Genomic DNA, 72,089 nt, shown 5'->3' with positions numbered 1-72,089 from the left:
GGAAGACCGGCTCTGAGCTAACATCTATTGCCAATCCTCCTCCTTTTTTTTATCCCCAAAGCCCCAGTAGATAGTTGTATGTCATAGTTGCACATCCTTCTGGTTGCTGTATGTGGGACGTGGCCTCAGCATGGCCAGAGAAGCGGTGCGTCGGTGCACGCCTGGAATCTGAACCCAGGTCGCCAGTAGCGGAGCGCACGCACTTAACTGCTAAGCCACGGGGCCAGCCCTTTAATTATCTTTTGTGTAACAAATTACCCCCAAACTTAATATGTCTCATATGCTACATATTGAATGTTGAAAACAACAATCATTTTATTTGTTCGTGAGTGCACTGATTGGCTTGACAGGGCTCAGCTGGGAGGGCTTAATTCCTCTCCTTGTTGTGTCAGCTGAGCTCACTCATGTGGCCACAATTTGGGCTGAAGGATTCAAGATGGCCTCATTCACAGATCTAGCCCCGTAACTAGGCTGACTCAATTGTGAGACCTTCTTTCCTTATGTTCTTTCATCCTCCAGGGCCGCTTCTTTAGGAGATGTTTCAATCTCCAGACCTCTCTCTCCACGTGGACTCTCCAGTAGTCTCCAATAGTGTGAAAACAGAGGTTTCCATGAGTTTTAAGGCCTAAGCCCAGAATTGGCATAACCTCAGTTCAAATACATGTATTATTCAAAGCAAGTCACAAATCCAGCACAAATTCAAGGAAAGAGAGGATAGACTCAACCTCTTGATTGAAGAAATGTTATGTGTCACTCTGATGGTCATCTTTGCACATAATCTATCATAAGAGAATTGTTGGAGCTCCACCAGCAGGAAAATGGATGCATGGATTGCATTATATTAACAAACATAGATGAATAAATACGTCTAAATGAGCACTGTTCCTTTTAAGTAGTCAACTTGGACGCAGTACTTTAAATTTTAGGATCATATCAATTTCACAAAATTTTCATAGTTACAAGGTTGTGCATAAAGTGTTGTTCCTTTATTATGATCCTCCATTGTATGATTAGACCAAAGCAAGCAATTACAGCATAAGACCCTCCAAAATCATCAATGTGAAGAGGAATACGCTTCTGAGGAAAAGACTCAGGAGAAATGTGATAGTATTTATTCCTTTTCTCAATTTTTTTTTTTTTTTGCTAGTGGGAGTAAAAGTCACATTGGAGGATTTTTGTTGAAAGCCTCTAGCAACAGGTATAGTCTTCTCGGACTTAATCTTGTCTACTGAGGAGTAAAAAACGGATGACAACACTGAGGATAAATAACCATACATTTCCCCTTTACGATCTTGCTCATCCAAGTATGTATTTTCTGCCTTTGTTCTGTGATTTAAAGACAAATTGAAGAGCTAAGCACCCAAGTGAAGGCAACCAGAAGAATAGAGCCAAAAGAGCTGTGAGTAAAGAACATGACCAGACACGGCTAGAGATGATTAGAGAAACTGGAACATGGTATCGGAGCACATGTAACAGAGATATGTCGGGAAGCCATCACAGAAAGAATATGTATATATATATATATATCTTTGCCATTTTTTATTAAGGTGAAGGAGGACCTTTTACATATTTGGAACTGATAGTGTAAAATACGTTCAGTTTCTCTGGTTTTTCTCCTTAAATAACCCTTGCTGCTTATTTTTTTTTTAAATTAAACTTCTTTCTGGAGACCTTGCGTTAAAGGCACTAGCAAGGGGATAATACCAATCCCTACTCATCCCTTAGGGCAACCATTCTCTGCAGTCCTATGTAATGGAAATGTGCCAGCGAAGGCAAATTCTTAAGAAGAGCTAGGACCCATGGAACTGAGAAAATGTATTCAAAGTAAATATGGGAAACGCAGACCTGAGGAAATATATCTTAAACTAAATTTAATTAAAGACATTTAGAATTTTGAACTATTTGGGTAAACTTTTCTTATTGAATATTTACTATATATTTTGTTGTTGTTGTTGGTTTTTTACTTTCAAGCAGAATTCTATGACCCTGAAACAAGTAAAACCTCTCAAGCTCAGGATGGTCTTCTTAAGCATCCTCCTCCAAGAATGTAGAGAGCCCTGAACTGACACCCCTACTTGTTTAGGTGGAAATGTTGCATGCAAAGGAGATTTACATACTTCCTTTATTCTTAGGCTGAGCTTTTGAACCAAAATCAAATGTAAAACCCTTGGAGATATGCCCACCCATACAAAAGGCAGAAATATTGGCATATAGAAGAGAAAAATTTAAAAAATGGCACAATGCCTAGAGAAAAACAGAAAATCTGGGCTCATCCCCAACTCCTTTGCTGACTTTTTGAATAACCTTGAAGCTTATCATTTAACTCTTTCAAAGTCTTGTTTTCCCCGGCTCTACAATATGAGACTGAAGAAACTAATTTATTTTATTTTTATATGACTGAATATATATAGAATGTCTTGTAAAGATACACAAGAACCTGGCAGTATTGGCTGCTTCTGGGGAGGGCTCACTGGTTGCTGAGTAACAGAGACGTAAAGGAGACATATTTCTCACTGTATATTCTCTTACTCCTTTTGCATTTTGTACCCTGTGCATGAGAGAGAGAGACAGAGATAGAGAGACAGAGAGAAGAGAGGAGATAAGAGGAGAGGGCAGGAGAAGAGACGAAAAGAGAGAAGAGGGGGGAAGGAGGGATGCGGGAAGGAACAAAGGAACGAAGGAAGGAAATTTTGGACCCATTTACATTCATAGATAATCCCAAGGCTTTGGCCAACTGATATTTATTTTATTCATAAAATATTCATCTTATTTTGAAAAAAATAAGATGTTTATAATATATCTTATCCTTAATATCATTTGATATGACTTTTTCATCTTACATTTTAAATACTGCCTTGTTCATTTTATCAGTGTATTTTTTTCTGCTTCTTATCATCTACCTTTAACTCAAGCAACTGGGTCAGCAGATGCACAGTAGTCCATGAAGTGATCACCATGAAATGAACAGGAATGATGTCAGGCTGTCTACTGTCTATTAATATTGAAGCATCTGTTATCTGTTAATATAATGTGTAGACATTCCTGGGAATGCTACACAAGCTTGATTAGCCATGCATCACTTCTTAGCTCTCAACTTCTTGATCATGTCATTCCACTTCTGAGTACAAGGTGACTCAGCTCAACTCATTTAAGGGGAGAAAGAAAGGATAGATGAACACAAGGCACATTTAAAAAGAGAACTTTACTGAACATAGGACTGAAAAGAGAGGCAAATCAACATATGCTGATGTGTTTTATGTTTGGATGCCAAGTGAAAAAACTAGTGGTGCCTCTAGCAATAAGGAAAAGTAGGAAACATTTTATCAAAGATACTGACCCAGCCTATGGCTTTAAATTCAACTGAGTATGGGAGATGTATGGTTACTTGGAAAAAGATTGCAAGAAAAGAAGTCTTTTGGGGGCCAGAATTTTAATATGTACAAGCCACGATACTTCAAAGACAAGCGCCAAATGTGAAATGTGGCTGCATAGAGGTTCACTTGCATCTGTGAGATACAAGCTCAGTCATCCTCAGGCTTTTGAAGAGGAAGCAACAGGGGGCAAATCAAGAAGCACATCAAAGTGCCTGCCCCGAATTGCTGGGAAAGGTGAAACTCCAAGTGGCTCTGCTAATAGTGCTCTGCGCTCTGAGGCCACAGCCAGTGGATTGCCTGGAACACAAAGGGCTCTTCTCATTAACTTTCTGCTTCTCCTTTGAAACCTCCCAGTGTGCAGCAGAGTTCTGTCAAGGAGCTTGCATCCCTATCCCTTAACTGAGAATCACTGGCTGTGCAGTGGTTATAATTTCATATGTTGACACCTTACAAGGAGGAAACATATTGTTGACATTTTTTCATGAACTTCCTGAAGAAATTTTCAATATGCTTTAGACTATCTTTGCAATCCCGTGTCCTGAGAAAAACTCCAAACCCTTTCTCGAACTGTCGCACAGGACTCTTGCAGTGGTTCATGTACTATTGTTATTTCCAGGCTCTTAGTCTGTGCTGTGCACGCTGAAGAGTGCATTCAAATGTGGCAACCGGCGATGTGACCATTTTAGAAGACTTAGAATACTTAGCACTCAACAAAGCTTCATGTGGGATGACCGGTGGTTGTTAAGGGCCATAATCAACATGGCGTTTTCAATTTGCAACTTTTTCATTTATTACTATTGTCATGATTCATTCTCTAAAAACCCACTCTGTGCCTCACACTGTCCTAATCTTTGTTGATACAGTAGTGGAAGAATATGAATGTAGTTTCTGCCCTCAAAGAACTTAAAGAAGTTCTGATAAGGTAGTGACTGCATCCCAGTCATTCCATACTGACAAGAAGGTTGCATGTTTTCTAAATGTTCCAAAGGCTTCAGTATCATCTCCTTGATCTCTATATCTCTAGTTTATTCCTCTCTTAGTTCATCTGCCTCGCCACCGCCTCACATCAGATTTCTTACACATTTGTGATAATTTATGCCCCTACTTGCAAAAAATCAGTAAGTTCCCATTGGTTATAAGAAAAAAATGCAAATGCTTTAGTTTTGCCTACAAACTAATGAGATCACGGCTTTTAACTCCAGGCTTTCTCTCTACATACTCTAGAGGCGATGGAATATTTTGTTTCCTCTTTGCTCATCTTCTTAGTGCTGTACCTCCTTCTAGAATGCCTTCCCTTACATGTGTCCTTATGTGTCTATGTGACACAACTTCTACTCATCTGTCCAGTTCCGATTTAATTATCCTCTCCTCTCTACAGCTTTCCAAATACTTTTCCCCTTCCCTACACGTGCTCCTGCACTTATATTCCCATTTTGCTTTAAAAGATAAAGTCACATGGATGTTCTATAGATATTCATTTTCTGGCCAGTTTTCACCATTGCCTACCGAGCATCTTGTAGTCACAGTTGCAATGGCTTACTCCTGTTTATAAAATTAATATATATTAGATTAAATAAATATATTTGTGTTTTATTGATTGTAACTCTGTTTTCAAAAATCAGTCTAGGATCATTATCATCTCCCAAACCTGTACATTTTACTTATATCAGCAAAGGCTATGTATAGTGAAATAGAAAAAATCAATATATTTAAGAAGCTATTGTACAAAAAGTGAGCACTGTTGATTTCTGAAAGAAAGTCTGTTTCTGAAATGTTTTAACCATTCCTCCTCAACTTCAAAAAAAAATAGGTGAAAGTTTCAACAAATGATTCCTAAGTTAAAGGGCAAAGCAGGATGGATGGAAAGATGGACATCAAAGGGTTTCTACACTCATTGCTCAGGACCAGTTACCACTTAACGGTGTTTGGATTTATCTGTTTATCTGTTTTGCTTTACTCTGTATTCTATCTTGATGTAGCAGAAATCTTTCGTTTCTCTTTGATTATCATTTCTTTTAGAAATAAATAAAATAATCTTCCTTTCTCAAACTCATCAATTAAAAATCAACATAAAACTGTTTCTATTGTTCCTTAATTCAGATCAGGAACATGTGTTGACTACTTCCAAGCTCATTTTCACCCTTGTTCTGCTGACTGTAGATTTCCCCAAGGTGTTTCCTGAGTTCTACTTCATTCAAAGGCCAATCCTACAGACCATACTGTGGTTTCAATTAAGCATCCATTAGAATGGGAATAGAGAAGCTTCAGTGTTCTTAGGCGTGAAATCTCTCTATTCCAAACCATTTTCCACAGTTCTAGGGGATATACCGTAATACACACATTGGTCCTTTGCATAAGAGAATCTGATAAAAATGTGATAATCCACATTTGCTCAATTGTCAATTATTTATACTGATAGAGGGGAGTCAACGTTTAAAATACAATTGGCTTTGACACTCAACTTATAAATTACATAGTATGGTAATTCTATATACAACATAGTTTATACTTGCAAAGGCTGGCTTACTTTCCCCAGCAGATAGTTTATAATTATTGGTTAAACTGATACAAAATGCATATTATTCTGACTTTGAAAAGATTATTTTCTTTAATGTTATCTACATTAAATTCAGTAATATTATTTTAATTGTTCTATAGTTGAATATACAACATTCTTCACTGTCAATAACCTGTTGTTGATTATTTAGATTTAACATTCAGTAATTTAAAATTTTTAATAGGAAAAAGAGTAACTTCTCTAGAATTTTTAATATTACCTAGGCACATTGGAACTAGTTCACATTTAGTGAACCTATATAACACAAAGCTTATAATACACTGCAATGACTAAAAACACTAGGAAGTGTTTGAGTATGTGTCTGTGTGAGAGACAGAGAAACCATCTGTATCACAGTTAGTTCCAGCCTTTCCTTTTCATAGCATCTTATTAAGATTTCCTGCATTCAGTTTCCATCCATGCCATATCAATCGTGATGAATGTCGATGAAATGATAAGATGTTTTCCAGTCAATCATGTGAATTTTTGAGGAAGGTGTTAACAAAAATGCTAATCCACACTTTTAAAAATATAGATATTCTCTGTAGATTGAGTCACTCATATGCCATAGTATTTTGGTGGTAACCATGACTACACGAAGTGATTTCGACTGTCCAATCTCTGCTCATCTTATCTCATTCTCTTCCTTTTTACCTTAAGGAGATGCAAAAAGCCATTTTGATTTAACAGTGAAAATAACAAAATACTATAGTCAGAGGGATTACAAAAATAAAGGGCCCTCTTCAATTCTCTGTATCCCAAGGAATATTTGAAGAGTAATAAAAACTCCTGGCTTTCAAAAATGGTATAAAATATTACCATAAGAAAAAGGAAGCAATAAGACAGTACCTAAACTAAATAATGAATAAGTTGACATATTCAAGGTATGTACCTAAAATAAAAGCAACTGATCAGAAAACAAAGCAAAACAAAACTAGTGTCATTTTCAACAGAGGAGAGCCCTTCTAGAGCCTACCAACACATGGCAAAGGAATCAGCTGATTTTTTTAAAGCATAAAAACACCAAAAAATAACAAAAAAGCAAATTTCAAATAAAATAGTACACAATAGACCTCATTTCACAGAAAGAGCTCTTCAAGGAATGATACAATTTTAAAGCAGAGTTCCTTGCTCATCTCATAGTTCAATTTAAACACTGAAAATAAAGTCAAAGTAGTATCAGGTTTAATAACTGTTCATATAACAGGTTGAACTACTGTACATCCTGAACCAGCTCATACCTGCTTTTACAGCCCTATAAATATCAAAAGCACCAAACAATTTAGTGTCTTGTTTACTAGCGTATTATTTACTAGTCCACTGGGTTCAAATTATGTATCTTTTACTGGTCCTGTGACTGTGGGTGTGTGATTTTTGGCTATTTTTGCTTCAGTTTCCAGACAGTTATATCACCTCATATGTTCTACATATCTCTGATTATAAAAGTAAACTATGAATCTGTTCATCATGGCACATTGTTTTACATATATGCATATTACCTTCTTTCAACATTTAGAAAAGATAAAGCTTGGTTCAAAAAAAAAGAAAAGAAACATATACTTAGACCTACAGTTGCCAGGTCTAGCAAGTAAAATAACAAGATGCAAAGTTACATTTGAATTTAATATGAACAACAAATAATTTTTCTAGGCATAAGTATGTCCCAAATATTACATGGGACAACTGTATCTAGCAACCGTACTTAGAGCAAAAATGAAGCAATATGCAGAGACGAAGCCGTGGGTCTGCTGGCCACTGCTGTCTGGGAACAGGTGGTATCAAGGATTTCAGTGCCCATGGGATAAAGGTGAAAACAGTTGCAGGTAAAGGCGAGGTCAAATTCATTTGGCATGAAGAGGGGAACAGAGTTCAAAAATAATAAGTCAAAAAAGTCTCTATCAAAATCAGCCTCCAATTGCAAAGTAAGTGAAGAAATATAATGTTGAGATAAAAAGACCACAGTAGAAAAGTTGATATACGAATTCTATCAGAATACAATTAATTCAGTTTAACAGTCCGAAATATTCTAAACCATTTCAGAATAACTGTGTTTCTTAAATACATACATATATACATACATACAGAAATTCTATTAAAAAGGAGTAGGAAAGTATTAAGAACACAGAGAAGTAAAACAAAAATAGATGTTAAAAAGAGCCCATTATGAATATACTAAAAGCAGTTGAATTGTATACTTCAAATGAGTGAGCTATATTGCATATGAATTAATGCCTCAATAAAGCTGTTAATAAAAGCAACAATTAAGAATCTTTCTAAATATCTTGAAAATTATATGTACATACACATATAGCGTGTGTATATATATACATATGTGGACACATTACATATATAAAATATATATATATACACACACTCAAACACATAGAGAAACAGAGAAAAAGAGAGGACACATTAGTGAACTTAAAGAATTATCCCAGTATGCATGACAGATAGACAAAGAGATTAAAAATTTCAAAGATCACTTACAAGCCACTTAGAAGGCCATTTAAGTTGTCAGCTGATATCTCAAAAGCAATAATGGGAGACGAAGGCAATGAAATAGCATTTTCAACATTCTGAGAGAAATCACTGTGAACCTTGGATTCTATACACATACCCATCTATCTAAAGAAAGATATGGCAGAGAATGAGCAGATTTCACCAAAACCTTCTTCCTTCTCCTGAGCCTACAGTTAGACTGTTTTCCTCCTGCTTGCTTGAAACTAGGTGGAATCATGTCTGAGTCCTGGTCAACGAAATGTGGGTGGGGCTTATGTATACCTGTTCCAGGTAACATGTGGTTGGATAATCCTTCACTCTTCTTTTTACCCATATGGTCATGAAGTGAAGAACTTAGACATTTTAGCAGATGTTAGAGACACAGAATAAGAAGGGATATCCAAATCACCAAATGGAAGGCTGTCTGCCAAATACTTGATTTTGCTTAATATGAATGAGACATAAACGTCTATGGTATTAAGCTATTGAAATTTGGTGTTTTGTTTGTTATAGCAGCAGACATAATAAAAATTTCTTAGGAGAAACAAAAGCTGTGTTTATATCCAAAAGGCCCACACTAGGAAAATCTAAAGGATGTATTTCATTGGGATGTAAAAGAAGAGTGAGCAAAGAGCAAAAAGATCCATAAATATGTGGATAAATCTCTATAAACACTGATTGTACATAACAATAATACCTGAAATAGAAGTATAAAAGCTACATTTAAATAGTGGATGAAATATCAAATATATGGGAGAGTGGAGATCAGAATAAAAGCATTTGAAAATCTTTGTTTTACGGAAAAAGAGGGTAAAGATATTGTGATTACACATTGTTAAACATGCATATTAAAATGTCTTGATTACTAAGAAAAATGATAGACATAATGTCTAAAAATTCTATACAAATAAAAGGAAATATGCAAGAAAAAAAGAAAGTGACAAAGAAGGAAAGAATAAAGCATTCAAATAAAAAAGGAAGAGAAAAACAAAATTGACTTAGAGAAGAAATAAAAATCACATAATAAAGTAGGAAAATATATCCATATGCAATTATAAACAGAGCAAGTTTAAACCTAAAGATTATAAGAATGAATTTTTAAAAATCCATCCTTATTTAAGGAATGCACAGAAAACAAAAGTAACAGAAAAAATAAAAGCCAAAGTGCGTGGACATATGTATGTTGAGAAAATGCTAAGCAACTTTTTATGAGAGATAAACTGATGGTATGGGAAAAAGCCAAACTAAAGATGAAACAGGTCACTTAATAACAAAAGAAAGTCTCGTTTCACAAGACTGATTTAGTTCAACATGATGACCTAAATAAAGCAATTATTTACCTTAGTTTTTATGGAATGTGGCACCTTAAAATTAGAGAACGTACATAATTTTCCAACACATATGCAATATTAAAAAATATGATTACATGCAGGGCCACGAAGCTGATCTTACCAAATTTCAAAGAATTGGCATTTTTGAAATGACACTATTAAACAACAATGCAGTTAATTTAAAATAATATATTTAGAAATTTAAAAACATAGTTCTAACATCTCATACTTCAAATAAGAAGTTCTATTCGATATCATAAAACACATAGAAGTGAAAAACTTGTAGGATACTACTAAAGCACAAATAGACAGAAATAAGAAATTTTATAGAAAATAAGAAAGGTTCAAATTAATCAGCTGAATATTGAATTTAACAAGTTATAAAAGAATAACAAATCAAAAGAAAGTAGAAGAAAATAAGATTACATAAGAAAATAATTTTTAATTATATACTACATAATTCAATTACACAAATCAGACACAACCAACAGTGAGAAATAGAATCTGAAGAGACTGGAAAAAATGACAATTTCTTGCAAAATTAATCAAGAAAACACAAGAGAAGACAGTAATAAATAATATCAGGAAAGAATATTATATCGCCACAAATGCTATAAAGATCAAAATAAGTGGATATTAGGAATAGATGTTATTGCATACAATAAGCAAACAGGTTTAAAGTATAAAAAATAAAGTAATTGAATCAGAGAGTAAAAATTTCACTTCAGTGAAAACACTGGGATCTAATAAGTTTGTAAGAGAGTTTCAACAAATATTTAAGGATAATGCAGTTTCAAAATTACATATGCTCTTCTAGAGAATATAAAAAGAGGAGCTATTCCCAACATTTTCATTTATATTAGTTGCAAAAACATTTATTGCCAAACTAGAGAAGCACAGAATAGGGTAGGAAAATGATAGGGCATTCTCATTTGTGACTGTAGGTATAAGAGATACATCCTAAAGAAAATATTACAACACTTAGTATAACAGTATTTATTTTAGCCATGAAAATTTGATTTAATATTAGGTAATTGATTATTGTAATTCACTATTAACAGATTAAAGGAGAAAAACCATACTCTGCTTATGAAAACATTCAATAAAACTCAAAATCAACCATAATTAATAATAATGACAAAAAAAATCCTTTTAGCTATATATGTATAGAAGTAAAAAAATTTTAAACTGATATAATGTGTCTACAAAAAAAATCCTATACTATTGACACCAAGTGATGAAACACGAAAGTCATTTCCTTTAAATAACAGGACAAAGATGCCTATACTTCTTTCTATTCAACCTTCTACTAAAGGTGCTATTAGTTCAAAAAAATAAATTAAAAATATAAGAATTGGAAAGATAGAAAAAATTTTACTTGCAGATAATTTATTTTTCTATGTAGCACATTCAACATAAATTATAGATAAGCCTAAGAGAATATGAACAAGGTTTCTGGATATAAAATGAATATAAAAGGTCAATTGGTGTTTTACCACAAACCAAAGATTAATTAGGAATTTATTTAAATAATAAAAAAAACTATATTTTTCAATAGCATCTAAAACTGTAAACTATACAGTAATATATTAACAAAAGATGTTCAAGTTCTTTATTGAGACAGCTATAATGAAAAGATGTTAGGAAAAACCTAAATTAATAAATAGAAAACATATTGTTAGACAAAAAGCCTGAATATTATAAAGCTGCCATTTCTTCCCAAATTATTCATTAGGTTCAGCGTGCTTCAAAGAAAAATTCCAACGTTTTTGTTTACGGTACTTAATAAGTTGATTCTGAAATTTTTATGAAAAATAAATAAGCTAACAATAAAAACATTCTGAAGTAGGACAACTCCTACTGAAATTCATACTAAAAAACTTAGTATATTATTTGCCCGATTCCAAAGAATCCAGAGGTGAAATAGAATAGAGACTCTATAGCCAAAACCATTAATTTATGAAAAATTTGATTTTGACAGAGCAGCCTTTGCAGAACAGTGGGGGAAATAATGTAACATTCACTGAGTGGCAACGGGAAATTGTGTATACATATATAAATAAATAAATATCCTTACCTCACAACATACACAAATTTTTTTCTATACAGATTAAATATTTAAATGTGAATGTCAAAAATCCACAATTTAGAAGGTTTTGTTTGTGTCTGTGTGTACATATGTGTACACACACATACACATATATTCATAATCTCATGAATTTCATGATAAGGAAGGATTTCCCAAACAGGAAAAAAGAAAAGAAAACATGATGTAAATAGTTAACACCTTTCCATTAATTTAGGTATTCTTGAATGTCTTAGAATTATAACTTCCTTGACAAAGAACTCGAACAACCTTTACTACTTTTATTCTATGGTGTTGATTGCTACAGGAAAACATAGGTTATATTTCCTTTTCTATAAGTATATTTTCTATGTTTTACTGTTGTAATGGAAACTGGAAAAAGGAGAGTGAATTACATACAAAGTAATCAAAAGAAAGGAAATTATAAAAAACAGAGCAGAAATTAAATAACCAAAAAAAAGCATAATGATACAGATAATAAAAAAAAAAATCGAAGCTACTTCTTTAAGAGGAACAATCAAATTGATAGACCTCTAGCCAGACTGATCAGGATAAAAAGATAGAAAATACAAATTACAAATATCAGGAATGATAAAAAGCTCAATATTATTAAGATGTCTTTCTCCCCAATTGACATGTACCTTCAACTCAGTCCAAACAAATCCAGCAGATTTATAACAATTCTACATCTATATGTAGGCAATAATATAATTTTAAAATACGTAAGTAAAAAATCAACAGATCAAATAGGACAACTAAAGAAATTTACAGATTGGAGTGTGAGTTTTTAACATACATTCCTGGGTAGTTGATAGAACAAATAGAAAAGAAACCAGTGAGAATATCGAAGACATAAAAAACACCATTGATGAAAATAACCAACATGCAAAAATCAATTGGATGAAGCACAAAGACATTGAAAATAAAATTTTAAAGATTTACAATAGCATAAAATCTATCAAGTACCTTAGACCAAATCTATCAGACTGAAAATTATAAATTTTATGGAAGACATTTAACAGGACTCAAATAAATGGAGAGAGAAATCATCTTCGTGGATTGGAAGATCCAATATTGTAAAGATTTCAATTATTCCCAAAATGGTTTATAAATTCCATGCAGCACCACTTTGACTGCTATTTCAGAGATAACATTTATAGTATTTAGGGGCCAAATGGTTGTAAAGTAAGAGGGAGAGGGATGTGATGAGATGATGGAGGTTTTAAATCTGAGGGGCTAAGAGGATAGAATGTCATTACCTGATATTACATGTCCCTCACCAGACTTTAGGTAACAAAATGCTGGTAAACAGAACTATTCACATACTTCCTCTTGAGGTTTCCATACAAATGTCAAAATTATTTTGAGAAATTTTGGAGTGGGAGAAGGATCTTGAGGTAAAATCTCCAAAGATTGTTGCCCCATTGACAAGTTAGTAGAATTTTGCTGCAAATCCAACCCATATTTATGGCAGGTTTTGCTTTATAAAACACACCATCAATCTAAGTTCGTTACTCCACACATTTTCCTAACACCTCAAGTAAGGCATCAAATGCTTCATTAGTACTTTGCTAACAAAAACATGCAATTTAGTTGTATTGAGGAATTTTGCATTTTCAGGTATGATTATATCTGTGAACAGGCAAGACATTTAAAAAAATTAATCAAGAAAACAATAGTTGATAGAATCCAAGCAATACTGGCCCTATTACCAAGTTCTGAGAGAACATTGAGGAAGCTGTTAAAAATTGGAGTTAAGCTGATAGATTTTTGGAATTTATTTATGCATATATGGCATTCATCTAGCACTGCTGTTTTTCACCTACAAGTAGCAAGGATTCCTGAGCAACGTGGCTTTATTGCTCACAAATCCTTTCCATCCATCATGCACAGATATATAGATACAGATATAGATATAGATATATAGATATAGGGTATATATTTTTTATTACATAAAGTTTCATTTAAAAGATCATTCACAAAATACCATATCCATAGATTTACTTTCTATCATACAGCTGAATGTAAGTATTTGGAATTTCATTCTTACATTTAAAAGTCAACTGGATTGCCCAGAAGTTTAGATGAATATTTTTTGTTCTTAATCTTTACACACTGAAGATGGAAGTAGGTCATCTGAAAGCATCAGGTTTGATCGCAACCACGTAATGCATGTTTTTCTTAAGTGTTGGTGTTACACAAATGGTTCTTATTTCAGAAGCAGAGAAAATGACAGGTGGAATAAAAGAAAAGAGGAAAAATTCTGTAAATTGCTGAGACCTTGTAACGAAAGCAAAATAAGAGAAGCCAAGGATGCCAGCTAGTGAGGAACTAATATCTAAGCACACTGCACTGCTTAGGCCAGCCTATCCCTCAGCCCTTCAATCATGCTGGTGAGGGTGTCTCTTCTCTGGCTGACCCTGAACTTCTCCCAGTGGGACAGACTGGGACTCAGGTGCCAAAGAATTTCTAATTTGTTCACAACAGGTGTTCAGGCTCAAAAACTATATGTAGTTTTTGAGTTATATAAAGTTGTTATATAAGTAGTTATATAAACTAAATATATAGTTATGTAAACTATACTATATGCATACATATATAAATAAAATGTTTTACTGTTTACCCAGTATAGATGCATGCTATTTTGATTAAAATGCTTTGTAATCTAATATTACTAAATTCATGATACTTTCTGTCATATTTTTTCTGTATCAATGATATTACAAGGGTTAATCCACAATAATTTTTGATTATTACAATAGATTTTTTTGTGATAGAAAATGCTGGGAAACACAATCTAGAATATGGTAATAATTGATCACATTAATGAGAAATTGTTTTACAACAAATAACAATTATGAATTTTATATTAATATGTAATCCTTTAATGCTTAATATACATCTCTCACATTTTAGAGTTTACAAAATGCTTTCCCATGTGCTCTCTCATTGGATTTCCAGCTAACCTGGTAAGCTTTATTATAATTTTATAAATTTTATTATATACAAATGCAGAAAACAAAGTTCGGAGAGATTAAATGGCTTGCTAAAATATCACAGCTTCTAAGTCTTTGATTTAAAGCCAGGTTTCAAAACTAGGTATTCATCCTATAAGTACTTTGTTTTCTTTATACTGTGTTTCTAAGACATAATGAAGATATTGAACAGGCCTTTAAATTTTATCTGTTGGAAGATTAACAGTCTGTCATATGAAGATATTTGCACCTTTTAACTTCTATTTTAATCCAAAAATGGGGTGGCTGAGGGTAAATTAGATTGTTTGGTAATGGTGACATATTCCGATCATTTTGTAATTTAACAATCCCCACTAGCTTTGGTTCTCTCTTGGTCTTTTTTCTACACTAAAATATCTTGGGCTCTTGAGATGCAGTAAAATTTCAACGTAGAGAGAAAATAGATTTGTGTGTGTGTGTGTGTTATTCACAATGCTCTGTACAAAAATATCCTTAATGAAAGAGGATCAGAGTTTTTCACATCAATACAACAAAACAGAGCATTTATGCAAATATCTCCATTGAGTGTTTCCATTATCAGACTATTCTTCATTGCTTCATGCAACAATATCAACTTCATACCATAATGACTCAAAAAGAGCAGCTTTAAAGTACCCTTCCTTGAGCAAAGAGAACACAGTTACTTGCTTTTTTATTACAACGAGATACTCTTAGATCCTCAGGATATCCTAGAGCTGCTTCCATTCATAAAAACAAAAAAAGGTAAACAAGACCAGAGGTAGGGAAGATAACAGAGTATATTCTTTTGCCTCACTCACTATGACATGTCAGCAGAATAAATGAATGCAATATCAGTTCTACAGTTGGCAGAAACACCAGCTCAGTTATTTTATGGTGAAATTCTCCTGTAATTCATAGATTCATTTTAAACCGTTTATTGAGGTGCAAGACACTGAGCTATAAAGACTTCATAAGATATAGAAGACAGTAAGCAAATGACTGGATTATGGTCTAGTAAATCTTATAATAGAAAATGATACAGTGCACAAAGTGGAGTGAGCCAAGTTATTTAAGGGGTGGGGATCAGTGTTTCTCAAAGGAGGATGTATATACAAGCCGTGTCGTGAAAGGCCAGAAAGAGGAAGTAGCACGAGCTTGGAGGCAGTGAGGTTAAAAACATAATCTAAATTGGTTGTGTTCTGGGAACTGTACATAATTCACTAAGCCCGGGGGGGATGTGTAACTATGATGAGAGGCGAAGTCAAGGAGATCAGCCAGGGTCAGATCACTGAGTTGCATGGTGGGCTTAGGAATTTAGAGAGGGCAGAGCAGATGTTTGAGAGCAGTCATTTTGAATTTAATGTGGAGAACCAAATGGAGATAGGAGAGAATGGAAACAGTGAGAATCAATTTGACTATTTCAACAGCACAAGTAAAACACATTGTAGGCCTGAACCAAGGCGGTAGCCATGGGTATGGGCAGAGTGCAAGGAGATAGAAATATCAGGACTTAGAATCATGAACTCATTTAAGTGTTCACATAAGTGGCATTTATAGATTCGAGTTTAAATAAATCTTGAGTTTTGTTTTGTTGTTGTTGTTATTTGTTTGTTTTACAGTACATTGTGGACAAAATTATAAACAGAGTAAAGTTTGCTTTCATACTTCTCTCATTTTCCAGTTATCTAATTTTCTTTTGACTTGCTGCCTACTTAGTTTCCCTCACGCTACCCCTGTATACTCAAGACTACCTCCAAGGACCTGAACAGTAACCTAAGCTCGTAACCTCCTCCCCCCAATCAATTTAATTACTTTTTTTCCAAATGGCTCCTCTATGATAAATGGAAATGATTAACAGCTAAATCAGAGAGTTCCAAGATTGACTTCACATTAGAATCACCTGCGCTACTATTGCAAAAGACTAAAAGTCAGAGCTGGAGAAATGGGACATAAAGCCAGAAGTGGGAAAATCTTTAAATATTAATTCCCTATCAGGTCCTTGTGTTTTTAATATAATTATCACCACAAAAGGAAATGCAGACTTACAAGCTAGTTTAACACCTTGGTTGCCACTATATCCCCCGTTAAAACAGTCTATTTCATTTTTAGTTCATTATTATTTGTTAAGGAATATGTAGGCTATAAGAAATGTTTGGTAAACTGAGGGGAAGCATCTTACTAAGTTTAAAGTACCAGACATGGAAGCACTTTATCATTCAGCATTTTCTCTGTGGAAGTAGAAAGGGTGTATTGGATTCTGCCACATTCTCGCTTTGTCCCTCATTCTTGGTTCCATCTGTTTCTAGTATTAAGATCAGCTGCTCTGGGCCGGCCCTGTGGCTTGGTGGTTAAGTGTGTGTGCTGCGATGCTGGTGGCCTGGGTTCAGATCGCGGGCGCGCACCGAGGCACCACTTCTCCGTCCATCCTGAGGCCGAGTCCCACATACAGCAACTAGAAGGATGTGCATCTATGACATACAACTATCTACTGGGGCTTTGGGGGGGGAAAAAAAAAAGATCAGCTGCTCTGTCTTTATTGCTAAGGCTTGTTTTCTACAGATTACCTTGAGTGTTCCCCATTCTTAACCTCAATTGGCTCCCATCTAGAGCCTTTTGTGTAAGAAGCTGGATATAAACAACTGTGATATGGAACCCAGAATCACAGTTTCCTTTGTTTCCAGAACAGGCAATGCATGTGCTGAGAAGAATTCCTCAGCGAAAAGCCTAACCTGTTGCTATATTTAGTTGAGGTGTTACAACAATAAAACCCTGGTATTCTAAAACACTATCAATATGCTTTGAGGTGAATAGGCGTGTTATTATTATCGGCGTTTGTACCAACCCCGCAGCCTACAAAAGGATCTACTTACTGTTCGATCCCCTACTAAGTATATTTTCTCAGTGCATCTCCGTCATTGGTAATTGTGGAAAACTAAATTTAGTCTGTACAGTCAACTCAGTTTTCAGAATAAATACTAATAAACTTAAAGCCATGGCTTGTACCTTACAAGGGGGAGAAGAGAAACAGAATATTTAGCAAGGGTCAACTATGTTCCTACTATATTCACAAAAACCCTGGGTAATACTGTTACCATCAATTCATCAAAGAGGAAATTAAGGCCTATAAAAATGAATATTTTTTTCTGAAGTTGCACAAATAATAAAGCAGTGAGATTAGAAGTTTCTCCAACTGCAAACCCATGTGCTTCTCATCAAACATCTGTGTGGAAGCCCAGTGTGTTAGCCCAGTGGCAGTGCCCTCTTACTTGCTTTTTTCCAGGTCTCCTCTCCAAGCCATTCTTGGGATCATCTGGCTCATGACATCTCCATTCTGATCTTCTAAATCTGCTTTTTCAATTTTTCCCCACTCCACAGCCAGATGACCTTGTCTAGAAATTGCAATGTTTGCTTCTCACAATTCCTGAGTGCAGGGGGTGGCGGAAAAGGGGAGGGAGAAAATGATCTCATAGCATGCCAGCCGTGCCATCATTACCTATCTTCCTGCAAGATTCCCTCTCACTCCCCATCCTCTTACTCAGTGCCTCTTCTGCTGATTTCAGCTACCATGACAATGCCTAAGACAAAATAAGTATGAAGCCTTGAAGACAAAAGCATTTATACATAGTCACTAAAATAAATGGTGTCGTTAATTAACCAGCTAACCACATTTGGGAAAAAAACATTTACTTCAGTAAACTATATTATTAATTTTTTCCTGTTCAAGAAATGTAACATATTTAGTCTGCTTATCCAAATGAACATGGGAATATAGATATCTGCATAAATTTATTGTCAATTTATTTATTTTCATGTCTAAGTAACCTTTTGTTGAAAGCGATGAACTGAATTTTAGAAATGATAGGATCAGGCCCACTCAAAACTAATTAAACTGTTGATCACTTTACCCCCAGTGAAAATATGCATGATCTTCAGGGATTTGTAAGTTCTCTAGGGACTCAGGAAAGTCATGATGTATGTACTTAATAAAGGATAATTAAAGTGTAAGAGGCAGAAAAGGATGACCTATCTGATTCTAAAACAAAATTTATCAATTACTTGAAGTAGTTTACAGTTATTTTATTGAAATATCAGATACTTGTCTAGTCAACCTTATCTTTTATATTGTCTCTTCATTCCTTGATTCATTTGTTCATTTAATTATTTAACAAAAATAAATAAATAACAAAAATAAATATCTGACATGTAGCGAACATGTTTCCTGTATGTCAGGAAATGTGGTAGGGGTTGTCAACAGCACGATGAATAATACAAACCCGGTGTTCACCCTCACAAAATCTAGAGTCTGGCTGAAGAGAGACATTAAAGAAATGATGATGGGGCCGGCCCCGTGGCTTAGCGGTTAAGTGCGTGTGCTCCGATGCTGGCAGCCCGGGTTCGGATCCCGGGCGTGCACCGACGCACCGCTTCTCCGGCCATGCTGAGGCTGCGTCCCACATACAGCAACTAGAAGGATGTGCAGCTATGACATACAACTATCTACTGGGGCTTCGGGGGAAAAATAAATAAATAAAAATTAAAAAAAAAAAAAAAAGAAAACACACAGTCAAGGGAGGTCTGAAATTTCTAAAAAAAAAAAAAAAAAAAGAAATGTTGATGTAAAAAACATATCATAGGGGCCAGCCCGGTTGCGTAATGGTTAAGTTCACGTGCTCCACTTCGGTGGCCCAGGGTTCACAGGTTGGGATCCCGGAGCGGACATATGCACTGCCTATCAAGTCACGCTGTGGCAGGCATCCCACATATAAAGTAGAGGAATATGGGCATGGATGTTAGCCTAGGGTCAATCTCCCTCAGCAAAAAGAGGAAGATTGGCAACAGATGTTAGATCAGAGCTAATCTTCCTCACTAAAAAAAAAATCTTAATTGTTAGAAATGTCATGATGAAAACAATCACTGGATGCCATAATAGGGAAAACTAAATCTCTATTAAGGTTGTTGCATTGGGAAGTTTTATGTGTCAAGACTGTGATGAATGTTGAAACATCTCAGAGATGAAAGATCTTAGTCAAGCTATTATTATAACAGAGAATGAATAGAATGGTGAATAATCAGCATTAGGATAGAGTTATGTAAATGATCAGGCAGACACTCATAAGAGGAATACCTAATTGAGAATGAGAGGAATGGGATCCCTTATGGGCATCCTGAATGAAGAGTAGTATTTAGTCACGTAGAGATAACAAGAGGCACAAAGGTAAAGTAAGGCATAGTAGATAGCGAGAGTGCTGATCATGGAACTGGCAAGTCCCATGACTGGAGTGGTAGCTGGAGCTAAAAAGAGGAAGAGTCTTGATGTCCTTCCTGACTGTGGAAGCCGGATGTTATTGGTCTTGTCACATGATCAGAGTTGTACCATGTGTGTTCTGGTACATGGGTCCCAGAGGGCAACTTCAAGATGGGCTTTTCACAATGACTGAATTCCCTAGCGTATTTAATCTTATCCGACACTCATTTTGGTATAGCAGAGATTTCAGTGCACAGAAATACAAAGCATTTGCCAGTTTTTTCCCTTGAATGTAACAGCTACTTACTGCCACCATGTGGAAGTCTTCAAGTTTATTTAACATGAATATCTAATATGTTCTAAAATGTAGGTTCTTTTAGACCTACAACTGGAATGTTACCTTCTATAGAGATAAGGGAAAATTCAGTGGGTTTTTCAAAGAGGATCATCTGTGTCCTCTGGGAGCCTTAGATTTAAATCTATAGTATTAGATCATATATTAGGCTATTGCTAACTCTGCATTATAGTGTGCTCTAAGTGAATTTGTGCTTAAGGTTGAATTTGTTATGCTATTTATTAATTGTCTTGTTTTCTTATCATTTTTTATTACTTAAGTTCTTCTATATACTTTAACATTGCATACTTAGCAATCTCCATTCCAATATTCTGCTTCTCTTGTTTTTCAAGTAAGAACTGATTTTTTGAAAATCTCCTCTAATATAATTTTACCCTGTTTTCTTTCCTCCAAATACTAAACTGTTTAATCATAAATTCCCTTTGTCACATCCTCTGTCATGTATAATCCCTATTGTGGTAAAAACATAACTAGTTGAACCTAAATGCTGTATGACCCTGAGTTGAATGTCTTGAAGGTTACCAGCCCTAACTGTAACTTAAAAAGCACATAGACGAAAAATAAGACCATTTAAGGCTTAATATTATAAATTTATGTGATCTGTTTATTCTAGGAGCTGAATCTTACAACTGCAATTAAATTAAGTCTACCTGGTCTGGGAATCCCTCTAGATCAGTGCAGCCGTGGCTCCGCATTAGAATCACTGGGGGCATTCTGGTACTGGGATTGGTAATTTCTAAACACTCTCCAGGAAATTCTAATATACAGGTAGGGTTGAGAACCACTGTTCTGTATCACAAAGGTTCTGTAATTTAGGACATTATAAAAACACCAAAATATTTGATTGAAAATAATTGGGCTCAAAATATTGAATGATACTACATATGGCTCAATATTCAGTTAACAGAAATCTACAAATGTAAGATGCAATAAAATATGAATTTCCTACTTTTCCTCCCAAGAAATTGGAGAAATCCCTTAGGTAGATGTAGCTAGGAGAATTGATTCAGTTTCAATATATTCCACATTTATCTTATGATTATATTATCCAGATTCTGCCATCTCTCTTCATGAAGTCTCAGGATGCTCCAGTATCACAGCAATTTACAGTTAGAGAATTAGTTCAGTATATCAAGGCACTCATTTCTATTTAAAATTTTATCTTCATGCAAGAATTCCAAGTTTGTATTTTAGCTAAGAAAGGACTCATCTACCAGCGAGGTCCACTTTCTCCAAAATGAACTTCAAAAATGTCAGTTCCTCTTTTTATATAACTGAAGTAACTTTGAGGATACTCTGGACATACATTTCACATCAGTGCCCTAGGCCATACACAGTGGGGGATCTTACAATAATTCTCCCTTGTGCAAGAATCATAACTTCTAAATTTCATGCTAAAAATGAATTTCCTTCTCTATCCCATAGGATGAAACATGGTGGCCGTGATATTGTCTGTGTAACATAATTTTGAGTCACCCATGGCTGCAGATATGCCAACTCTTACTGGCTAAGTATTTTATGGTCAGTCTGACATGTACGGGACAACCACTAGATTTTTCGTTTCTAATTGCATATGAATTCCAAATAGTATGTCGTTTGTCTTTAGCATACGTACTTCTCTTCTTGCAGTCCTTTAATTCCTCCTCCCAACTATTTATGTCATTCCAGCTTGATCTGGATATTTTCAAAAAATTCTGGTAAACTAATTTACATAAAATATTAGCAGATAATTAAAGCATTCCTCCTTCCACTGGCATAACGGACTCTTATGGGCCAATGAAACTTTGGTTATGAAAAGAATGAATCAGGGAGCCAGCCGCGTGGCGTAGCGGTTATGTTTGGCAAGCTCGGCTTTGGAGGTGTGGGAGATCAAGATTTGGCCGTCCTAAAATACATCTCTTTACCTTGATTGTTTCCTCTGAGGGACATTTGACCTCCCCCACTAACTGCCTAAAGAATTTGACATGGTGGCTCCTTCCTGGAACAGATCTTCTATCATGATGGCTGTAAAGATAACGTAGGATAAATGTTACAATAGGAAAGGCACCAAGCCTCTTTTATTAAAAACTCTGTCTCTCCCTGACCACATTATCAATAGATGACCCTGAAAAGAATTGTCCTCCTGCCCTCTGAAGTCCCAGGCCACTACCCGCCCCCAACACGCTCCTCGCCTTTAGCTGCACTACTTAAGCAAGCAGCTTAGACAGAGAGAAGAGTTGCTCATTTCTGAGTTTCTCCCATGTATACATGTTATTAAACTTGATATTGTTTTCTCCTGCTAACCTGTCTTATTAATTATTTGGCCAGCCATAAGAACCTTAAAGAAAAGGGCAGAGGGAGATTCTCCCTCTTCCCCCGACAGTGGCCTGGGTTCATGGGTTCAGATTCCAGGCACGGACCTACACCACTTGTTGGCCATGCTGTGGCAGTGACCTGCATACAAAATAGAGGAAGATTAGCAGAGATGTTAGCTCATGGCTAATCTTCCTCAAGGATTGGCAACAGATGTTAGCTTAGGGTAAATCTCTCTCAGCAAAAAAAAAAAAAAAAAAAAAAGGAATGAATCTCTGAGAATAGAATGTACTTTAGTATTGCAGGTTGGTTGGAGCAGGGAGAGTAAATATTTTATGATGAGATTGCATTCTCCAAACTTCTCAGATCACTTTATTTACTTGTAAGGCTTGCCCTGCTCTAACTCAAAGTTGGATTCACAAACATTTATAGATCATCTAAAATAGATGTGCTGAGAATCTGTAGCATACAGCCCTGCTTTTAAGGACATATATGTAAAAAGATAACTCAAAAACGGTGTGACAGAACTATGGCTCAGGTGCATAGGGGTGCATGTAAGCACACAAGTATGCCATCTAGAGTTAGGGAAAGATTCTTAGGAGACTACACCTAAAGTGGGTTCTAAAAGACAAATGGAAACTACCACAAAGAGGAGAAAGATTATCCAAGTGGATGAATCCATACAGCAAAAGCAGAGATAGGGCAGTCGGAAAGACGTACTACCTTTCAGGAGCCACTTGTTTGGCATTATTGAAATAGAAAATGCAAGATAGAAAATTGCTGGAGATGAGGCTACTGAGGAGCTTCAAAAAGTCATTGGCCATATTAAATACTTTGAAATATAATCTCTTGCCAAATTATTTTCAAATTGCGTCTTGTGGTAACCTCTCCAAAGATATCAGCGAAACAGTGAGTTGCGTTCTGGCCCCACCTCTTCTTCAACAAGAGCAGCTGAGTTTCTATTTGTTGATATTTATTTACATTGACACCTAATATTTTACTTAAAGCCTTTCAAAGCTAAAACCAAAAATTCAAACCTATGCTGTATACAATAAGAAGCCAGATTTTTTTTTTTTCTTTTAAACCAGAGGATTATCATGATCACATTTAGGTTTCAAGTAGATCTCTCTGGTACTCCTTGTGGATTACGAATGCAAAGCCAACACCAGCGGCTGGGAGATCAGTGAGCAGGTGAAGCCTAGAATATTAAGTGACTTGCCTAAGTGGCCAAAATTACAATAAAAATATGAAGACTAATTTGCTGATTAATTACTTGATTACATCCCTACAATATCTCCTTCCCTTTGTTTGATAAAGGATATGCCCCTAGTGAAATCATAATTGAAGCAAGATAATTAATACACATTTTATCAGTATGTTTCTGCTTTCACAGTTCTCGAATTATTGAACTCTCCTAGCCAGTGACCATACTAATTGCTGGTCTTTGGTTCCTCTTTTCTTTTACAGGGTCATCTGGGTGCTGTTTGGTCCTTTTCTGAAGGGCTTGAGTTGCAGTTCCCTGGGGCAATGGGAGAAACCAGGCACGTGTCACCAGCACTTTCAGGCCCAGCCCTGGTTCTTCACCTGGCTCTGGAGGTCCAAACAGCAACTGAGAATAAGCCCCAATGTGCAAGTGATTTTTTTTTTTTTTTTTGGTGAGGAAGATTAGCCCTGAGCTAACATCTGTTGCCAATCCTCCTCTTTTTGCTGAGGAAGATTGGCCCTGGGCTAACATCCATGCCCATCTTCCTCCACTTTATATGTGGGATGCCTGCCACAGCATGACTTGATGAGCAATGCGTGGGTCTGCTCCTGGGATCAGAACCTGCAAACTCTGGGCCACTGAAGCAGAGCGCGTGAACTTAACCACTACACCACTGGGCCAGCCCCTGCAAGTGCTTTTTAACCTTCTCTTTGTGTCAGGTTTGCTAATATCCTGTTGACCAAAGTCAAGTCATGTAATTAAGCCCAGATTCAAAACGTAGAGGAGAAGTCTCTAGCTTTACAGGAAAAACAACAAAGTCACAAATGATAGGACCTCGTGGCCAATTTTTTTGCAAACTGCCACAGACTACGTTTTGCCCAAATATTTCCTTTGAAAGTACTTCTACAAACTCTTGCATAATTGTCTCTTTGATGTTTCCTGAGAGAACCTTAACATCCCTTGATGTGCAGGCAGTAATATCACTAGTATGGAGGCACTGATATTCAGACTATTTGTTCTGACTAGAAATGGCTTGCCTTGATGTCTTCACATTTTGTCCAGTCTTTGTTGTGGCTTCCACAGTGGCTGCCCTTAAATCAAGCATCGTCAACAGGCAAAGAGGAGTATTTATTCTCTTTTAAACTAGTGGGTTTATGTTTAGATTGAGCCCACAACTTAACTTCATCAAACATGATGCTCAAAACAATTGAAATGGCTGTCCCAAACTGAATATAAATATAAATTATGATTATCATAATTCTTGATTATCATTTTGATATTTTTACTCACAATCACAAGATACATTCATGCAATATTTCTTTTTAAGAAACTCAAACTGGGGTCCGGCCCTGTGGCCTAGTGGTCAAGTTCAGCACACTCTGCTTCGGTGGCTTGGGTTCCCAGGTTTGGACCCTGGGTGCGAACCTCACCACTCGTCAGCCATGCAGTGGCGGTGACCCACATACAAAATAGTGGAAGATTGGCACAGATGTTAGCTCAGGGCAAATCTTCCTCAGTAAAAAACAAACAAAACCTCAAACTGGCTTCTTTACTAGGATCTTTGGTAAGTCTCTTAAACACTTTGTCTTCAAATTATACTGTTTTCTAAATATATCATCATCTAACTTCCTCTCCTTGCCCTCAGCCTAACTTATGAATTCATGCATATGTTAAGTGTTTACGGGATTACTAACTCGTTGAATGTTGGACTTACAAAAAATCTTCGGGGTAATATAATCCAAAGTCCTGTTTTTTGGTAAGGAAACTAAGGTTTAAATAATCAACTTATCCAAAGTCACATAGATACTCATGGAAGATGTACAACTCTAACTTGGCTTTCCTGTTTCCTACTCCATGGAGTTTTTTTCTAAACCTCCAGGCTTTATATGTATATAAACTAAGTTAGTCTCCCAGTAATCAATTGTATTTTGTATACTCTGATTTTCCAACAGAAAATGTTTGTAGCTTATAAAATTACTCCTTGCTTTTAAGCCACTTATTTTAAGGCATGTATTTAATCAGATTAGAAGTCTTGTAGGATTTTTTAAGCTCCTACGTATTTGTTGATCTCAAGTGTCTGAATTTTGCTAAATACAACAAATCAGACTTTCTGTACTCCCAGTATTAATGCCTATCCCAGGTAACATAACCCCCAAGCTGTCTGTCATCCAATTCTTATTGAATGCCTCACTGGAAAAGTGATAATTGTGGGGAATTATTTTAAGAACACGTAAGTCACCTATCCCTCTAGATAGTCTATGACTCATTGTTGGATCAAGCCATGCCAACTAAAAGGTAAATGTTGGACTACCTAGTTTTAGAGCCTTGCAGAACTTCCTTCAATAATTTGCATTTTAGTGAAATGTTAGATTTCTTGGAGGGTTACTATAAGATGCCTTCTTTTTCTACCTTGTCAGGTGATTGCTTATTATCTCCTATGTAGCATAGTGCACTTTTTGGTAGGCTTTATATAAAAAAATGATTTTAGAGCTAACTGCAAGAAAAGAAAATGATATAGTTTCTTTGAATGACTAATTCGAACTATGTAGCTAAATATGCTTCCCTTTTTCACTTTGACTTTCAAGAAACTTAGAGAAAAATATATGACTCAGTTATATGACTTGTGTAAGTCCTTATGACTGTTCAACTGTATATTGTTCATCTCTCCCCAGCTCAGCCTATATATCCTGATCTATATTTTTATTTCCCCAAACTCAGTATCCTGTTTTTAGTTTTAATTCCTATTAAAATTTCACTATAGAACAACGCAAAACTTGAAAATGTGTATTGAATAAATAAATGAATGCATACATATATAAACGCATATGTTTTGAATAATTACTATAGCCGAAGTATTTTCTTATGTTGTTATGCTATTTATTTTCCACAGTCTTATAAAATAGGTACAATTTCTTTAGTCTAGGAAACTGGAGTTTAAAATAGGTAAATTGCTGCTTAAGTTCAGATCAGGGAAAAAAAAAATCAACACTAAAACTCAGGGCTACTGATTACAATTCCATTCTCTTTTTATTGTGCCATGATGCCAATAAAATTTCCTATGAATTAGAGATAAAATCAGCTACTCAGGTTGAATGCATTCACTAACATAAATCATCTGCACACCACTTTGAATAGAAGGTCTAGTCCATGGCTTTCTGCTTTCTCTGCATAGAATTAGATATATTTGAAAAATTCGTAGGACAGTATGTCATAGAATGTAAATTTTATTCTGCAAGTTCTATAGGCAAAGTTGATTTTATGGTGTATATTTCTCAACATGCCAGTAGAAAATATGCTACCAAGGCAATTTCTATTCTCAAAGTACGTGAAATTATTTTGTGATTTTGTACAACTTACTGATTTGCTCTTCAGTCTCTAGTCTTTATAAGAAAGCTATATTTGTCTTTTACTTTAGGCATCAAGTTCTTGCTGACTAATAATAATAATGGTGATAATGATGATAATCATAGTCACAGTTTTCTATGTGCCAAGCATTGATCATGTATTTTCTCATTTAATAATTCCAAATTATCAATAGGCATGATGTTTGTCATTTTAAAGAAAGGAAAACGGATTCAGAGTGGTTACGTAATGTTCTGGGGAGCTCACACGAGTATACAGAAGAGCAACGATTTCAGTCTGCTTGTGTCTGACTCTCATGTCCATTTTCAGTATATTACAACTACTACCACCACCAAACATTATGTAATGCTTACCCTAGCCAGATATTGTCCTAAAATATTTATGTAAATTATGTACATTAACTCATTTAATCTTGACCATAATCTTAGATGTATCCCTACTTTACCGAAAAGGAAATAGACTCAGAGTTTAATTAACTGCCACAAAATTACAACTGTTCAGCTACACAACCCATATTCTATCCTGAGCATTCTGACTTCAGAAGATGTGCAGTTACCCACCACGTTAAACTCTCTCTCTACTACTGCTTCTCTAGTTTGTTTAACAATTTTTTATGTTGTGATCAATTTTGAGAGCGGAGCATGTTCTCATTTCATGAGATGGGGCCCATTTAGATTCCATCTGATGTATTTACCCCCAAATTCCTCATTTTTTGCTGTCTACTGGTTGTGACAACTTTATTTGTAAATATTGTAAAAATCTAACGGTACAGAGGCCTGGAGGAAAGAACTTGAAATGTTGTACAGCTTCTTGTATACTTTCGTTAATAGAAAAGTACTCTTTGTAACACAGTGTGATTTATTTTGCTGAATTTTAAAGGTCATACTCCGTGTTTGGCAAAACATAGGTTTCCAGTGAATATTCAAGCTTCACATTTGAAAAAGCATCTCCCAGGCAGAAAGTACACAAAACACTGTTGAAAGTTGACTGGCTGTCGTCAAATGCCCCAAACTTTGATGTGAAGGAAGCCTTAGATTAATCTGAGAGCCAAGAGCACAAGATCTCAAACGTGGCCTAGGCAACATTTCAAATGATTCATATGTTATTAAAGATTTTGTGGCTTTGAAAGAGAACTTTATATAAAATATAATTTGGGAAATTAAAATTTGTTACCTAAATCAACCCATGATTCCTATTTTTTGTAACATCTGATCTCTTTTTATTTCTTGATTACAAAGAGTTTAAATCATGGAAGAAATGGTAAGGATTGACTTAAAAGTAGAGCAAAAATACAAAATGCTTATTCCAGTGTTACCAATTATATAAACAAATATTGAAAAATGCTTGGAAAGAAATTTGCTAAAATGTAAAATGAGATTTTTTTCTAGATGGTAGGATTTGAGTTGATAGTTGATCATTCTCTTCTTTATACTTTTCTGATGTATTCACTTTTCCTACAACAGATATGTATTATATTTATAATCAGAAAAAAGTTAATGTTTATTATTTTAGAAGAAATGGAATTTCATAGGCTAAATTTTACAATTGCAAGCTAAGAGTCTAGACGATATTTCTAGAACCAGATCCCTTAATATTTTAATTAAAGTGACAATTTTATCTTGATTTCACACTGGAACGTAATCATAAAATTCCTTTCTGTGTTTATTTTTAAATTAATATGTATTATGAGACATTTTATTAATAAAAAGGTACAGGGAACAATAGACACCCATGTAACCACTACCAAGGTGTAATAAATGTTAATATTTTGCCATATTTACTTTATTTATAATAAAATCTTACAGATAGAAATGATGCCTCCTGCCTCTTGTCCTCCGTTCTATTCGTCGTCTTCTTTATTGGTTCCCTAGGGATTATGAAATGCATACTTAACTTTCACAATTTATTTATAATCAATATTGTACCACTTCAATTGGTATGTAGATATTTAGCACCCAATAAATTCCCCCTCTACATAATGCTATCATTGTCTTATACATTACATGTATGTTTGTGGAAAACCTTATCAGGTTATGCTACACATTTTGCTTTCAACTATCAAACGTATTTTAAAGAACTTAAAAGGAAAATAGCATTACATTTGTCCAGTTATTTTTTTATTCTGTTGCTCTTCATTCCTGATTCTCCAGGTGTCCTTCTGGTATCATTTCCCTACTGTTTCAAGATTTTCCTGTAGCAATTGTTTTTGAACAGGTGTGATAGCTACAAATTATCTTAATTGTCCTTCATCTGAGAATATTATTTCATGTTCGTTCCTGAAAGATATTTCTTCGGATATAGAATTATCATATGATTGTCCTTTTCTTTCAATACTTTAAAAATAGTGTACCACTTCCTTTTCGTCTCCACGAGAAATCTGCTATTTGAATCATTGATCCTCTGTTGATAATATGTCATTTTTCTGGATGCTTTCAAGATGTTTTCTTTATTGTATGTTCAATATTCTGATTATGGTGTGTCTAGGCATGAATTTCTTTGGGGTTAGCCTGTTTAGGGTTCTCTCAGCTTATTGAATGTATAGGTTTATGCTTCTCCCACACTGGGAAATTTTCAGCTATTATTTCTTCAAAAGTTTTTTAGCACTATACACATTTTTCTCTCTTTCTGGGACCTTGATGACAAATTTTAGTCCTATTACTATTGCTTAAGAGTTCCTGAGATTCCGTTCATTTTTTTAAGATCGTTATTTCTCTCTATTGTTCAGATTGGATCATTTTTATTGTTTGATCTTCAGATTCACAATATATCATTTCCATTTTGCTATTGAGTCCTTCCAGTGAGTTTTTTATTTTGGTTATTGTATTTTTTAGCTGGTACATTTCCATTTGGTTCTTCTACGTTTTTTCAGTTACATTTCATTTTAAATTTATTTAAAGAGTGTTCATAGTTGCTCACTCAGCATTTTAAAAATAGCTGCTTTAACGTCTTTCTTAGATAATTCCAACATACGTATCATCTTGTCATTGGCATCTGTTGATTATCTTTTGTTATAGAAGTTAAAATTTTCATGAGTCTTTGTATGCTGAGTAATTTTGAATTGTATCCTAGACATTCTGAATAATACACTATAAGACTTTGGGTCCTATTTAAATCCAATAAATAATGTTGATATTTTTGCAGGCACTTGACATGATTAGGTTCAGGCCACAAAGTCCAGCTCAACTATGTGGTTTGTTTGAAATGTCACTTCAGTTTTCAAGAAAATTTGCCCTGCAATTCAGATCAGTCCCCCATGTATGCCATCCAGAGTTCAACAGGGGAACTGTGTGGAGGTATATACATTAGCTCAGTTTTCCAATTTACGTGCCAATTGGGATCAGATCCATGCATTTGCAGGTCAGGGATATTTTGGTCTGGCTTTGGATAGCTGGATACACTTTATGTTGCAATCAGAGGGAGAATATGAAAGAAAGTTTGGTTTTGTGTATTGAGAAGTATAACAAGTTAAATTCAGGTCACAAAAGCATGAGAACATGAGTGCGTTGAAGAGAAATCAAAGTGGAAGTATCCATTAAGCATTTGGAATTAAAAGTTTGCATCTCAGGAGAAATCAGTGTGACTTTATCCTCAAAGAAGCTAGATTCCCAGAGTATAAAGAGTAATCTTTTATACCCAACCCTTCATGTTCAAATCTGTGATTTGGAGCAAATATTTTCATGTGTACTTCAAGTGACCGATTTGCAAATGGCAGCAGTAATGTATTTCTGAAGTCTCTTTTAGGTCTTAATGAAAGGTCTTATATACTTTCCAATAATAATTAATACACATTTCTTAGACTCACCAACCTTTGGAGAAAAGAAGTATTTTGTCCTGTTACAACTGTACTCCTGTTATGCTTTTGAACCAAATGGTGCATATCCTTGTAAAGGCTTGAGGAGTTACTGATTAAGAATTTCAAGGGCCCTTGTTCAAATTTGGCTCCTTTGAAGTGCAGGGCATACACACACACAGCAGGCACAGTTATTGAGTGGAGACCTGCTGAGTGTTAAGTTTCTGCTTGCTGTGTCTAAACCATTTGGCAGGCACAATAGTCTTCTTTTCCTACGTAAGCCTAAATTTGTCCCATTTGGAAAACAAATAGTAGACCTCTATCAATGCAGAAAATCATCCAATCATGCTTATTGGCAACTGAAAAAATCGTACAAGGATGTGAATCAATTTAGTATATGAAATTTCATTTAGAATCATTGAATGTCTATCTCATTTATTTTTCAGAATATTTTTGAAATATTTGATATCAAGGAAGAATAAGTATCCTAGCTAGTAATATCTAATGTATTTTAGCATTGAATACTTCCAAAACCTAATATATCTTATTTGGTCCTATACATTTCTGTATGGAAGTTAGAAAAATGATCCTCCACAGTGATGCAAAAATGACTTTTTTGAAATACAAATCTGATCATATTTCTCCCTTGCCCATATGCATTCAATAGCATCTCCAAAAGGTATACTGGATAAAATTCATGTTTCTTTGTATGGTATATAATCTTTCTATTCAAAGAGAGCATTATCACCTGTGAGTTTTTTAGAAATGCAGAATATCAGGCCCTTTGCCAGACTTTTCTAATTATGATCTTCACTGGAACCTCGGATAGCAGACATGCACATTAAAATTTGGGAAACACTACAATATTGGACTTTTTATAATCTTCCCCCAATCTGATACTTCTTGCCTGAGGTCTAGTATCCTTTCTTCGTGTTTCTCAGCCAAGCCTGAGTGTTCGAAAGCCTGGCCACACTAATCCCATCTTTCTCTGAACTGTCCTCTCCTTTTTCGGTGCTTAGGCCTTATTATCTACTCCTTGCTCATTTGACAGTCTCCTATACCTTCATGCCAAAGTCAAATGCCACCTCACGTTCCTCTGAGTGAACTATGTTCTTCAGTTTCTGTATTGCTCTAGCATTCCTTCTCTAGCTAGTACGAGTAGCGCTCCTACTCCTAATAATAACACTCTATTATTGTTATAGTGTTGTACTAATGCATGAGGCAGGCAGTATGGCACAGTGTTTAAGAGTGGAGCTTTGGTGTCGGAGAGTCCTGAGTTTGAATCACAACACATGTTAGTTATGTGACTTTGGGGAAGTCATTAACCTCTCTAACTTCCAGTCTTTTTGTCTACAATATGTGAATAGTAATAGCACAAATCTCATTCGGTTTTTATGATATTTAAGTTAGATTATGTATACAGAGTATAGTGCATGTTACATAATGAGAACTGAATAAATGCTCATTCTCACCATGACTGTGAATTTACATGTCTGTTTCCCCACTAGACTCTGCCAACTGTGAGTTCTTTAAGGTCAATTGCTATAAGTTAGCCATTCTGTTAACCATTCTCACCCTGTTCCTAGCACATAGTAAGCTTTTAAAAAGTGAGGAAAATGAGAAACCAGTGACTTGCCCAAAAATACACTGTAAAGTTATGGATAGCATCAGGGCTAGAATCCATGTCAACGTATTTCTAGTGTGGACTCATCTCTCTACCTAACCTCCCCCCACACTCTTACACACAGTGCCCACATTCACATGCATGCATACACACACGCATACATTCACACCAACACACCCATGTGCTCTTTGAAATTTCTATTGTAGATACTTTAGAATGTCTCAAGGAAAATAAACATTAAACTAATTTGGATGAACTGACAAAACTGCTGCAGATAGAAATAAACACATATCCACAGAAACAATAAAAACTGAAGATTCAAACAAAAGCCAGAAAAATCCACAGCAATGGCTGAGAATCAAGGTATCAGGGACATCACATGCAATGGATAAGGGCAAAATTCAGATAGGGATTTCAGAGATGAGAGAATAAAGGGTGAGGCCAGGGTAAAAGCTTAACAGGAACAAGAAAGATGTGATCCTAAGAGACTGCCATTATTTGATGCTCATTGTGTGGTCTGGCAGGGAGTGGTGCTTAACCAGCTGGGACTGCCTTAACTGGCCAGCGATCATCTAACTTTGTTTTTCTCTCTCATCCAGATCTCAGTTTGGACATGGAACTTTGCATGGCCGCTTCCATCAGATGAGAGGGAGAATTAAAGACGAAAGTGAAAATAAGTTGACTATTTGCTGATAGCTCTTGTAGAATACCTAGATATAGATGGATATGGAAATTACTGGTTATACTAATATTTTCCTGATCAACCTTACTGACCCTCCAGCCCTAACTGAGACAAGTAAGGGAGAATCCATTCTTTCCATTACCATTATTGTTTCTGTCTGGTGTTGTCAATGTACTGTGTGTCAGAGGACACTTAATCAAAGAGTTTAAGCATAAGTGATGTTTTTCTAGCAGCCAGTTATGCTTGAATCTTAGCTTCTCTTTCTCAGTAGGATATTTTAGTAATACAACTCAAAACTGAGAGAATAATAGCCGGTTGCATTTATTTAGCACTTACTAGAAGCCAGAAGTGGCTTGGGTCCACTGATTTTCTCTGGACAGAGCTAATATATAACTTTTTTGTTTGTTTTTTAAAACCTGAGCTCATACTGATAATTCCAATTCAAATTCAGGACCATGGACTTCCAGTTAATCTCACCAATCCTGTATATCCTCTCTTGTAGGCTAAGAAATCTAAGAACCCAGCAACATAACATAAATATTCATTCATTTTATTCTACCTTACACATAAAACAGTCTCAGAATAATAATACTAACAACATCACTCATAATTACTGAAAAGAGTTTAAGAATTTTTATTCTACTCTTTTCATTCTCAGGAAGTATAGTTGGCTTACCATATCTTTACATCATTTGAAATAACTTCTCTCTGTGTGGTCATGCCAACAACTTGAGAGATAGGCTTATTTATTTCATTGTGCTTTTGTTTTATAGATTGCTTGTATACATTCAATTTTATTGTAAAATTATTCAAAATATTTATATGGCTCCAGAGTCAAATCTACAAATCAATTAAATTCAGAGAAGTCTAACTTTTTAAGTTCAACTACTCGTTTCTCCTGTAATATGTAACTATTTTCTCCTCTGTAGAAAATCATTTCTGTTTTTGGCTTTGTTTTCCATTCTTTTAAAAAAAAAAAGTAATGCTTCTCCACACAGACACATATTTGCATTCGTCCCCTTTTTAGATAAATAGCAGTTTATTACACACGTTTTTGTACATCATGTTTTGTTAAATTTCTACACCTGATTTTTTGCAATGGGTGAAAAGGAGATGTAACTGCTATTAATAGGTTGATGTGGGAATTAGATGAAATAATGTACAGATACTGCCTAATTGTCTTATAATAGTCATTCAGTGACTGTTAGTAAAGGTCCAATACGGAGAGAGACTTGATGTTTATTTCTGACATGGCTTATGAGGAATTGGAAGAGATAAGCAGTAACTTTGTTCTTACAATTGGTGTGTGGTCTTGACAAACTTGACAAGGGCTACAGGGTATAGCCCCATCTGATAAAATGAAAATTCTCAGGGAACCAATCAATCCAAGTGTGGATTTTACAAAATGTATGGAAGTAGATCAAAAGGATAGCAAAGAATCTTTTATATCTGGTTTCTGCACTACTTCCTCTGGCCAAATCATAACCTTTAATCTGGCAAGACACGCATCATGAAGAGTCATCAGACTAGAGCTGATTTCTTGGCAATAAGATGAATCTTTTCTTATTTTAAGATAAGTATGCTTCTATCCAACAGACGTCACTGGCATTCTCTACTTCCCTAGGCAGTTGATTTTAAGTGTTCATAGCACCCATATTTCTAAAAGAGTGGAAGGAAAGGAGGAAATAAAGAAGGAAGAAAGGGATGGAAGGAGGGAAAAGGGGAGGATGGGAACATAGGAAGATAGATGGGAAGCAGGCAAAGAAAAATTAATTGATTATTTACTGGGGGCAATACATCTCATTCATTCATAAATTGGCCAAACAGTGCTCATTGCGGGCTTACTCTGAGTTAAGAACTAATCAAATATTAGAGATACACTGGTGAATATGATAGACATGGTCCCTACACTCAAATTACTCATATTCTAGTAGTGACCATACACATTAAACACAATGAACAGATTACATCACCATCCCTTCCAAAAGCCTCTTGTGATTTTTTATAATAATCAAAATAAAATGCAATATTACCATGGCTTCAAAGCCCTACTTTACCTGGACTTTGCTTAAGTCACTGACCTCATCACTTATTATTATCTCATTCCCTCCATCAGACACACTGGTCTTGCAGACTCAGACACATCAACCTAATTTTCACCTCAATGTCTTTGCACTTGCCTAATTCCTCTTCCTTGCACGCTCTTTCTCTACATCTTTACATAAAACATTTCTTCACTTCTGTGTTAGGCATAATGCACCCCACCCCAAAAAGTGTCCATGTCCTTAACCCTGGACCCTGTGAATATGTTACCATACATGGCAAAAGGGACTTTGGAAATGTAATTAAAATTAAAGACTTTGAGATGGAGAGTTTATCGGAGGAAGATGTGATGATGGAAGAAGTTCAGAGAAGTGCAATGTGATAAGACTCGACTTACTGGCTTTGAAGATGAAGGAAGCAGACCATGTGCCAAACAATGTGGGCACCCTCTAGTATCTGGAAAAGGCAAGGAAACCAATGCTACCCCAGGGCTTTCAGAGTAGCGCAGCTCTGCTGACACCTTGATTTTAGCCCAATGAGACTTCTGACCTACAGAACTCTAAGATAATATTTCTGTACTATTTAAGCCACTAAGTTTGTGGTGATTTGTAACAGCAATGATAAAAAACTAACACAATTTTATTTAGGTCTCTGAATAACATAACCTCCTTAAATAGGCCTTTTATAATATATCTGTCTATAATAATCTCTACTCCATTACTCTCTAACTGTTCACCCTGTTCGTTTTTCATCTTAACTATTAGCACTACCTAAGATTATATCATCTGCTTATTGTCTTTCTTTCTCTAACAATGGAAGATAAGCTCCGTGAAGGCAGTGACTTTGTTTATTATTCTAGACACCACTCACTACCTAGAATAAAGTCTGGCACATGCCGAGTGGCAATCAAAAATCATATATTGGTGAATGAATGAATTTAAATTCTATAAGGACGACTGTAAGGTGCTCTAATGGTATATAACAAGAGGAACCACCTAATCTGAGGATTCCAGAAAAGTGTCTTGGGGTCAGTAAATTTTAAACTGCATTAGGTATTTTAATTATGTATTTATATGCCGTCTCCCACAATGGATTATTAAGCCGATGGCAGAAACTTGGTTTTATCTGTCCGTGTATCCCCAAGCCCATAGGGGGCTGTAAGGAGATGTTTGTTAAATAAACATGTACTTGCATGGCAATTTTTGAAGCAGTTACAGAGGAAGTTGATACATTTTTGTTTTTCAGCTGAACCTTGCTACCTTAATCTGGTATAAAATAGCTATGGGGTTTTTTGCTATTGATGATGAGAGATAGGCTAGTTGAAATAATTAGGATTTTTTTTTTTTCCAGAATGGGCAAACAGAATGACATATCAATGACAATATGTTAAAGAAAAGGAAAAGAAAAAAAAGGGAATACTCTTCGTTGAGACAAGCACTGATTTTCTTTTCTTGACAATAACACCAAAGATATTTGTTTAAAAGGAGGAAACCAAGTTGTTTCTAAGGGAAAAAGAAGTAAAACTTAGGCTATTAGGGCAAGACTTGAAAATATAAACTGACTCCTTAATAACTACCTGGTTAACAGTTTGCTGAAACAGTTGTCAATAGGTTGACTCTTTTTCCCAGAAAGGTGTTTGGGATTGCTGTGACCTGATTTGGCGCCCGGCTAGGACGTGCGTGTTGAGTAGTTATTTTTGCAGGGTTTTCTGCCTTCACGTTGCTGGTGCCCACATTACTGATGGGCTGAATGCTGGCCTCTGCGTATGAGCAACTGCTAGAATTCTCTCCTCTGCCTCCTCACTGTTATTCCTCTTGTTCTTTTCCCATCTTCTATTTACTATGATTTCTACTCTCCATATTAGGTATGTGCTTGTTAATTCTGCCAGAAGGGAGCTCACTGTCTATTTTTACCATGCATGACAGTCATTAGCAAAATTAACTGATTTGTATTGACTTGATACTGTTTTCTTAATCACATGCTTTGTGACTTATGTTCTCTGATGGCACGATGTGGCTGTTCTTGGGTCTGTGCTATTTTTATTCACATACAAAACAAAAAATCATCTTTAAAAGCACCAACCAAATTCCGTCAAATGTGTATCATACGTAATTGTTTCAAAGTCACTTTGGGCATTGTGTGCTTTTACAACCATGATGCAGTTACTTGCATTTTTTTTTAATACCAAGTGTTTTCGTAATTATTTATTTTACTGGTTTTGGAATATCTATAAAATAAGTTTTTATGTCTACAATGTCAAAGTAATAGAAAAGTTGAGAGTCTATTTTATTTTGGTAGACAGGCTCTGAAATGTACTCACAGGAGAACATCTTGAGCATCAAGCTAATTCTTGGGACTTGAACAAATACCCATTTCATAGAAATGAAAGCTGAATGCAATGATCTTAAAAGAAAGAAAATATAGTTTTCCATATGGTATGATCTGACACTATTCTTCACACACTAGGGAAGCAATCCCATTAAAATATAGTTAGGTCATGTTATTCTTCTGCCCCCTAATGATGGCTGACCATTTTACTCAGAGCAACAAATTGACTTTGAATGATCTGTGCCCACCCCCTCCCCCATCTGTCTTCACTTACATACCCGAGCTTGTTTCTTACCACTCATTTAGGTTCCCTCACCCCAGCCACACTGGCCTCATGGGTATCTGAATACGCTATGCTGGATCTCATGTTAGGGTATGTGTATTTTCTGTTCTTGCTGTATAGAACATTTTTCACAAAGACATTTTCTTGCACTTTCATTTATTTCATGTCACTGGTCAAATGTCACCTTATCTGAGAGACTTTCTCTACCAACTTTACATGAAAAGGTACATCACCTCATATTATCTCACACTGATGCAATTTTTCTTTTAAATCACCTTTTTTGAAGTATCCTTCACATAACATAAAATACATGATTTTAATTGTATAATTTCATAAAATTTAATTAACGTATAGACCCATGTAACCATCACTATAAGCAAAATGTAGAATATTTTCATCACTTCTCAAAAATTTCCCTTCTGACAACAGGCATCCAAACTCCTACCTTGGTACCAGGCCCACTGCTCTTTCTGCCAATATAGATGTTTTTGCCTATTCTAGAAATGAATATTAATGGATTCATACAGTAATTGCTCTTTTGGATCAGGCTTCTTTCTCTCAACATGTTTTTGAAATTCACCCATGTTTTTGTTTGTAGCAATAGTTTGTTCTTTTTATTGCCAAATAGAATACCATGATATGGATATACCACAATTTGTTTATTCATTTATCTGTTGATGGATATTTAGATCATTTCCAGATTTTCACTATTATATATACCGCTACTACGAAAATTTGTGTACAGATCTTTCTGCGGACACATATTATTCTTCTTTCTCATGGGTAAATATGTAAACGTGGAATTGATCAGTCATATGATAATTACATATTTAGTTATTATTTAATTAATCTATCTATTTTGAGGCAATTGTAGATTCACATGCAGTTGTAAGAAATAATACAGAGATATTCCATGTACCCTTTAGCCAGTTTTTCCCAATGGTAACTACAGTACAATATTACAGCCAGGAAATTGACATTGATATAATCCGTCAATTTTATTTAGATTTTGCCAGCTCTATAGGTACTTGTGTGTGTGTATGTGTTTAGTTTTATGCAATTTTATCACACATTCAGGTTTGTGTTTCTACCACTATATTCAAAACACAAAACAGTACCATCATTACAAGGATCACTTCTGGTACCCTTTTTTAACCACAACCACCTCCTTTCCCCAGTCTCAACCTCTATCTGACCCTGGTGACCACTAATCTGTTCTCCCTCTGAATAATTCTGTCATTCTAAGAATGTTATATAAATAAAATCATACAGTATATAACCTATTGATATTGTCTTTTCCTCCCTGTATAATTCCTTTAAGATTCATCCAAGTTATTTCTTATGTCAACAGTTTGTTCCTTTATATTGTTAGTCAGTATTCCATGGCACGGATGAACAACACTTTGTTTAACCATTCACATAGAAAGGACACCTGAGTTGTGTCCAGTTTATGGCCATTATGAATAAAACTGCTATGAATGTTTTTGTGTGAACATAGTTTTCATTTTTTCTGGAATAAATGCCCAAGGGTGCAATTGCTGAGTCGTATGGTAGTTGAGTGTTTAGTTTTATAAGAGACATCAAATTGTTTTCCAGAGTGCCCTTACCATTTTGCATTCCCACGAGAAGTACATGATGATCCAATTTCTCCACATCCTCCTCAGCATTTTTTAAAATTTTAGCCATTTGAATAGGTATGCAGAGCTATCTCATTGTAGTTTTAATTTGCATTTGGCTAACGGTAACGTTGAACATCTCTTTATGTGCTTATTTGTCATCTGTATATTGTCTTCAATGAAATGCCTGTGAATGACATTTGCTCATTTTCTATTTGAAGTATTATTTTGTTGTTGAGTTTTGAAAGTTCTTTGTACACTTCAGGTACCAGTCTTTTTTCGAATACATTTGCAAATATTTTCTCCCAGTCTGTAGTTTATTGTTTTCAACCTCTTAGGGTTTTTGACAGAGCAACTGTTTTAAATTTTGATGAGATCCAATTTATCAATTTTTCTTTGATGGGTAATGTTTTTGGCATCAAGTTTAAGAGCTCTTTGCGTAGCCCTAGAGCCTGAAGGTTTTTTCCTAAAAGTCTTATAGTTCTATGTTTTATATTTAAATCTGTGATTTATTCTGAGTTATTTTTTGTGTAAATTGTGAGGATTAGGTCAAGGATGTATTTTCTTTTTCTTTGTTTTTTTTCTTTTTTTTCTTCTTTCCCTTCCTCTAACTTTGTTCTTCTCCTTCGATATTATGTTGGCTACTCTAGGTCTTTTGCCTCTCTATATAAACTTTAGAATCAATTTATTGATATCCATAAAATAAATTTCTGATATTTTTATTGGGATTGCAGTGACTCTATAGATCAAGTTGGGAAGAACTGACATCTTGATAATATTGAGTTTTCCTATCCATGAACATAGACTATCTCTCCATTTATTTAATTCCTTGATTTTATTCATTAGAGTTTTTCAGTCTTGCTAATATAGATATTGTACATATTTTGTTAGATTTACACCCAAGTATTTCATTTTTTTGGATGCTAATGTAAATGATACTGTATTTTTAATTTTAAATTTGACCTTTTCATTGTTGGTATATAGGAAAGCAATTGACTTGTATACCTTGTATCTTACAAACTTGCTAATAATAATTGCTTATTATTCCAGGAGATTTTTATCAATTCTTCTGGATTTTCTACATAGACAATCATGCCATCTGTGAACAAAAACAGTTTTATGTCTTCCTTCCCGGTTTGTATACTTTTTCTTTCCTTTCTTCCCTTATTGCATTAGCAAAGACTTCCAGTATGATGTCGAAAAGGAGTAGTGAGAGGGGGACATCCTTGCCCTGTACCTGATTGCAGTGTGAAAGCTTCATTTCTCACCATAAGGTATGATGTTAGCTGTAGGGTTTTTGTAGATAGTCTTTATGAAGTTAAAAAATTACCATTAATTCCTAGTTTACTGAGAGTTTTTATCATGAATGAAGGTTAGCACTACTATCGTTTTAGATTATTACGTTGTCTCCTAATTGGTCTTCCTACCACCCTTGATCCTCTGTAATCTATTTTCTAAACAGATGCAGAATGATACCTGTAAAACTTACATCAGAATCCATCAATCAATACCCCCAATAACTTCCCATCTCACTCAAAGTAAAACCCAAAGACCTTACAATGACCTACCAAATCCTACATGATCTGGCCCTCTTTCCCTGTCCTGTAAGGCTTTGATCTCATCTCTTTTTACTGTCCTTTTAGTATATTCTAATCTAACATCAGTTATCTGCTACCTGTTCTTCAAACGTTCCAGCTGTTCTATTTACTCAGGGCCTTTGCTCTCAGTGTTCCCTATGCCTGGAATGGCCTTCCACCAGACACCCGTTTAGCTTACTCCCTCACTTGCTTCAGATTTTTACTCAAAAGTCAATTTCTCACTGAAGCATTTCTGGCCATCATCTTTAAAATTTCCATGCCCACTCCCGATCTTTGCATACCCTGTCTCTTATTTATTTTATCTCCTTAGCAATTTTCATTATCTCATGTACCACATGGGTCAGTTATCTATTGCCACAATAATGCTGCATAACAAATAGTCTCAAAGCCCTAACGGCATACAATAATGAAGACTTATTTTGACTCGTGGGTCTAGGGGTGGCCTAGATGGTTCTGCTGATTAGTACTGAACTCAGCTGTCTTGGCTAGGCTCACTTATTGTCTGGGGTCTACTGTTGGTTTGGCTGAGAGCATCTTGATCCAGGATGGCCTTTCAGCTTATTCGGAAGGGAGAGGTACCATTCAGAAAGAGAGTAGAAATGTGCAGGACTTCTTTAGGCCTAGGTTAGGAACCAGCACAATGTCACTTCCATCACATTCTATTTTCCAAAACAAGTTTAAAAACAAGCCCAAATTCAAGGTTTGTGTAAAGCCACACTGCAAAGAGGCTTGGATATAGTGAGGTAATTAACTGAAGCCAAAAATCTGATCAACCTACCACACTACTTGCTTACTTCTATACTTTGCTTATCACCCGTCACCTTTATCAGAATATAAGCTCTATAAGGGCAAGAATTTTGTCTAGTTTATTAAATGCTTTACTCAAAAGGCCTGTAATTTTCCTGGCATACAAAAGAACTCAATAGTTATTTGTTTGAATAAATGGGTGAAAGGAGACCTCTGTGATCTACTGCCCTACCACACCTTTGCAGAGACTGTAAGCTCTTTAAGGTCAAGCACTCTGCCATCAATTTTTTTTTTTTTTTAACATCCATCACCTGAAACAAAGCTAGACATATAAAGAGGATGTAGTAAATGTTTCTTGGATTAATAAATGAATAATAAATGACAATAGGTCCTAGATGAGAAATGAAATGAAAGGGAAATATCCTTCTAATGGTATTAGTTTGTTTTTACAGATGGATTTCTCCAAGTGCTTTCCCCTGATTCAAAAAACTTTTTGGAAATGGACCTTCCAATACAGAATGGAGTTCATGATTTTTGAAATAACTGAAGACCTGGCAGTCTTCATGTGCACGTGGCATATAAAGATTAGAAAGCAGCATCTGCCTACAGCTATGAAGGAAACCTATGAGCATTAAGATGTGCTATGTCCACCAAATTGGGGAGATTAATTGTAATTGTAGAAATTAAACTTTAATTTAGTTTCCAGGATTATCCCTTGAGTTTCATTATGATTAGCATGATTCACTCATAACTGCTTCAACCAACATGGTTTTGCCAAACTGCCAGACAGAAGAGTCTATTGGCTTGGTTTTAATCCAGGTCTCTCCAGACAAACAACCTAGAGAGGTGCCATTACTTCTACTCTAAAATTACCCTGGAGATAATTTCAATCTTACTTAATTACTCCTTGATTGTCATGTTAAGGGAAGTAGTTTTGAAAAAGTATACTTAGAATATTCCTGCATCCTTAGCTACTCAGAGTTAGATAATTTTTTATAGAATAATTTTAAAATCTAATGTGTTATAGCCGTGTGCACTTTATGAAGATTCACTGAGCCAAGCACTCTTGATTTCTACACTTTTACATTTACATACTTTTATATATCTATACAATACCTTAATAAAATATTTATTTTAAAAACTAAAGTATTATTTATGTGTATAATCTTATTTAGATAATTAAAACACTTGAGAAATACTATATCAAATTTTGAAACTAAAAGAAGTATATGTTCATTCTAATTCCTAGCATTTCTAAAATTTATTTATCAATATGGACTTCTGTCTATTACATTAAATTAACAACATGAATACTTTTGAACATGTTCTAAATTTTTTTAAAAGGGACTTACTTCTCCTTTCCTTTGAATGCTTTCGTGGCTTTCCACATCTTGTCGTAGCTTCTGCTTTAGCCTATTGAAAAGGTTTGTGGTAAAATTTATAGATTCCTTAATAAACCCAGTCAGTTTTTCTTACCATAATGAAGAAAACAAATTAGACCAAAAGTTCAGTATTGGAACACATTATATTTTATTCTCTATATTATTTGCATTTAATTTCCATGTAAAAGGTGATGTATTTAAATTTTGTAAATCAGCATTCTACATTACTGTATTTGAGGATAATTTATAGATTTTCTCAACACACTCCAAAATTAATTTGTCAAGATGTGGGGGCGGGGGGGATACCATGTGACACATAGGTTGAAAACACCACAGATGACTCCACTGAGGGATAATATGTAAAATAATTATTGTCCACAGTTATATAAGTACCTGTCAGTGAGAGACTAAACAATTGGCCATGTAAAGGGGCTAACAAGAAAAGCATTGCATTTAGAAGTTAGTTTTAACTGACTGCCAATGTTTACTTTAAAGTTATAAAAAGGCAAGAGTTTAGGGCTGAATTCATCTGACTGCACTGTGATAATGGCATAAACATGCAACCTCCTATTCAGGCCAATGGCTATGTTCCCATTTCACGAGTTAGACATTCCAAGACAAAGCAGACAGAGATGTGTTAAAGATTAGACTTGCAAATTTCAGAATACATAGTGTCAGTCTAGTGATGTTAAAACATCCATTTAGAATAACTCACAGAGTAACTGTAGCATATTACAAAGTGGAATCATGAATATGCAATCAGCAAATGGTTCCGGAGCCTGATCACTATCTCTGTCAATTACAGCAGTCACTTTCTGTGATGGTACCTTGGCACTTTGACAGTGATTATACCTTTACATGATGTGTTGCAGATATTATGCTTCAGTTGTTTACAAATAGAACCATATCTTACTCTCTCACTGTAAGAACACAGTGTTTTAAGTAAGGAAAATATTCCTCATAATAAATCTTCCACTTAATTCACTTACATGATCAGATTGAGAATAGCATATGATGCCACTACCACATGACAAAAGCAACCCCCTAAATCCCTCTTTTTATTATTCCTAAAAGTGAAGTAATGTGAAGTTAACTGAAAAGAAACTGCATAAAGGATTAATTCACAACATACTACCCATCACTCTAAAGGAGGAGGCTAGTCAAAAGAGAAATCCGTTTTTAAACACGAAGCAAAATTCTAAGACAGAGGTATAGGCGTCAGTCAGGGCAAAATTATCTAGATGATTTATAATTGAGCTTGTTCTTTTATCCTACCCCAAATCACTTACTTGCTTATTAGTAGGTATCAACTTTGTCTAAAAATGCAACCTCAAGAGGTTTGCTTAGTTATTTTCTCTAATGCTCGGTTGCCTAAATTTCAGGTAAAAATATCAGAGAGACTAAATTATCACATAATTCCTCAATTTGCCACTTCATTTTATCTATGTATCTATTTAAATAAAAACTCCAATATTTAAGGCTGCTACAGGGTATGCAAACCTATTCAGATACCTCTAAATATCTAGGTTTTTGCTATCTGTATAGATAATACATACGAACATTAGACTTAATTATTTGTAATTTTCTACCTACATAAAGCTTTATAGATTCAACACTTTATGTTTAGCATTGATTCAGGAAGTTCATAAATTCGTAGTTATGGAATACTATAACTAAATAAACTGTGGAAATCATATTGGTTAAATCACTTTACTCTCACCACCTTTCTGTGCAAACACTTTTCAGATAAGAATGAAATTTGCTACAGGTCACATAGCTAGGGTCAAAATCAAAAACTTCAAACCAGAACTCTGGCGTCACAATCAAGTGCCACTTTTACCGAACCACAGTCTTTTTTATATGGTAATGTAATGGTATAAAGGAATGGTTACCAGAGAGGGAGGGACACCAAAGAGGGGAAAGTAAACAATGGCACTGTGTCTCCCTGGTGAAACTAAAGCCTTGTATCTAAACATAGAATTGTGGAATGATCTAGATCTTGAAATGTCCCTTGACAATAATGAGATATGCCTCCCAGACATGATGATCTAAACCTTGATACAGGACACTAAACAAAACCTTAGAAGAAAGAACAGAGTGAAGAATTTCTAAAAATAAGTACTAGCATTTTAGCTCTTCTTTTTCCGTAACATTTCTCCACAGTCCACCTCCATTAGCCTATAAAAGAGGTTATAACACACAAAATAACCACTCATAAAGTAGTGCTCACTTGGGGGAGATGGTTTCATATCCAGTGGGAAGAGAAGTAAAAATTACCAGGACTGCTTTAGAGAAAAAAGACTAAAAACTGCTGCTCAAATGTGAGCAATATAAAGAAAGGATGGTGTGGCAACTCTGCTCCCTAGATATGAAATAGGAAAAAAATAGAAAGAACAGAGTATGCAGGGGCAGGCCCCGTGGCTTAGTGGTTAAGTGCACGCGCTCTGCTACTGGCGGCCCAGATTCAGATCCCAGGCGCCCACCGACTCACCACTTGTCAGGGCATGCTGAGGCCGCGTCCCACATACAGGAACTAGAAGGATGTGCAGCTATGACATACAACAATCTACTGGGGCTTTGGGGGGAAAAAAGAAGGAGGAGGATTGGCAATAGATGTTAGCTCAGAGCCGGTCTTCCTCAGCAAAAAAAGAGGAGGATTAGCATGGATGTTAGCTCAGGGCTGATCTTCCTCACAAAAATTATATAAGTAAAAAAAAAAAAAAAAAGAACATAGTATGCAAAAGGTAGACAAAGTGCCCAACTCTGAAGAAAATAGTCATGAATTGAGAGTTCCTCATAATCAGATCACAATCTAGAACAATTTGGTGAGAATAATTCAGTAATATTAGATTTCAAATATGAGATTACAAAGCATATTTAATTGAGATTGCGGACTTGCAAAAACATAGAAAGTCACCAAAAAACAATAATCCCAAATTGACAAATAATTTAGAAACAGCAGTGAATGGCATAGTCACTGTTGAAATTGAGAGCTTTTCATAGAATAAAAGACTGAGATAACTCTATCCAATGTAGGCAGAGATTAAGTCACTTAGAGAGAACCTGATAATAAGGAATAGAGATAGGCTTAAGAAAAATAGGTGTCTGAAGTAGAAAACTCATCAAGTGAAATGGAAGATGCATTCAAATATTTATGAAAAGCTTACCAAAAGTGAGAAAAGAACTCAAGCTATAAATCAAGAGAGTATGGTACTCAAGGAAAATGTAAAAGTAGATGCACAATATCACGATGTTTTATTTAAGCTACCGTTGAAAGGAAAGTAATCAACAAAAGTAATAAGACAAACTAGCATTAGAGTCACTGTAGAACTCATCAATGCCAGATGACAATATTTACCAAATACGCCAATATACCAAAGCAGTATTCACCAGTGTTGCTCACAACATGATACTTGAAGTCCTGGCTAGTATGATAAGCCAAAAAAAAAAAAAAAAAAATTATACCAATTGGGAAGGAAGAAATAAAACTCTTTCTTTGCAGATGCCATTACTGTCTATGTAGAAAATAAATAAATAAATAAACCTCCAATTCCCAGAACTAATAAGTGAGTATAACAAATTTGCAGGATACAAGATTAATATAAAAAAGTTAACTGCTTTCTTACATACCAGCAATGAACAATTGGAGTATCAAATCTAAAAGACATATCATTTATAATGGCACAAAAATTGGATATTTAAGTATAAATTTAACAAAATACATACAGTATCTATATGCAGAAAACTACAAGACTCTGATTAAAGAAATCGAAGAAGATCTAAATAAATAGAGAGATTATCTATGTTCACGGATTGAAAGACAATATTGTTGATATCAGTTATCTTGATCTATATATTCAATGCATTCTCAATCAAAAAGTTAGTAAGATATTTCACACATATTGACAAACCAGTTCTAAAGTTTATATGAAAAGGTACCAGATTTCAAGACTTACTCCAAAGCTACAGTAATCAAGATAATGTGGCACTGGCAAAGAATAGACACTTAGATCAATGAAACAGAATAGAAAGTCTAGAAATAGACTCACACAAGTAAATTCAGCTGATATTTGACAAAGGAGCAAAGGCAATTCAACAGAGAAAGAATATTTCTTTCAACGAATGGTGCTAGAACAATTGCATGCTCATATGAGGAAAAAAATCAACCTAAATACAGACCTCGCAGCATTTCACAAATGTAACTCAAGATGAATCAAAATGTAAATGTAAAATGCAAAACTGTAGAACTTGTAGAAGAAAACATGAGAAAACCTGGTGACATTTTATTTTATGATGAGTTTTTAAATACAACACCAAAAACATGACACAATGAAAGAAAAATTGATTAGTTGGACCTCATTAAAATTAAAAATGTCTGCCCTGCAAAATACACTGTTAATAGAATAAAAAGAAAAGCCACAGACTGGGAGAAAAAATTTGGGACACACATATCTGAAAAAGGATTTTTATCCAAAATATACAAAGAATACTTCCAACTCAGCAATAAGAAAACAAATAACCCAGTTAAAAAATGGACAAAAGATCTAAACTGACACCTCACCAAAGAAGACATAAAGATGACAAATAAGCATATGAAAAGATGATCAACACTATTTCTCTAGGAAATTGCACATTAAAACAACACTAAGATACCACTATACACCAATTAAAATGACTAAAATCCAAAAAGCTGACATTACCATTTCCTGGCAAGGACGCAGAACAACAGGAACTCTTAATCATTACTGGTGGGAATGCCAAATAGTACAGCCACTTTGGAAGACAGTTTAGCAGTTTCTTATAAAGCTAAACATAGTCTTACTATATGATCCAGCAATCATGCTCCTAGGAATTTACCCAACTGATGTAAAAGCTTATGTCCACACAAAAACCCAAATGTCAATGTTTATAGCAGCTTTATTCATAATTACAAAAAAACCGGAAGCAAACAAGATATCTTTCAAAAGGAAAATGGAAAATACACAGCGCTATATGCATACAATGGAATATAATTCAGCAATTAAAAAAATGAGCTATCCAACATGAAAAGGCATGAATGAATTTTAAGTGGATTATGCTAAGTGAAAGAAGTCAGTCTGAAAAAGCTGCATAATGTATGATTGCAATTGTAATATTCAGGAAATGGCAGAACTATATAGAAACAAAAAGATCAGCGAATATCAGGAGTTGAGAGGAGGGGGGAGAGTTGGATAGGTGAATCTTAGGGGTTGGTGGGGTTTGTGAATCTATTCTGCATGATGCTATACATTTGTATAATATCTGTAATGACTGTAAGGATAAATTTGTACAAACCCACAGAATTTTAAAGCACAAAGAGTGAAATTTAATGTATGCAAATTAAAAAGAAATTATTTATAAGATTAGAGCCTCCCAAGAGAGAATGCGGAATGTGACAAAACAATCTATCTGTATTACAAATGTATAAAACTCATCTAACGGGTAGGGGAATAAGACACTTAAGTAACTTTGGAAATGAGTGGAATTTGTAAAAATAAGGACAAAAGAAATTGTACACAAGTTCTGTACTCTTGTTCATTAAGTTGTTTCCCAGAGGAGAGAAGTCAAGATGGTGGCGTAAGCAGACTCTGAACTCACCTCCTCCCACGGACACAGCAAATTACAACTACTTGTGGAAAAATTACCCCTGAGACAGGACTGAAATCTGGATAAGAGTAATCCCTGCAACAAAGGACAATCCTAACTGAGGTGGAAGAGGCAGAAACTCCCTTCTGGAGAGAAAAATGCCGCCTTGACAAGCCGCCAGCCTCACGGCCGCTGGGGAGCAGCCCACAGGTCCACAGCCCTCCCTGGAGGAGCGGGGCCCTGAGCCAGGGAGTGCCCCCCCGTAGGCATTTTGTGGACCCAGCACAATCGAGATGAGTGGCATAATATCTGACTTTGCCTGCTACTAAAACATTGGGGAGCACCCCCAGAAAAGCTGGTTCACAAAGAAATTAAAACCAGCTCTTAAAGGGCCTACGCGCAAATGGACCCATTTCAGAAAGCAACCTAAAATCACCAGAAAGAAAGGTGCATGGTGCTTTGGTGAAAAGAGACTCACCTGATAGGTCCTGAGTGCATCTCGGTGAGAGGTGAGACCTCACCAGGGACTGGGACATTGGCAGAGGCCATTGTTGTGGCCTGGTGTGGGCATGCTGACACAGATGCCTTTGGAGTTCTCCCTGGAGCCTGCTAACCCACATCTGCCCCACCCACTAGAGCACTGATTTAATCCACCTCAACCAGGGCAGGCAGCACACCCTAGAGACTGGCCCCACCCAACAACAAGCCCTCAGGCAACTTGTGGGCCTGCATAGATTGGTGACTGGATTCTCTGCAGCCTGGCAACTGAGCACACTTCAGTGGGGCAGGGCATGCACAAGGAGCAGGTGGAGAGTGTGGGGCGGTGGTGGAGTGTGTGGGGCTCCTGCCGTGGAGAGACTGGGTCCTCTTCAGGAGGTTGGGGCACGCACAAGGAGCAGGACTGTGTTGACTGTGTGTGTGGACCTGTGGGCGGCAGGGCTGGTCAGCTACAGAAGACTTGTGCTTCTCAAAGACCCACATAGGGAGTTTGCCCCACATTCCACAGCCTGAAGCAATTGAGTGCTCCTGTGCCTGAGGCCAGCCCCACCCAGCTGCAATCCTCAGAGAGCTGACAAGAGACCTAAAGGCTGGAGGCTTATAGCTATTGTAAGGCACTGAGCCTAACAACCTGCCATACTGGGGGTCTACTCACTTAAAAGAAATACTGCAACACAAATGTGGTATTAGAACTTGCAGCCAACTGTGCTAGGGCTCCCCAGACCTGATAAAGAGAATGAAAGGCCCACAACAACTACAAGCAGCTGAGCATTACAACAGCTGACCAGGAGCATAACTCGGCCTCCCTGGGTGCCTACAGGGAGAGCAAACAGGACACAACAGAAGGACACACGTAGCCCACATGGGGGTCACCCCAGGAACATTGAGAACTGAGGGAAGCACACTGCAGGCCTCCTAAGGCATCACTTATATAAGGTCACCTATCCAAGAGCAGGAGACGTAGCTGACCTACCTAATACGTAGACACAAGCACAGGGAAAGAGGCAAAATGAGGAGGCAAAAGAATACATTCCAAGTAAGGGAACAGGACAAAACACCAGAAAAGGAACTAAGTGAAACAGAAATGAGCAACCTACCCGACAGAGAGTTCAAACTAAGAGTGTTAAGGATGCTCACTGATCTGGGGAGAAGAACAGATGGACTCAGTGAGAATGTCAACAAAGAAATGGAAGATATAAAAAAGAACCGATCAGAAATGAAGAATACAATACTGGAAATGAAAAATTCACTAGAGGGACTCAAAAGCAGAGTAGAGGATACAGAAGAACGGATCTGTGAGCTGGACAAAAGACTAGAAGAAATTACCCAAGCTGAACAGGTAAAAGAGAAAAGAATTAAAAAGAGTGAGGACAGTCTAAGGCACCTCTGGGACAACATCAAGCGCACTAACATCCATGTTATAGGTGTCCCAGAAGGAGAAGAATGAGACAAAGGGGCAGAGAATCTATTTCAAGAAATAATAGATGAAAACTTCCCTAACCTAAGGAAGGAAACAGACATCCAGGTACAGGAAGCACAGAGAGCCCCAAACAACATAAACCCAAGGAGGCCCATACCAAGACATATCATAATCAAAATGGCCAGAATTAAAGATAAAGAGAGAATCCTAAAAGCCGCAAGAGAAAGACAAGTTACATACAAAGGAAACCCCATAAGGCTCTCAGCTGACTTCTCAGCAGAAACCTTACAGGCTAGAAGAGAGAGGCACAATATATTTAAAGTGCTAAAAGGAAAAAATTTACAGCCAAGAATACTCTACCCAGCAAGGTTATCATTCAAAATAGAAAGAGATATCAAAAATTTCCCAGACAAGCAAAAATTAAAGGAGTTTGTCACCAAGAAGCCAATGCTACAAGAAATGTTAAAGGGACTGATTTAAGGGGAAAAGAGAAGACCACAAATAGGAAAAATTATCTATTTCCATGGTAAGAGGGTAATAGATACAAATGCACAAAAAAGAATTTAGATATGATATCAAAAACATAAAAGAAGGGAGGAGGGGAGTTAAAGAGTTGAGCTTTCAGACAGAGGTCAAACTTAAGAGACTCCCCAATTCTGTATAGAAAGAGAAAGGAACAGAGAAGGACTACTAAAACACTGAGAAAAAAAAAAGTTAATAAATGGCAGTAAGTACATACTTATCAATAGCTACTTTAAATGGCAACGGACTAAATACCCAAATAAAAGGCATAGGGTGGCTGATTGGAGAAAACAACAAGACCTAGATATATGCTGCATACATGAGACACACTTCAGACCTAAAGACACTCACAAACTGAAAGTGAAGGGATGGAAAAAGATACTCCATGCAAATGGGAATGAAAAGAAAGCTGGGTTAGCAGTACTTATATCAAACAAAATAGACTTTAAAACAAAAACTGTAAAAAGAGACAAAGAAGGGCATTACATAATGATCAAGGGAAAAATCTAACAAGAAGATATAACACTTGTAAATATCTAAGCACCCAATGTAGGTGCCACTAAATATATAAAGCAATTATTAACAGACATAAAAAGAGAAATAGACAGTAACACAATAATAGTAGGGGACTTTAACACTCCACTTACACCAACGGATAGATCATCCAAACAGAAGATCAATAAGGAAACATTGGCCTTAAATGACACACTAGAACACATGGACCCAGTAGATGTATACAGAGCATTCCATCCAAAACTGAAGAATACACGTTCTTTTCAAATGCACATGGAACATTCTCCAGGATTGACCACATATTAGGCCACAAAACAAGTCTCCATAAATTTAAGAAGATTGAAATAATACCAAGCATCTTTTGTGACCACAACAGTATGAAACTAGAAATCAACTATAGGAAGAAAATCAGAAAAGCCACAAATACGTGGAGATTAAACAAAATGCTACTGAACAATGACTGGGTCAATGAAGAAATCAAAGAAGAAATCAAAAAATACCTGGAGACAAATGAAAATGAAAATACGACATGCCAGAATTTATGGGATACAGCAAAAGCGGTTCTAAGAGGGAAGTTTATAGCGATACAGGCCTATCTCAATAAACAAGAAAAATATCAAACAAACAATCTAACAATGCACCTAAAGGAACTGGAAAAAGAAGAACAAACAAAGCCCAAAATCAGTAGAAGAAGGAAAATAATAAAAATCAGAGCAGAAAGAAATGAAATAGAGACTAAAAAAACAATAGAAAAAATTAATAAAACCAAGAGCTAGTACTTTGAAAAGATAAACAAAATTGACAAACCTTTAGCTAGACTCCCCAAGAAAAAAAGAGAGAAGGCACAAATGAGTAAAATCAGAAATGAAAGAGGAGAAATTACAACAGACACCTCAGAAATACAAAAGAGTATAAGAGAATACTATGAAAAGCTATATGCCAGCCAACTCAACAATCTGGAAGAAATGGATAAATTCTTAGAATCATACAACCTTCCAAAACTGGATCAAGAAGAAGTAGAGAATTTGAATAGATCAATCACCAGTAAGGAGATCGAAACAGTAATCAAAAACCTCCCCAAAAATAAAAGTCCCGGGCCAGACGACTTCCCTGGTGAATTCTACCAAACATTCAAAGAAGACTTAATACCTATCCTTCTCAAACTCTTCCAAAAATTGAGGAGGGGGGAAGCTACCTAATTCATTCTACAAAGCCAACATTACCCTGATACCAAAACCAGATAGGGACAACACAAAAAAAGAAAATTACAGGCCAATATCACTGATGAACATCGATGTAAAAATCCTCAACAAAATACTAGCAAATCGCATACAACAATAAATTAAAAAGATTATACACCATGATCAAGTGGGATTTATTCCAGGTATGCAGGGATCGTTCAACATTCGCAAATCAATCAATGTAATACACCACATTAATAAAATGAAGAATAAAAATCACATGATCATCTCAATAGATGCAGAGAAAGCATTTGACAAGATACAGCATTCATTCATGATAAAAACTCTGAATAAAATGAGTATAGAAGGAAAGTACCTCAACATAATAAAGGCCATATATGACAAACCCACAGCTAATATCATCCTCAATGGTGAAAAACTGAAACCTATCCCTCTAATAACAGGAACCAGACAAGGATGCCCACTGTCACCACTCCTATTTAACATAGTATTGGAAGTCCTCGCCAGAGCAATCAGGCAAGAAAAAGAAATAAAAGGGATCCAAATTGGAAAGGAAGAAGTGAAACTGTCACTATTGCAGATGACATGATTTTATATATAGAAAAACCTAAAGAATCCACCAGAAAACTTTTAGAAGTAATAAACGAATACAGTAAAGTTGCAGGATACAAAATCAACATACAAAAATCAGTTGCATTTCGATACACTAACAACAAAGTAGCAGAAAGAGAAATTAAGAATACAATCCCATTTACAATTGCAACAAAAAGAATAAAATACCTAGGAATACATTTAACCAAAGAGGTGAAATATCTGTACACTGACAACTATAAAACATTGCTGAAAGAAATTGAAGAAGACACAAAGAAATGGAAAGATATTCCGTGCTCTTGGATTGGAATAATTAACATAGTTAAGACGTCCATACTTCCTAAAGCCATCTATAGATTCAATGCAATCCCTATCAAAGTTCCAACAACATTTTTCACAGAAATAGAACAAAGAATCATAAAATTTATATGGAACAACAAAAGACCCCGAATAGGTAAAGGAATCCTGAGAAAAAAGAACAAAGCTGGAGGTATCACACTCCCTGATTTCAAAATATACTACAAAGCTATAGTAACCAAAACAGCATGGTACTGGCACAAAAAAAGACACACAGATCAATGGAAAAGAATTGAAAGCCCAGAAATAAAGCCACACATCTATGGACAGCTAATCTTCGACAAAGGAGCCAAGAATGTACAATGGAGAAAAGAAAGTCTCTTCAACAAATGGTGTTGGGAAAACTGGATAGCCATATGCCAAAAAATGAAAGTAGACCCTTACCTTACACCATACACAAAAATTAACTCCAAATGGATTAAAGACTTGCATGTAAGACCTGAAACTATGAAACTTCTAGAAGAAAACATAGGCAGTACACTCTTCAACATCAGTCTTAGCAACATATTTTCAAGCACCCTGTCTGACTGGGCAAGAGAAACAATAGAAAAAATAAACAAATGGGACTACATCAAACTAAAAAGCTTCTGCACAGCAAAGGAAACCATCAACAAAACGAAAAGACAACCTAACAATTGGGAGAAGATATTTGCAAACCATACATGTGATAAGGGGTTAATCTCCAAAATATATAAAGGACTCATGCATCTCAACAACAAAAAAAACTAACAATCCAATTAAAAAATGGGCAAAAGACCCGAACAGACATTTCTCCAAAGAAGATATACAGATGGCCAACAGACACATGAAAAGATGTTCAAAATCATTAACTATCAGGGAAATGCAAATCAAAACTACAATGAGATATCACTTCACGCCCGTCAGAACGGCTATAATTAACAAGACAGGAAACAACATGTTGGAGAGGATGTGGAGAGAAGGGAACTCTCACACAGTGCTGGTGGGAGTGCAAACTGGTGCAGCCACTATGGAAAACAGTATGGAGATTCCTCAAAAAATTAAGGATAGAACTACCATATGATCCAGCTATTCCACTGCTGGGTATTTATCCAAAGAACTTGAAAACACCAATGTGTAACGATACGTGCACCCCTGTCTTCATTGCAGCGTTATTCACAATAGCCAAGACTTGGAAGCAACCTAAGCGCCCACCAATGGACAAATGGATAAAGAAGATGAGGTATATATACACGATGGAATACTACTCAGCCAAAGAAACGATGAAATCCAGCCATTGATGACAACATGGATGGACATTGAGGGTATCATGCAAAGCGAAATAAGTCAGGCGGAGAAGGTCAAATACCATATGATTTCCCTCATTACGTAGTAGATAATAACAACAACAAACAAACACATAGAGACAGAGATTGGATTGGTGGTTACCAGAGGGGAAGGGGGGAGGGAGGAGGGCGAAAGGGATAATTCGGCACAAGTGTGTGGTGATGGGTTGTAGTTAGTATTTGAGTGGTGAACATGATGTAATCTATGCAGAAATAGAAGTATAATGATGTACACCTGAAATTTATACAATGTTATAAACCAATGTTACTGCAATAAACAAAAAATTTTTTAAAATAGTAAGAAATATAAAAGAAAAAAAAAAGAAAAATCATAAAGATTTAAATCAATGGTCTAAGCATCCAGTCAAGAAGTTAGAAACAGAATAGCAAAGAATTTAGAAGGAAAAAACAATAAAAATATGAGGAAGAAAATAAAAACTAGAAAACTAGAACCATATAAAATAACAATCTCATCAAAGCACAACTTAGTTCTTTGAAAAGATTAATAAAATTGATAAACCTCTGGCTATATGATCAAATGAAAAGAGAAAACTCAATACAAAGAATGAATAGGGGACATCACTAAAGACTCTACAGATATGAAAAATTAAAAGAAAATATTAAATATGTTATACCAATAAACACAAAAAAGAGATGAAATGGAAAATTTCCTTGAAAAACATGATAAAACAAAGCTGACATAAAAAGACAGAAAACTGGCCCTATATCTATCAAAAAATTGAATCCACAATACAAACCTTCCTACCAAAAAATTTTGAGCCCAGATGACCTCACTGCTGATTTCTCTAAATAATCAAGTAAGAAATAATACTAATCTTGCACAAACACTTTTGTAGAAAAGGAAAAGAGGGAAGATTTTGCAATTCATTTTTTGGGCCAAAATAACATTGATATAAAATCTTGACAGGGAATTTACATGAAAGGAAAATTATAGGTGGATATCTCTCCTGAGAATAGACCAAAAAACAAAAAGAGATATCCTTAAGAGGGGCCAGCCTTGTGGCGTGGCGGTTAAGTGCGAGCGCTCTGCCTGCTGCTGGTGGCCTGGGTTTGGATCCCGGGCGCCCACCGACGCACCACTTGTTGGGCTGTGCTATGGCGGCGTCCCATCAGCATGGATGTTAGCTCAGAGCTGGTCTTCCTCAGCAAAAAGAGGAGGATCGGCATGGATGTTAGCTCAGGGCTGATCTTCCTCACAAAAACAAAAATATATATATATCCTGAAGAAAATATTAGTGAGTAGAATCCATCCATATAGGAAAACGATAAAACATCAAGACTAAGTGGTATTTATTCCAGGAGTGAAAAGTTGGCTCAACATTAGAATAGTAATAAGCATAATTCACCACATTAAAAAAATAAAGAAAGGACACATGATCATCTCAATCAAATTCAACACCTATTTATGATTAAAACATACTAGAAGTAAAAGTAAAATCTTTATCATCTGCTAAAGATTATTTACAAAAATCATGAGCTAACATTATATGCAATCATGTAATATTGAATATTTTCCCACTGTGTACAGAAACAAGACATGGATGTTCACCATCAGTCTTTCTATCAGCATTGTACTGATGACCTAACCAGTCTAAGAATTACAAGAAAAAGAATTACAAGCTATCATATCTGAAATATGTGGTACATTACCTTAATGGCTCAAATTCTTCACCCCTCCCCATATCTGTACATTTTGCTTGTAACTTTCAGGTTCTCGTCCACTCTGGGCAAGGGATTATACCCAGTCCTGAACACTATGATCAGCCATCTGATATGCTTTGGCCAGTGAGCTGTTAACAAACAAGACACAAGCAAGGAGTTTGAACGTTACTTACACAATTGGACACGTTTTCCTGTGCACCTCTACTTTCCCATGAGAACTTGCCCAAGTTCTTCTGCTAGATGGCTGTGAGAAACCTGGAGCTGAGCCGCAGCACATCAGCTAATAGCCCACCCACCTCAGCAAACAGCTAGCCAACTCCAGACATGTGAGCTAATTCAGCAAAGACTAGAAAAAAAAACAAGCCTAAATCTCTGATTTTCATATTGACAGTCTAAATAATTATTAGTCCAGGGAGTTTTATGGTAGCTTTCTATACAACATTATTGAGGCAATGCATAACTAATACAGAGAATGAAAGTAAAACTATTTTTATTCCAAGATGATATGTTTCTGTATGTAGAAAATCCAAGAGAATCGACAAACCATTATAATTCACAAATGGATTAAGGAAGTCGGCTGAATCCAAGGTTAATATAAAAAATTCAATTGTGTTTGTGTATACCAGCAACAAACATTTGTAAATGAAAATTTTAAAATATTGTTTATAATACTGTAAAAATACACATACTCAGGGTTGACTCTAATAAAAGACTTGTAAGACTTCCATACTGAAAATTATGAAACATTGTTTACAGAAATTAAGGAATACTTAAATTATTGGAGAGTTCAATGAAGGCTCGATATTGTTCAGGTGTCAAGTAATCCAAAATCGATCTATGAATTCAATGCAGTGGCCATCAACATCTCTGCAAGTTTTCAGTGTAGGTTGATGAGCTGATCATACAACTAACATGGAAATGCAAAGATCCTAGGAAAGTTAAAAAACTAAGACATTAGAGGTCTTACACTCCCAATTTTAAGACATTTTTAGGTTACATTAATTAAGGAATTATTCATACAATATTAGACAAATAGACCAATGGAAGAGAAAAGAAACCCTAGAAATATACCCACACCCATATACAATTGCCTGATTTAATCCCTTCGTTAGTGGAGGAGAGGATGGTCTTTTCTATAAGTGATGCTGGAATGATTGGCCAACCATACGGAAAAATTAGAAACCTTGAGACTTATCTCATGCCATACTCAAAAATTAATTTGAGTTTGATCTTAGACCTAAATATAAAACTAAAAAAACTGGAGCCAGCCCGGTGGCACAAGCAGTTAAGTGCACGTGCTCTGCTGCAGAGGCCGGGGGTTCACCGGTTTGGATCCCAGGCGCCCACCGACGCACTGCTTGTAGAGCCAAGCTGTGGCAGCATCCCATATAAAATAGAGGAAGATGGGCATGGATGTTAGCTCAGGTCCAATCTTCTTCAGCAAAAAAAGAGGAGGATTGGCATCAGATGTTAGCTCAGTGCTGATCTTCCTCACAAAAAAAAAAAAACTAAAAACTCAAACTTCCAGAAGCAAATATCAGAAAATATCTTTATGACTTGAGTGTGGGCAAAGATTTCTTAAGCAGAACTAGAACAACAACAAATATAAAAATGATAAACTGAATGTCATTAAAATGAAGAATTTCTGTTCCTCAAAATCATGATTAAAAAGTAAATAGGTGGGCTGGCCCCGTGGCTTAGCAGTTAAGTGTGCACGCTCCGCTACTGGCGGCCCGGGTTTGGATCCCGGGCGCGCACTGACGCACCGCTTCTCCGGCCATGTTGAGGCCGCGTCCGACATACAGCAACTAGAAGGATGTACAACTATGACATACAACTATCCACTGGGGCTTTGGGGAAAAATAAAAAAAGGAGGAGGATTGGCAATAGATGTTAGCTCAGAGCCGGTCTCCTCAGCAAAAAAGAGGAGGATTAGCATGGATGTTAGCTCAGAGCTGATCTTCCTCAAAAAAAAAAAAAAAAGTAAATAGGTAAGCCACAGACTGGGAAAGATATTTACAATACAAGTATCTGATAAAGGGTTTATATGAAGAATGTATAATATACTCCTAAGTATATTATAATAAGTAATCAATAAGTAAAAATCAATAAGGAAAAGACCAAGAATCCAAATTTAAAAATGATGAACAGGGATTTCATAAAATAGGATAGTCAAAGACCAAAAAGAATATGAAAAGGAACTTAACATCATTACTATCATTTCTCATCAGAGAAATGCAAATTAAATCCAAACTGAGCTTATAATGACACACTCACCAGAATGTTTAAATAAAAAATAATGACAATATTAAGTATCAGTTATGATGTGGAGAAAATGCAACCCTCATACGTTGCTGGTGGGAGCGAATATTTTTACAACCATTTTTGAAAACACTTTGACATTATCCACTGAAATAAAACATAGCCTACCGTGTGATATAACAATTGTTCTCTCTTCAGTACATAGTCAGATAAATTTGTGCATAAGTCCACAAAAGTACATGTACAATAATGCTGATAGTTTTATTCATAATAGCCCAAATCTAGAAACAATTCAAACGTCTACCAACGGAAGAATAGGTAACAAAATTGTGATATTTTCATACAAAGTTATACTGTACAGTAATATTAAAAAGAAGAAACTACTGATACAGGCAATACATAAATGAATCTCTACAACACTAAGTGTGCAAAAGAAGCCAGACACAAGAGAGTGAATACTTTATTATTCCATTCACATGAATTTGAAAGGCAGGGAAAAACAACCAAGTCCTATTTTGTCACCCTGCCCCCAGTTAGTCGATGTCTGGCAGGCCCTGATCCCGGATTCTCAGTCTTTATTAGCGTCCAGATTAGCAACTGCCCCCAGGGAAAGGTGGCAAGAAAGCTTAGGTCACTTCTCCACTCCCTGGAGAACTTTCAACTCTTCCCTATTGTTCCCACAGACCCTTCCTTTTGTTCCTAAATCCTATGAGACTGTGAGGCATTCAATTATACTGAGGTTTGGGCTTAATTCTTTAACCTCTCAGCTATCTCAGCTTTGGAATTAAACAAAAAATCTTGAAGAGGAAATCATCTCCTTGTTTGATTCCTCGCAGCTCTCCAATTTTATTTTCTTCCTTGTGGGATCATCAAACACTCCTCTAGTTTCTGTCTTTCAGTAAAGTTCCTCTCCCTGGCCTAATTTGGATTCAAAACCCACATGAAGGATTAGAACGACCTCACGGAGATGCAAATCCTCAGTTCACACCTTAAAATTTCTTCCTTCTCGGCAATTTTTACTCCTCTAGTGCTCATTGCTTCCACAGCTCATTGATTTTTTTAAATATTTTTTTTTGTAATTTATCAGGCTTTTGTAGTTATTTTCAATGGGAGCACTCTACTGTTTTCCTCCCTCTGAGCCATTCCCACACTTAATAATATAAAAAGTTTGAACGTACTTGTTTTAACACCAAAAACAAAACTATGATTACCTCTATCCCTTCCTAAAGACACTTGATCCTGCGTCAAGAGATATTCTTGCAGAGAGCCATGGAGGAGCTGGACCATACAGGAATGGGAAATTGCTTAAGTCAGTCATTTATAACTAGGAATCAGAGAGAATACGTTATTCCAAAAACAATTTGTTGTATCCGTTTTGATGAACCGAGCTTAGGGAACAGTTACAAGCAGTTTTCTGTAGCTACAGATAGAAGATGATGAAGACTGGTGCTAAGAAATCCGAGTGACAGCCTGCAGCTCCATTACAAATACTACCTGATTGAATCATTTTGAGGGGCCGTGTGTCTTCAATACTCATGTGTGTTGTATCTTAGACTGAAGTGGGAGAAAATTAGGGAACTTTCAGAATGAAAACTGATTTCATAAATTACAGCCCAGAAAATAACAAAAAGAGCTGTCACACCCTGTAGCAGCTTTTCCTTTAATTTCTGCAGATCTTTTGTCTTCAACCTTTGAGCCTTGCTATTGTCTCTATTGTACTCAAACCAGGGCTTTTTTCTTCAGTGCAAGTGCTTCAAAAGATACATGATGATTTTTGTGCTGATTAGAGGGGAACTTGCATGCACAGATAACTCTTGCAAGATCACAGAATGTGCAAAACAGAATACAGGAAAGCCCAAGAAACATGGAAGCTAGGAATGGCTATTTACAAAAATAAAGTTATATCATTGCACATATAATAAGCATATGAAAGAAAGATCTGATCCATTAGCCTGCCATGAGAAGGCCAGTTATGTGAAACTGTGGCCAAATGTCAGGTGTCAGGATGGGTAGAAATTATAGGGTCTCAAACTCCATATTTGAAAGAGTATACCATAAATATAAAGAAAATTTTGAGACTAATAACTTCTTAAAGTCTTGTGTGATAAAGATTTTTCATTCAAGGTATATCATTATTGTTTATTTTATTCTAAAACATGTCTTTTGTCCAAGCCCATAAAATAGACCAAAGTAAAAGGGAAAGTATATAGTGTTGCTTAAAATGAGTTATCATTTCATTCATTCACTCATTTATGCATTTATTCACTCAACGATCATGTATCAAGTACATCTATGCACCAGGCATGGTAAGGAATATGAAGAATAATAAATGCTATCGAACCAGAGGGAATTGAGGTGACGTGTTACATACACTGAAATGGTTTGTTTTGTTAATGAAATGTGCTGTAGGGGAGTCTAGGAGGCAAAAGTACAGCGAAATTGCTTACCATCAAATGTAAAAGATTTTGTTGAAGAGAAAAAAAGTCACCTCACTTGTTTTTATGAATGATTCATAATAACTGAAGTCGACTGCTAATAGATTTAAATGAGATAGGCAAGTACAAGGAAGAAAGTAAATTAAAAAATTGTCCCAAAACACATACACAGGAAACTGAAAAAAAAAAGTCATTGCTATTCAGTGATCATCTTTCCAGGACTTTTTCTGTGCATGTACGTATATTCAGATAGAGAGATGGATATACACATAATATCTTCACTGGTTGTAAGAGTTGAGTTATACTTGTTTTCCTCTAAAAATCTGCATTGTCTAAAACATTGCTGTGGAGAAGTAGGAGGTAAAAGACTAGACTTCTAACAACCTCTACCCAACGCCAATTCGCTTTTCTTCCTGCATACCTGAGGAATTAATTTTTTAAAATGATTCGTTAAAGGTTCAGTAATGTAGAGAGGAAATATTTTGGTTTGCGACATTCAGTGTCAACATTTTCTGGATCATGGTGTACTTTTTTGATCTGAAAGTCCAGTATTTAGTCATTTCAGGGATTATTTATTATTTTATTTAACCTTTGAATCCATTATAATTTTGCTTCCATTTATTTAAACCTCTAATTTACAAACTGTCTAATATTAGAATCTATCTTTTATTAATTCCCTCTAATTTCTTGTATTTTTAAATATGTACTCAGTGAGATTTTCTCAAAATGTCCTCCTAAAATAATAATTCAACTTTAGTTCCTTGATGTTTCTGATTAATTTTTAAGTCCCTCAATGATAATTTTTTCCTAAAATTTGTTTCTCTGAGGAATCAATCCTTTATAATTTAGTTATATATTTATATTACCTCAACTCATTTTCTCTTTGAGAATAAGCTTTCTTGAATCATGCCCTTTCAGAGCACATGAAATGAACTTTCCTTTCTCTCAAGTTATATTTTCTTCTAGAGTGGGCTTTTTTTCCTTATAATGGTATGTTACTTTCTTCTTTTTTAAATTTAAATTTTTATTTCACTTTATCAATGTTGTTCTTAGCAAGCAACAGAATATTTCTCTATTGGTTATGCCATTTCCTTTCATCTTTGTCATACTTAAGCAGCTATATTTTCTCTGTCTTTGTGGGGGTACCTTCTTGACTAATTTTCCACCTGCATTTGATGCCTTTTTTGTGTTGCTTTGACTTTCAGCTTGAAGACAAATAAGATCTGTAGATATGCTTATCTGAGAGTTAAGGGTCTTTGTGGTACACTATAAGTTCTGAGGGACTGTTAAATGCTGCGCATCACTGCTCACTGCACTTGGGGGAGGGGAAGGCCTCCAATCCCTTTCGGATAATAGAAGGGGGTAGATAACTATTGGTTTGGCTTTTCCCCTGGACAATGGGGACACTGCATACTTACTTCTCTCACTATTCACTTGCCAAGTTTTATATATTTCTTCCTAGCAACCATTTCCATCACTCCCCAGTAAAACAAGGCAAGAGATAAAAATACAAAAAGAAGTTCTGTTTACTTCTCTGTGGTTTTGGAATATTCCTGAGAAGGTTCAAGATTTTACACTCATCATTTCAGCTACAGGGGGAGGGTGAGCTCTGTAGGTCAAGCCATACTATGTTCCTCAGCTCTGCCCCCAAACTTAGTTTCTATTCCTTGCCTAATTCTTAATTGCTGCTGCTGGGGAATTTTATTCTTTCTTTTTCTTACTTTGGGGACTTTGTTTTGTAGGCATTTTGAGAGGGGGATTCATTCTCCAAAATCCTTTCAAGAATTCTTTTATTCAGGACATTACAAGCAAAATAAAGATTTTTTGAAAATGGTGAATGATATGCTGTGGAGGTAAAATAATGTATCAGTTACTACATATTTATATTAAGAATAATCAAACACAAAAAATACTAAAACTATAGAATGGAGTTCTCATATTAAGAAACTAGTGAACACTTTCGGTTGGAAGTTTTACTTTCAGAGAAATCAGTCTCTACTATAGTATAATTTAGTCATCTTTCGATAATAATACCAATTTCCTTTTCTTTTGGAGAACAGGCTACAAAAGACCACACATAGGATAAATGAACAAAATAAAGTTGTAATACAAAATCCCTAAACAAAGGCAGAAGATGTTCATCAAATTTCCAAGCTATTATAGCACTCTGAGCATGTGGAGTACCGAACCAGCAAGACCTCATGGAGAAATAGAGAGAAGGAGAAAATACTATGTTTGTGAGTTAGATCTCAAGGGCTGCAGGGAAGGACAAAGAGCTACTATATAGATTAATACATTTTTCATCTCGAATGTATTCTATGTCATCAAATGGTGTTTGAAAAGGGAGAAATCTTAAATCAGAAAATCAAAGGACACTTTTAAATATTCGGCTTGGAGTGAGTCAAAACTGAATTCAAACCTCATCTGTGTGACCCTGGGTGCCTTGTTTATGCTTCCTGAACATCTGCTTCGGAGACAGTAAAATGGAGATAATGATGCTTATCTCATAGAAATGTGGCGAAAATGAAGTATGATATAAATGTAAAGATCTGAGAGCAATGCTGGGATATACAGATGATCAATAAATCATACCACGTAATAGTAGTAAGAGTGGTGGTTAACTTATTTGTAACTATAACTATTTGTATTACTATTATTCCACCATCTGAATAAAGTCAATAATTTTCTTTTTTGTGTGTGTGTGAGGAAGATTATCCCTGAGCTAACATCCATTGCTAATCCCCCTCTTTTTTTTTTTTTTTTGTTGAGGACGATTGGCCCTGGGCTAACATTTGTGCCCATCTTCCTCTACTTTATATGGGACGCCCTCAAAGCATGGCTTGACAAGCAGTGCATCAGTCCACGCCTGGGATCCGAACCTGCGAACCTTGGGCCGCTAAAGCGGAGCACGCAAACTTAGCCAGTACACCACCGGGCTGGCCCCTCAATAGTTTTCATTTTTTTTCCCCCATTCTGTCAGCAATGGTTAGACCTTGACAAAGGGACAGTGGGAGTTACAATGTTGCATGTGAGGGGTGGGGCTAGAGATTGCCTAATTAAAGCATTGTGTTTTGTGGTCCATCTTTATGTAGAATACAAATAATTTAACTACTTAGTAAATTTGTTATTTAAAATAAGATTATCAGGGCCGGCCCCATGGCTTAGTGGTTAAGAGCACGCGCTCCGCTGCTGGCGGCCCGGGTTCGGATCCCAGGCGTGCACCAACGCACCGCTTCTCCGGCCATGCTGAGGCCGCGTCCCACATACAGCAACCAGAAGGATGTGCAGCTATGACATACCACTATCTACTGGGGCTTTGGGGGAAAAAATAAATAAAAAAAATTATTAAAAAAAAATAAGATTATCAGTAAAAAATTAGCTAGAGGAAGTAGAGAGATAAATTAAAACCTACTCCCCATCTAGACTTTGCCCTTAAAAATATCACGTTACCCTGGATATTGCAATCTTAATGAGGATACTTCCTTGGATTATCAAAAAGTCAGATATCAGAGCTAAGTAGCACTCAACTTTTACATGTTTACAAAGACCTTACCTATTTTCAAAATTATAAACTAGATCAAAGCAAAACGACATACACCACTGGCTTAGCCACCATGCCTTTCATCCCTTTCTACAGTGGTATAAATGAAAACCATTTGTTTCGAAACTCAGGATACAAAGTCAGCCCTGGGCAAAATTGTGAAGGAAGTCAAGTTTTCCTTGCTTTAACCTCTTTGCTTCTAGTTTTGGTCCATTCCACTATTTTTCATTCCTGTATATCTCCTCAGTCTTTAACAACCTTTTACTCCAATGAGCTGTCCCTAGCCTGCCCTTCCTTACTCTCTCTATTTAGGATTCTAATACTGCCTGTTTTGTTTTTCCTCAATTTCAAAACTTGTTTATTGAACACATCATTCTCCCAGAGACTTGCACCTGGTTTTCAAGGTAATAGCTAGTTAATTAAGTCATTTATTAATTAGCTCTTATATTTGTTATCCATCTCCGTCTCACTCTCCTTGCAAGCTCTATGATATCAGGAAACTTGTCTGATTTTTCAGGACCTAAGTTGACAGCACTTTGCTTGGTAATTTTACATTCAGGATTTCTTTTTATTCTCAGATTAAACCTATGAGATAAGTTATTTTATTATCCCCAATTGTTATATACATGAGAAAACCGAGACTCAGAAATATAAATCTCAAGATCACACAGACACTAAATGATGTGGCTATGGGCTTAACATAAGGCTGTCTGATTTAAAAGTTCATAGATCTTCTATTACATGATGGTGATAACCCTAGTGTGTTCAATCAAAAGATGATACATAAATGACTTTGAGCCACATGGCAGACAATTCAGAATGTTATTTGATGCTTGTTTTCACGTTGCAGATGGGCAATGGCTTCATCAGTAGCCTAGCCAGTGTATATGCAGATAGATATATCACATTACTTATATACCTATCAGAAGTTTCTGATGCTCATTTTGTTTAGTTTTGTTTCTGTTTTTGCTTTTGGTTAGTTTGTACCATTTCTTTTCACTTCTCCAAATAATATATATTTTCTACTAATATGTTATTATCAGGAGAGAAATGCTTTATGTTTACTCACTTAAAATATTATTCTGCTAGAAATATTGGCACTCTGAATCTTTTTGAACTAGAATAAATGGGTGTGATGTGGAATAACACTTAAAATTTCAAAATGTTTTGCATATTGATTAATACACGCCAGAAAAACAGAATTGTTTTGGCTGGAAAAGCCAAATCATAGTTATTTTGGATATTCCCCAAAATAAATGCCTCACTGCCTTTATCACGGGCAGAATAAAATATGATCACATTTGCTTTGGCAAGGAGAATCTTTCTTCTCACTAGAGAAATTAAATGTATGTTTTTAAACCATAACTGTTTTTTTTTATCAGTTCTAAAATCTTAATCATTCCATTTTTCACCATTTCTGAAAAGGGTACCCAAAGGATTCTAAACATAGTAAATGGTTTCTATGTTCACCGCAGCATCAGTAGATTAGGATGTACTATTACTTTTCTGCTTACTGCTGTGTTGTCGTTATTGTTGTTTTCATAGTATTTTGTGTTTGGCCTTAATCTTGCAAAATACCCAGGGAAGTTTTGGGGGTTTTGTTTGTTTAGTTGGTTTGGTTTGGTTTTTCTGTTTGCCAGCAAGCCATTCACTCTACTACACTTTTCTTAAAAGGAAAATAAAAATCAAACAGTATATAATACACATTTCCTGTATTAGTCTCATTATTGAGGTAAAATTTTTGTACTGTAAAATGTAAAAATTTTAGGTGTTCAATGAATTTTAATAAATATATTTACTCCTGAAATTAACTCTCAGTCAAAATATAGGACCCATGAAATTTCCCTCTTACTGCCTGCCAGTCAATCGCCATACCACGCAGGCAGCCATGTTCTAATTTCAGTCACTGTAAATTTGTTTTACCTGTTTTGACCTTCATATAAATAGAATCATAGAGAATACATTCTATTCCGTCCAGCTTCTTTCACTCAACGTGATACTTTTGCAATTCATCCACGTTAGTGAGTGTGTCAACAGTTCATTCTTTATTTACTGCTGAGTAAGTATGCTCCTACTTACGAACATTTGATTGTTTTCAGTTGGAGCTTGTAGGAAATTAAAATACGCCACTCCAAAATATATCACTTTGGCTTGAGTATTGTTTTGAGCTGGAAGCAAATGAAAATCAACAGATGTGTAAAGAAGCCTTCGCAGACTTTTCCCTTATTTCACCAAAAGGAAAAACTTCTGAGAAATGAGCACTGCCATAAATCCCCTCGCCTGAGGCAGTTTTATGGAAGAAGAAGACAGAAAGTCAGCACGTTCCAAAGTGGACGTGCTCGAACAAACCTTATTACAGTCGTTTACCACACAGTTTGTCATCCTTGGAAGTCTAAAACTCCTCTTCCTGTCTTGTCACTTCTCTGCAAATGTATTGTTCTTTGTTAAGATGGTATATAAGCCCTGGGTTCAAATAGCCCCTTTGAGTTACTCATCACTGAGGTGTCCCATGTGATATGTGCTACACGTGTGAATCAACTCTCTTTTCTCTTGATAATCTGTCCCTAGTCAGTCTAATTTGCAGAATTTTGACTAAAATTGCATTGACACTACAGATCAATTCTGGTATAAACAAATCTTCACAAAATTGAGTCTTCAAATTCATAATGTGGTACAACTACCTGTTAACTAGATCTTTAACTTCACTTTAGCATTCTTTTGTAGTTTTCATTGTGTAGGTTTTGTAGATCTGGTATGAACTTTATGCTTAAGTATTTTATGTTTTTTATGGTACTTTTTAAAATTTCATGTTCTAATTATTTGCTGCTGTCATATATAAATACAAATAACTTTCATATATTGACCTTGTATCTTGAGACCTTGCTAAATTTAAGAATTAGTTTTAGTGTTATTTTTTGGTATTTGTAGGATTTTTCACATAAGCAATCAATTGTCTGTGAATAAAAACTACTCCCTTTCCAATATGCGTTTCTTTTATAATGCTTCTTGTTTTCATCTGCTGGTTGTGACCCCTAGTACAATGATAAATACAAGTAGTAAAAAGGGGCACATTTATCTTTTTTCCAATCTTTGGGAAAAGCATTCAATAATTCATTATTAAGTGTGATGTCAGCTGTGCATTTTTATAGATTTTCTTTATCAGATTGACGAAGTTGCCTTCTAATTCTAGTTTGATGAGAGTTTATATCGTGAAAATGTAAAATTTTGTCAGATGCTTTTTATAGACTTTTGGCATGATCATATGATTGTTCTCTGTTATTTTATTTATTGGTGGATAATACCGATCAATTTCAAATGTTAAACCAATCTTGCCTCTCCTGATACATTCTTTGTGATAACGTATTTTAATTTTTCTTCTGTAAGAGCTTTTAATGAGTGTCAAGTTTTCTTGGAATATAAATTCCTAGTCTCAGAATTCCAACTTTAATTAAGCAATATCAAGTGTGTTTTCCAACCTGGTTCCAGAGGGCACATAACTTTGTTTAGTATGTTAGAGAGAGTGGTGCTCTCCCCACCATTTTTCCCACCTCTGAAATTAGGCAGGACTATACTACCAGTTTTTTTGTGTGTGTGTGGAAGATCAGCCCTGAGTTAACATCCATGCCAATCCTCTTCTTTTTGCTGAGGAAGACCAACTTTGAGCTGACATCTATTGCCAATCCGCCTCCTTTTATTCCCCAAAGCCCTAGTAGATAGTTGTATGTCATAGTTGCACATCCTTCTAGTTGCTGTATGTGGGACGCTGCCTCAGCATGGCCAGAGAAGCGGTGCGCCATGCATGCTCGGGATCCAATCGTGGGCCGGGGGCCGCCAGTAGCAGAGCCCGCGCACTTAACTGCTAAGCCACGCCGGCCCCCCTACCAGTTTTTGATCAATGGGCTGTGAGCAGAAGTCACCTGCATCATTTTCAAGCTAAAGCATAACAGACCTGATGCATGACCCTCTAGTTCACTTCCTCCTTCCCTGCAAACTGTCAATATGGAGTTCTCCTGCTCCAGAGGGTGCAGTTACAAGATGGTGTTCTTCTCAGCCCACTTTCCAAAAATCTGTGTGAGCAATCCCCTCAGTGACTCACATTGTATATGTACCATCAACAGAAAATAAACTTCATTCTATGAAGCTACTGAAGCTTTAGGGTTGTTGGTTACTGCAGCATAGGGCAGCCTATTCTGATTAATACATTATGGAACTTTGGTATATAACATTCCTACCACAAATGAAATTTAAATAATTGATCTTTGTGCAGATCAATGGAGGATTTTTATGACACATAGGTCAGAGATGTACACTGAATAAATATCAACAGCAGCAATGCATGAGATCAAAGCATAATAGTGGAAATAAGGTATTCTTATTTAATTGCTGACAATAGTGAAAGTACATGGATCTCACCCTTGATGCGGTAGTAAAAGAAATTGTCTCCAAAAAAGCAACTTTAAATAAATTATTTTATTTATTCTTTTATTCAACATATATTAATTGAATAACTATATTCTAGACCATTCTATGAACAAAATAGCTAAGTCTCTGTTCTCATTTACGAAATACTTAGCGATATAAATATTAATACATCTGCATTTAAATGGAGCTCAGTAATGCATAGGGATGATATGGATACAGAAAATTCACTGACAATTGTCTTCACTGTTCCCCCTTCACCGTATTTTGAAATGCTTCACCATTTTATTCCTTTGCTTTTCTATAAACAACAGTCCAAAGAACCAATGAACTGTCCAAAAGTCAAGGAGTAAAGGAGGAAGGGGGACAACAACGGTTAGCACTACTTCACTGTGTAATCAGCTCTTTGAAAAGACAGAACTGATTGTAAAATGAAAACCTGCATTAAAAAGACCCGCTATTTAGAGGCAATCCTCTCAGCCATTTGGGAAAGAGTACAAAAATAAGTATAATCTTCCAAGAACATTTTTTCTTTAATGACCTTTACATGAATTAAACTACCCCACCAAACACCTGAGCAGAAGATAAATACTTCTGGTTAATAACTAACTTGAATCAACTTCTGGTTTCAGTTCTAGCCCTAATCCATTAATGGAGAAAGCAGGGGTGGGCCTCATGCCCTAGTGGTTAAGTTCAGCACGCTCCGCTTTGGTGGCTGGTGTTCCATTGCTGGGCATGGACCTACACCACTCATCAGCAGCCATGCTGTGGCAGTGACCCACATACATAATAGAGGAAGATTGGCAACAGATGTTAGCTCAGGGCGAATCTTCCTCAGCAAAAATTAAAAAATAAAATAATGGGGAAAGGAAGGCAACAATTCCTGAAAAGAAAATGCCCAAAGGTAAGGATGACACTTTCTTTGTTATTGTTCTTAATTCACTTTATCATTAATATAGTTTAAGGGCAAAGAAGGTCACCTGAACCTGTCACAATGCTGGATAATGAAAAGGGCTCAAAAAAGGCAAATGTGAGATCGCTATGACTATCCAAACACTCTTGCCTCCAGTTTTCAAATTATAGACACTGTTTCTGTTTTTGATTTTGTTGGTTGTCTTGGTAAAGACACTCTGCATATATATATGAAATCTATATTATGCCTGTCTATCTATGAGCCATCAAATGATGTCACACTTGCTAATTCATGGACTCTTTATCTAGGTGTTTATGCTCCAACAAAATGATGGCTGTTTAATTATACTACAAATGAGTTTTGCCGGCCAATTGTATGGCAGATGTTATTTACTTCCAGAACAACTGTCAAAAGACCAAAGCAGCACATCTAACAAATCAAAATGTACTGTATTGAGTTACATTTCACATTCATAAGCACCCTCTATCATCTAGCCACAGGCTTTGCATGATGATAATGATGGAACAGGCAGCATCATTGAGTATAATAGCCAGTCAGAAATCTGCTTGTCATGTAAGTAGGATTAAAAGAGATGCAACTAAGTATATTCTACCTGGAGTGGAAACAAGGAATTGTCAATAAACATTTACAAAATCCTTCAGATTTGCTAAATGTTGTGTATTAGAGCATTCACCAAGTCATTCCATGATGGCAGATGGGGAAGAGGAAACACCCGTCTTCTCTATTCATATGGTGACTGAGCTGCAGTCAATGAAACATATTTTTCCCACCAAATTTATGATGCTATAAAGGTGGAGACAATGCCTTTAGCTCGATAGTTACCATAACTGGAATCCAAGAAGCATGCTACAATAAACTTGTCCGTGTACTATTTAAACTTTTCTAAGCTTGTAGGAGCATTTTATTAGGTCTAACACTTGCTTCAAATACAACTTACCAGAGAGCTCTGCTCTGGCCTCTTTTATGTAGTGTGCTGGTATCATGCCAAGGTTTTTAATAAGGAGAGAAAATAAGAACTCTTAAAAGTTTAAAGCCCAATAATCCAGGAAATAAAATCTGATTAAGTACAAAATAAACTTTCTACAATTAAATGATTCAGTGGCAGATAAAACAGAAGCAGAGCCCAAGAAGTAACTCTGCACCAATTTAATTTTGTGTACTCCAACAAATTGGGGTGATATCTCTCTGCTTAGCACAGAAGTGTTGAGGCAAAAAGTGGGTCCTCATTTGTTCCAACCAGAATTACATTCCACTGAGAAAGATCAACTGCTTGGCTTTCTTATTGGGGGTCATGTGAAAAGGTTTTTCTAAATGACCCCTGTCCATAGCTCATTTCTATATAACATACTGCTTTTATGAAGGGGGAAGTGTTTTATAGATCACTGGTGTATTCCTATGTATTCAATCTATTCAGTCTCTAGTGTCTGTCT

The 72,089-nt window shown here is 35.8% G+C and overlaps 1 long non-coding RNA gene across 1 annotated transcript; it reads right to left on the bottom strand.

Moving 5' to 3' along the window:
- Positions 1 to 28,590: 28,590 nt before the first annotated feature.
- On the bottom strand, positions 28,591 to 57,581 carry LOC147914436 (uncharacterized). The gene is made up of 4 exons (XR_015555322.1): positions 57,057 to 57,581; positions 43,345 to 43,405; positions 29,085 to 29,148; positions 28,591 to 28,735 (listed from the first exon to the last, which is right to left on the bottom strand). It is a non-coding gene; the product is annotated as an uncharacterized LOC147914436 (long non-coding RNA).
- Between the last annotated feature and the right edge of the window lie 14,508 nt (positions 57,582 to 72,089).

This window comes from Ceratotherium simum, chromosome 20 (assembly GCF_057802395.1).
Source record: "Ceratotherium simum simum isolate JZ-2026a chromosome 20, ASM5780239v1, whole genome shotgun sequence".
Lineage (NCBI taxonomy): Eukaryota > Metazoa > Chordata > Mammalia > Perissodactyla > Rhinocerotidae > Ceratotherium > Ceratotherium simum.
Note: the sequence above shows the minus strand (reverse complement) of the source record. Positions and strands in the feature narration are given on the sequence as shown.